The following is a 72089-nucleotide window of genomic DNA, read 5'->3' as shown; positions in this document are numbered from 1 at the left end:
TGAGAGAGGCTAGCACTAGCGTGTGTCCCATTGGTGACTCATGGAGTGAAGGCACAAAGCGAATGTAAAGTTTTTTTAATTACATGCTCGGGTCATAAAAAAACGTTCTGTTTCTTTTTGTAATGCAAAGAAGTTTAAGTCACAGTTATCATTATGGATCGGTGTCCACATCCACCGAATTTCACATCATTTAAAAAACACGACGCCAATGATATTTAAGTTCCAAAACGTAAATGTTCAACAAGTTAACGTGTGAATGTATCCACCCTTGCCTAATACATTGTAAATGCAGATATCGCACTCTGACAATGTCAGGGTAATGAAATTGTACTGTTCTTCGAAATGATGAAATTACCATATCATATTTCATATGCACTTCTGTTTTGCCATCAGGACGCTGTTGTCATCATTTCGACATGTATTTTCCATGTGTTATCAGGCGTGTTTTGTTTGTTTGGTGTTTAAAGCCGCACTCAGCAATATTCCACCTATATGACGGCGGTCTGTAAATAATCGTGTTTGAACCAGACAGTCCAGTGATTGAAATCATGAGCATCGATCTACGCAATAGGGATATGATGACATGCATCAACCAAGTCAGCGAGCCTGACCTACCCGATCAAATTTATCGCCTTATACGGCAAGCATGGATTGCTGAAGACCTATTCTACCCCGGGTCTTCACAGGTTCTATTTATCATGTCACGTGAACCCTCTGACTAACGGTGTGATATGCAAACAGGGGATATGTATTATTGACAGTAGTGAAAGAGCTACACACCAAATGCAACATTCAACGTGAAGGTCACGATCAATTCAGGGGACTCGTTTGTGACAATAAAATTGAAACATTTCCTCAAAGTAAGTGACAAGGTCTGAAATTTATTGGTTTATGCAGTTAGCAAACGTTCTTTTAATCCAGCCTTTTATATAACGCCAAGTAAGGTGTTCGTCAAAGGACAAAATAGCAGTACACGGCTTTACATGACAACGCTGTCGAATGTTAGAATCCTCGGATTCGTTGGTATTTAGTCGGCACAGTAACGATTCTACATCTCCTGTATTAACACTGCAAGTTACTTCTACTGACACACATATAGCCATTACAGTGTCGGAAAGCAGAACTAAAGATCAAGGCTATTTTTTTGGGTAGGAGCCTTCGATATATCAAGTCAGATGTTCAGAGCTCTCTTCTTATCTACAGGCATGTAACTCGTTTACTTTTTCTGATTTTGCAAAAACGAAACTTGATAAAACATCAAAGCACAAACAAAGATAAATGTAATCTTTGTTACATATCGCGTCCTCGTTATACAGTCCATGTCAACAAGGTCTTCATGGTGTGACATTAACGTGGTTTATAGTACCATCTAACCAGCAAAAACGCGTTTTTGTGTCACTGAAGACGTTTATAGATGCGTGTGTAAAGTGCAAAGTAGCATTATTTTTTTCTACAGAAATATGGGCTTGCGCTGGAAAAAGGTACTCTATCATCCAAATTAGCGCCGTTAGTTTAAAAGTTGAAAATACAGCTTCTAGCCGCGTCTCTTTGTTCGATTTCAGCATAACGCTACAATCTGATATATTCCAGCTACCTGCATGTACGTGTATCAGACGGAGACCTGTAAATTCACGACCAAAAATCCTGTGATTGATATTAATATTATGATTTGTTTGTTTGTTTGTTGTTTAACGCCGCCCTCAGCAATATTCCAGCTATATGACGTCGGTCTGTAAATAATCGAGTCTGGACCAGACAATCCAGTGATTGATATCATGAGCATCGATCCACGCAACTTGGATACGATGACATGCATCAGCCAAGTCAGTGAGTCTGATCGATATCATCCGACCCCGTCAATCGCCTTTTACGACAAGCACGGGTGCTGAAGACCTGTTCTTCCCGGATCTTCACGGGTCTTGATATTATGAACAACGAGCCCTGCGTCAGGGTACGATGGCATACAATCCCAAGTGGTAAACGACTGAAACCTGCATCACTTGGGACTTTCTTCCCACAATAAGCTGACACGCCGTGATATAACTGGAATACTGTTAAAAGTGGCATTAAACCCAACTCACTTACTCACTCAATTCCTTTTAATTCAGAATACACGTACACATCTGAGAAGATTAACTTTATCCTACAGGGTCCTGAAAGGGATTAGGCCCCTGGCGTACACTGACCTGACTTAATCTGCTTTTCTAGCTATGCCTTCACAGTGTGTCAATCATCCCGACGTGATTCTCAGCCAAAGTGCTAATATGGAAAATACCAAATATCAAATAATGGATTTCTTAAATTGGAAGCATTAGTGGCCAAAATGATGGCCTATACAAATCGCTGTTTTGATTAGTACAGCATGGTCCCTTGATTTTTTCAGTAAATAGTTAATGTGCCTATGTATCAGTTTGTGACGGGTGCCGCGGTTGGAGCAAGATACGCTCACATATTGGCGAACACCTGGTATCATTACTATTTGTTAATGGGATGGAATATGGTCGGAATCGTACAAAGGCAATGGTTCTGTCGCTTTTATTTCAAACAGTTAATTTATTTATCATAATGTGGTACTCAAGTTGATATTAAAATATTGGTAACAAAGCTTATGGACCCGTGAAAATCCGGGGTAGAATAGGTCTTTAGTCTGGTCCAGACTCGATTATTTACAGATTCAGCCGATAGCTGGAACATTGCTGAGTGTGGCGTAAAACAACAAACCAACCAACCAACGTGGGGGGAGGAATCGAGCCCGGGCTGTGGGCGCAACCCGGGAACACTTTAACCACTAGGCTACCCCATCGCCCCTGTCCCCTGTAATACAGAGCAAGGTTTCTGGACAAATGAGGATGTGTTGTTTGCAGGTAGAAATGTAAGTGCTTGTCATCTTCCTGTTTAATGTAATACCTGGATGCCTTTAACGCCTGTCGTGCGCCTTTTGGTGGATTTAGATGTCTTTCTTTGTTCTTTTTACCAACGCTGTTATGACGATGATAAATATCTACGACTGTTATAGCTTTATGGGGGAGACAGGTATTTCTACATTTACTTATCGCAAGATCAGGTAAACTGTCTGACATTTACATTGCAGTTTCGCAATGTCACATAATATCGAAATGAGATCCTCAAGGCTATTAATGGAAAGGTAACTTGGTGTTTCCATGGTTGATGAAAAAGGATTGTATTCCTCAACACCTACGAACAGCCACCCACATGGTGAGCAAAACTGAAAGGACCAATATACAGTGTATGTTTTGTCATTTGGGAATGTACAATTGTACGATTATATTCTTTCAATGTACACCTGAATACGTCTTGTATTTATTACGGCAAGGATATGTCGCTTTGTGGAGCCGTGTTCGATTCCACATGTAAATACGACTATCTGTTGTCGGTCTGTTGATACTTGATGATATGTAGTCACATTATGCATGTTGTCGTTCAAGTAGGTACATGTGTATAATACATGATAAACACCATTCAAGTGTCTGACTTCACAATACATGACCTTCATGCTGTATCTCTATCAAATCTAGTGATGTCGTGATTGTGATGAACTGCTACTAAAAGTAGATTGACAGCAAAGTCTCGTAATGTTTATTTCATACAATAAAAGCGACAAACCCTTTTCCATAATCATTAGAGTCCAAAAGAATGTGTTTATGCATCACTATCAAAAAGTGATAATACCAGGTCTTCACGAAAAGGTGAGCTTATCCTGCCTCGGTGGCATCCGTCACAAACACATGCAAAGGCAAGTCTGTTGTTTACCTGATCAAAACACTCAAACATTTGATACAAGACAAAGCGGAGAATTACATCGGACATCATTTTTGTCAATACTGCGTTAAATGTATTTATTTCATCCACACGTCTGCCATAATAAATATGAAACAAATACCATTGGGTGTAATAGGCAAAATAGCAGGGAAAATGACATGAGTGGATCACTGAAAATCAGTGATGACAACAGGTTTTCCCGAATAGTGAGTGAGTGAGCGTGGTTTTACGCACCTTTAGCAATATTCCAGCACTATCACGGCGGGTGACACCATAAATGGGCTTCACACATTGTACCCATGTCGGGAATCGAACCCGGGTCTTCGGCGTGACGAGCGAACGCTTTAACCAGTAGGCTACCCGACCGCCCCTCCCGAATAGCGAAAGCATGACATTTTTCCTGCCCTACCGGAAGCACCAGACACTCAAACAAAAAATAAGTGATTGTAGCTGTCTGACGTCCCTCAGCAGTTCTTCCGCAAAGCAATACTTTTAGACCTTCACAGAGGCCTTGAATGGTGTTACTTTGATCTAACAACATAGGTGCAAGAGTCATAGGAGACTCTTTAAATCTTTGTAGAAAGATAAAGCTCGATTGGACCTCAAACATTTTAAAGTTTCATGCACTCGAATGGTATCTCATAACTGGAAAACAAGACTAGGTTAGTTTAGTGTCGTATTAATGTATGCATGTACATAGAGGTTATCACGCGAGTGTGTTTGGGGATGGTAAATATCCTGCATTAGGAGTAAACATCGTCTCTCACAAACATTACGGAAACATTGCGAGTTTTCCTGGAATGCGCGCATTTATATTTATTACGTCTCAGGGTAAGTGATGTGTCAGTCGGACAGTAACAGTAGCCAATATAGTTCCAAATGAAATCTGTTTCTTATACAGTGGCGAAGCAACATATACGCAAAACAACAATTGTTTATAATTGCCTTTCGCGGCAATCCATCGGTCTGTCCGCTAGAGTAACTGCCCTTTGTCAAAGGGAAGCTACTCTAACCCGAGTCTATGAGACGTCACGGCCACGGTCAGACGTTGTTGACAGTCTGTCTGTCCTGTCATAACGTTAAGAAGTGCTGTCAGATGTACACACAGAGACAAAACGAAACAAGGTAACAATTCAAACATATTTCGGCCAAATCCAACTATTTTAATTTGTGGAGAAGGTTTCAAGCCGCAGAGGTCTACAAGCACAGATATGGCTACCGATCTCGCTTGGCTAGGCCTCGTGCCCTCGCAAAATGGTTTCGGAATTTATATCTCCAAAGTTGCCCAAACTTATAAAATGCCTTATCTACGTCACAGACACTGATTTTCAGTATATTAGACTGTTCTTTTGATAATGGTAGCAATTATACCTGTAGTTTATCCAGATTCCCGATGGTTAATTCTGACTCGATCGCCGAATGACGAGGGCGACGCCATGTTTGTTTATAAACAGTGAAGATCCCTACTTGACCTTTGATATTTGCATCTCTATCCGCATATGACCTCAACGGATATCGTTTTTATCCGTTGGCTTTATCCTGCCGAGAAACCTACCCATTATATGATAAATGTATGTATTCGGGGCAACGGTTTGTCTATATTTGGTGAAGAATGAAATAACAAAACACTTTATTTCACCACAACCGTAACACCAAAATGCTGGAGCTGCAGGAATAGTACTCGACACTCAAACAAATTGACAATTGGAAAGTTGAAGCCTTTACGAGAGATTTTGCCGCTCTGAATCTTTATGCATAGTTGTAAATATGAAACATGTCAGGCGGTTTCACTTATCTCTTTCAATTTTCAAATTCCTGGTGTTTTTTTTCAATTCGAGCTGAAATTCGGATTCATATGCAATAAAGAAACAGATGACGAAGGAGGATACCACTTTCTTGTCCAATTTTCTGCTTAAACGTCATATCCCGGAATTTCACATAAATATTATAATTACGTACGGGGAAGTCCAGCATTTCACATAATGTTTTCTCAGCAAAATTCAATAATGCTATAATAGTTATCCCTTTAAAAAGATACCTTCTCGATCATAAATGTAGTATAAATAAGTTCTATCAAACGTGGTATAGCCGTTATATGTATTTGTTTTATAGAGATGAAGCGAAAAGAGTTACGACCAGTCGAGTGAAATAGCGTGGAAACCTTTGTTATCAATATCCCTTTGTTGTCAATTTTCTTTCAGAAATATCTCCTTTATGTTTATTGTTTATTTATCGGACTTTGAGGAATAACACGATTTGAGACTGCGTGCTCAGACATGTCCAGATTTGTGTGTGTGTGTGTGTGTGTGTGTGTGTGTCTGTCTGTTTGTGTTTGTGTCTGTGTGTGTGTGTGTCTGTGCATGCGCGTGTGTGTGTGTGCGTGCGTGCGTGCGTGCGTCAGTGTGTGTGTGTGTGTGTGTGTGTGTGTGTGTGTGTGATTATGCAATACTAGAACGTTGCAATATTATGGCGAGACAAGTGCCGAGAGGTTCAAGACGCATATCTCTCATTGCGGCAGAGAGTTATTTCCCTTAATCGTAGCAGGATAAAGTGTTTGGTTCACTTCTCAGATTCACCCTGATAATTGTCCTTGGTTTCTCATCTCCATGCCCGTGCTCGCAGGTTTCTCAAGTTGGGCCGTTGTGACGACCCGGGTTAGAATTGGTCTTCAATAATCCTTGCTTGTCTTTGAGGCGACTAACGAGATAAGATGCTTAAGTTCAATGCCTAGATTGATGTATACATTGATGCTCACGATGTCAATCACTGTATTATCTGGTCTCGATTATTAGCTCACCGGGTCCATTGTACAAATGAAAGGGCTGAACACCGCCCAAGGGGCTAAGGGCTTTAAACGACTTCTTCTCCAGAACTAAAAGATAGATATCAACCATATTTGGTTGTAAGCATTATACTGTGATGAGGATTCAAAACTGTACAAATGGAGGGGCTGACCCCTAAGGGGCTGATTGGCGGGGCCGAATAGGGGAAATTTCGACAAAAATCTTTATCTCTTTATAAATTACCACCAAAGACAATAAACTGATCTTAATTGTGCACCCCCCCCCCCCACCCCCCCCCCCCACCCCCCTTTTCAAAAAAGCTGTATCCGCCCATGCCGAGATAGTTAAATATGCGACAAGCATGACCACCGGTCCCATCCAGCGATGAATTGGACCCGTGAAGATCAGGGGTAGAATAGGTCTTCAGCAACCCATGCTTGCCATAAAAAGCGACAATGCTTGTCGTAAGGGGCGAGTAACGGGATCGGGTGGTCCGGCTATATGACGGCGGTCTGTAAATAATCGAGTCTGGACCAGAGAATCCATTGGGATCGATGAAATGCATCAACCAAGTTAGCGAACCTGACCACCCGATCCCGTTAGTCGCCTCTAACGACAAGCATAGTCGCGAGCGCCTGGTGTCGTCTTAGTTTGATCGTGGTTAATGGACGCATGTTCATTATATGGTCGGAACTGTACTATCGACTCTGCTTTTGGCAGATATTTACGGTAAATATGGAAAGGGTTTTGTCGCTTTAATTAATTTATTTCCTTAGCAATGAGTTTTGTTTAATACCATTGGTAGACACTATCAGTGGAAGGTTAAAGGTTCAGGATTGTACACGGTATGGTTCAGGAGAAAATTGCACAAGAAGTATTAGCTGGACAAACCCGTGGACGGACGACGGACAGCCTAATACAATTATTGGAACATTTTGACAAGTTACCATGTAGCACTGATCCGGGCAATTCCAAAACACTAATCGCCTAAACCTTACCTGACCGCTCACCGCCCCCTTTCACCTCCAAAGGGAGTTCAGTTTCTGTGACCCATTATAGTCTTGACACATTTGTCGAAGTTTGGCATGTTAACTTTTTCACTGATGCGTTTAGCTGGAATATTGGAAGATTTTGGACAATGTGGACGCAAAGATGTTAGAAACATTTTATGGAGCCCTTTATCGCTGCTCGCAGTTAAACCTGATGAGATCCGAAGTACCTAAATGATTTATCTATATAAATAACAAACTTGCTAGAGGACGATCAATATTTGATCGGCCTGTACATTTTCTTTTACGACCCGATCGAGTAACATGAGAAAAATGCCAAACACTATGCAGATATTATGCATTGTACCTTGACATGACTTAATTGATAGTTGCAATAATGTCATAATGACCCAATGGCTACTGCTAAGTTAGTTTTTTACTTTTGTCATTTCTTAACGGCCTTAGTACTATTTGGTAGCTGTATTATTATCCGAGAACAATAATACAGGCCAGTCACTTGTGAGTCGGCATGAAATGTTTACCTAAAACTTACCTGACCGCTCACCGCCCCCTTTCACCTCCAAAGGGAGTTTAGTTTCTGTGACCCATTATAGTCTTGACACATTTGTCGAAGTTTGGCATGTTAACTTTTTCACTGATGCGTTTAGCTGGAATATTGGAAGATTTTGGACAATGTGGACGCAAAGATGTTAGAAACATTTTATGGAGCCCTTTATCGCTGCTCGCAGTTAAACCTGATGAGATCCGAAGTACCTAAATGATTTATCTATATAAATAACAAACTTGCTAGAGGACGATCAATATTTGATCGGCCTGGACATTTTCTTTTACGACCCGACCGAGTAACATGAGAAAAATGCCAAACACTATGCAGATATTATGCATTGTACCTTGACATGACTTAATTGATAGCTGCAATAATGTCATAATGACCACTGCTAAGTTAGTTTTTCACTTTTGTCATTTCTTAACGGCCTTAGTACTATTTGGTAGCTGTATTATTATCCGAGAACAATAATACAGGCCAGTCACTTGTGAGTCGGCATGAAATGTTTTCTTAAATGTTCAGGTTTATGATCAAACCAAAAACTGTCACATATTGCGGGCCACCAGTCTGTCCACCGTTTTTTCTATGCATATATTGACATGATTAGTTCGTCGGGTGTCATCAATCAATCACATGATATCAATCACTGGATTGTCTGGTTCAGACACGATTATTTACAGACCGTCGTCATATAGCTGGAATATTGCTGAGTGCGGCGTTAAACAACAAAACAACCAACCAACCAACATAGAAATAAACATACAACAAAAACTTTAATCTCTTTGATACCAAGACATAAATGGATCAAGCTGATAAGTTTCATGTCATAATCATATCCGAAATTAATCTCGAACAAAGATAAAAGGAACTGACTTGAGATGAGTTTCCCTCATATTTTCCATATTAAAGTTCTCGTAATTTCTTGAAGTACTGCGCCAATGACGAACTCGTGCAAAAAAGGGAAAAATGCATGGAAAACATTATCCTTTTGTTCAAAGCTCGACATGTGTTGTTAATCTGCATGCTTTTAAGCATGCGAGAAATCTTGCGCTACCATCTATCAGTGCATCCTTACTTCATTTAATGACTGAAGTCCTTGATGTCACATATGTACGTGTACTTAAGAAACCAATGTCACACTGGCGTTCATGCCTACTGTGTTTACCGAGTTAATCAATATAATTGTGTAACCTCTGTGTTGGCGACGTCAATGTTAAAATATATATTTCGTCTCGTAATGTCGACTGATTTTGTCAAAGAGTGAGTGAGTGAGTGAGTGAGTATGGTTTTACGCCGCTTTTAGCAATATTCCAGCAATATCACGGCGGGGGACACCATAAATGGGCTTCACACATTGTACCCATGTCGGAATAGAACCCGGGTCTTCGGCGTGACGAGCGAACGCTTTAACCACTAGGCTACCCGACCGTCCCGATTTTGTCAAAGAAGATGAAGATAATACAACACTCAAAGACGTACATCACAGCAGCATCACTCATACAGCACATCACAGTAATACCACTAATACCTCACAACATAGGAACATCCCCTGTGCGTTCACAACACAACAACATCTCTCATACTTCACATCACGGAAACGTCATTCATATTTCACATCACAAGGACATCTCTCACACTTCACATCACAGCAACATCCCCTGTGCCTTTACAACTCAACAACATCTCTCATACTTCACATCACAGCAACACCATTTATACTTCACATCACAAGGACATCTCTCATACTTCACATCGAAGCAACATCACTCCTACTTCACATCAAAGCAATATAGTAATATAATACACAAGACCAACACTGCCTCGGCACCATGCTGACAAGTAAGATCTGTAGTTACATGTTCATGATTACCGATCCAATCAGTCACTAATATGAGTATTTATTTCAGTCTGCCAAGAATACACCGAGTAACTTTCAGTAATGCATTAATCTCATTCTCGGTGATCAAAGTTGATTAACATGTATTTGTCCTGTAATTTGGGTTGAAGAAGGAAACGCGATAAATATTTACCGTAGAGAATCATGAATAATACGAACCACTATTGACATATCCTGGTTCTCTGAGTTTTCATTGTCCTTGTTAATGAAGGAAGGCCAACTTCCTGGTATATGTCATAACGCTGTACCATCCTCCATCTTTGAAGTTGCCGGCGCCTCTTTCATATTTTGCTTCATCTAAACATTATAGCTCTGCCTTTGATGGAATGATTACGCTCCTTGTCAAAGGGTATAATTTTTAAGGTATTGAATGTCAATTGAAGGTATTTTCTGCGTCGGAATTGCAGCTGGTGAAATGATACGAGGTCATGATACTGGTGGACATTACTTGTCATTAGTTAGATGACATTAATTGCCTCTCTTGTCTTATCATTGCCAGCTTCTTTGATCTTCTGTTCTGGGCAATTACATGTAAGGGGATTTTAGGTTCTGGATGTGACATCTACGTGGAATTGCCTTCTGTTATCATGTACACAACATGGCGTGAAATGTAAAATGTCTACCAATCACTGAGAGGGGAGGGACAAGGTATATGAGTACCAAGAACAAAGCGCCACATGAAATGTGAAACGTCTAGCAATCATGGAAGGGAATGATGCTAACTATCCTTTACTGGTAATGTGGCATGTTTCTTGTAAAAAGATAATAATTATTTATTTTTAGTTCACAAAGACAGTTCGCTGTGTCCTACATCAGTATCAGCTGGTAATCCTCTATCTGATCATTCCTCATACGCAAAGAGGTTATTTGGAAATTCCTTACAATTGAAAAATAATCTTCCCTTCATATTTCTTAAGTCTTTTGGCCATTGTTGACATTTTCAGCTGACAAAATTTTATCCCCAAGGTATACGCACGACAAAATCGATTACAGCTGTCAATAACACACAATGCTGATTTCAATAGCGCCGACCCAGTAATACTAGTAACAAGGTTTCTACGCAAATCCCTTGAGGTTTTTTTTCCTCGAATCAAATCTTTCCAAAGAGATCAAACTCCGTCAGATAAGAACCTTCCTTTTAAGACTCTAAAGTTGATCACCAACTTTGTATTGTTTTATTTACAGCGTAACGCACAAAAGCAAGATTATGTTTAGAAAAAATAACGGAGTACACCGTTTTTATTACGTGTTTGTTGATAGGAAGTCTGGTAAAAGTAGAAGAAATATTCTACTTTGTTGAAAATGTTTGTGAAATCGATAAGGAAAGAGGAGGAAAGAAAGATAAAACCTTTTAAAGCTACAAACAATGTTTCATGTGTATAATTGCAAGCAGCAAAATAACCATTTCTTTAAAAGCGATAGAAAAACGAGAATGGACAATTCTTAACTGACTTACCTTTGCCTATGTTTATGACCTGTACTAGCGTAGGGTCATGAAATCTAACCTTTTCGCGAACACATGGTTCATCACAATTTGAGAGTGATTCATGAACGCATGCTTGTGACATAGCTGGAAACGTACAACAAAATCTGCTTTTCGCAGAGATTGCTCATGATTATGTAAATGCATATGGTTTTGTCGTTATAACCCACAATCTGGCGTGCCTAAGGGACACAACTCTGCACATCGAATTGCGGCGCCTTAAACGACTGGGTCACCCGTGTCCCAACATTTTGCTTTGTCACTTCTGTGACAATAGCGAATGGGCTTGTTTTCACGTCGCTTTGAACAGTATTTAGTAATATAATGGGTTCGTACATTTACGTGGGAGGAAAGACCGCGAAGTGACAACGTTTTCCACTTTGGTAAAAGCAAACCTAGAGACATAATGAGGGAGAATATTGGATTCCAACCCAAGATACATCACCCTGAGACAAGGGTCCAGGCCAGTCCAGTTTCCACTCTAGTCGAACGAGGCTGGAAATTCGGTGCACGATCGGACAGCCACCAACGGTTATATCCCTCCTATATATTGACCAATCAGACATTTGCTTCAAACAACATGGCGGCGCCCTGTCAAGACGTTATGCTCGATAATCAAGATATATATTGTAACAAAGTGGGTGTTACCTCGCAAAGTCACCAAATTACTTGACCACGTTGACCCAAAACAAGAAAAGATTTTTAAATATATCTGTCGACGCCCAGTTGACGGTACGCATCTTTCCCAAATCCTGCAATCGACCTACATCTACACGACACTCGCTATGTTATTTACGAGCCGGATGTGGAATTCGTTACGCGAGTTTTCATTGGACTATGCATATGCTCGTCGTTATCTGTAAGTGTCCAGCTTAGTTCGGCAAGCGTGGAAAGTGGAAGATTTCAGTCAGTTAAATCCCTTGCTAGGGAAGATCCGCAAGATCATAGCAAGAGGTTTCTACCAAGCAAGTCTGCACATAGAATGCCAGCACCTGAGACGACATGGCTACCCATGCCTCTTATTGACGCCATACCTACATTCCGTTTTTGCAAAGAATCATACAACGGAATATGGATTATCTGTGTTTAATGTTTATTACGTCTGGTGATATATCAATAGCTGAACACATTTTTAGAACTAAATGTTTTTTCCCCGTAAAGCATCGAATTCGGCATCCGTTCAAATGAGGTCTGCATTAACGTTTCATATTGTTTCGAAGCAATTTTAGATATCCCACACTACTTTAGTTTTGCCATATTAGTTTCTCACATCGTTTGTTTGTTTTGGTACAACGCAGTTTCTATAATAACGAACTGCTTCCGACGTATATCAAATAGTTCCAATTTAGAGTCTTTATAGATCATTACTTTTGGACACTTTAAAGACTTTAAAAAACGTGTTAGTTGAACCTACGAAGTATTTATAATAATTCTATCTACATTCCCAGAGAAGGTTCGTACAATTGATGACTTGGAGGATTAGACACAGTATGATGAATGACATTAGGACTGTCAACTGCTGTTAATCACTTCTGTTTCTCTATAATGCGTCTAATGACATTAACTGATAGAATACAGATGCGCCTCTGCAATATATCTCCAGGTTATCAAATATGTCGATAGGTCAAGACTTGGGTCGGCTATGTGGTAGTAAATGTTGATATAATGCCATTACAATACAATTATGTGGTAAAGAGTTACCATGTACGTCGCTGATACTAGATGCATAGTGGTGCTTTAATAGGTTTAGTGGTGACGATAATGTAATACACACACGTTAACACGTTGATGTATGTGTTTCTGCCGGAGTGCTGTTCCACACAGCTTTTAGTGGTGTAGCAATTATTCAAACAGGATCTTGAATGGACTTCATTACCATCGCGTGAGTGTGGACATGTTGTAATTAAATGTAACATCATATTAAACTTACATATAGGCTGTTTTAAAACCTGCTCCATTTCCCTGTGATTAATCAATGGTTAACAGGTTGTTATTGGATCACATAGATCTAAACTATAGCGATATATCTTTTATCCCCATCATTATGTTTCCCTTCGCAAGGTTTGTGCTATTATTAACAGAGCCATGTAAACACAAAGGCTAAAGTATCTGTGATCATATTCCTGTTCATCTTACTGTAATCTTTTAGATGAACAGGATAAAAAACGCCCTCGTTTTGGTTCAGGTCATGGTGGAGTCAATAACATTTTTGTAGATTTCTTTGTACATCTTTTAAATTTGAAAGAAATCTAAAATTTCATGTTATAGTTGATTGTCTGCTTATTTCATTCTTCATTTAAGATGTACAGTAACTTGCACGGAACAGAACATTCCTGCCAAAACGCATTAGAAGACATCAGGTGATCCCGTTTAACTTGCACAAAGCGGTCTCAGGGCTGACGACGATCGTAACTCCCATACATTAACATAGCGTTTTGTGCAAGTGTGCCATGGACTGTCTTGACAAGCGGTTTGTTACATACACAGTGGGAGGTCTTATTAGTTCGTCAGCCATGTAATCCCTGTCATCAAAAATAATTATCATTTCACAGTCATCGATTCATTTTAATGAACATAGCTCCGTATGCCTTTAAGCATAACCTGTTCATGCTAAAACTGATTTTGGGCCGATTTTAGATTAATAAATTAACATTCCTAGGCCTCTATCATGATTTTGGCATTGTATACTATGTCGTCCGATCCTGAAATAGATGAACTATTTGCATATATAAAAAGTCCTGGAGAAATGGTGTAGACATATCATATTACCTGTCTCCGTGGGAAATAATTCCAGACATCTCTCCTCAGATTTAAGAAATTCAACATCCTTTTCGGTAAAAAATATGGACGTATTATTTAGAGCGAGCAGCTTGTGACATACGCACAGGAAATCGATATCACCAAAAATTTCCAAATTTGTACATACTTCCTTACCCGGGGCTGTAACGATTAGTAACCGGTTCGTTCTGTTCCGTGACCTGTAGATATAAATACTGCTTTTACACAACTAATAGTCCTTACACCCAATATAGACACTGCCCGAACGTCTATGCGTCCTGGTGAACATGTTTCCCGAAGAAATGTAGGTGTCGAGATGTTCATTTATCCAACTATTAATGATATTTTTGGGCCCGTAGGAACGACTTTGTTAGGGACAGACAAACAGTGGGGTGGGGTGGGGGCTGGGAGGAGACAGGAAGATGTCCCGTATCATCATACGGATGTCGTGGAATCATATGCTGTTAACTGTCACTCACACACACACACACACACACACGCAAGCACGCACGCACGCACGCATGCGCGCGCACACACACACTCACACGTGCATACACGTCGCTATAGAATTGCAATAACGCAAACCACCAACCCCTGCTGTTGTTATCGTCTTCAATGATAAATATATGCAGATCCGAGGGTTCAACTGAGTTTTCTTGTCAGCATTCTGTACGGAGAGAACGTTTTCATGTGATTTTATGGGCGCTTACAAAGTCTGCAACAACTGGTTCCTTCACCTGGCGCAAGCTGGCTTGCTGCAACCTAGATTGATCCCTGTCGTGTACGGTCACCGCTGTGTACTAGTATTTGCGGCTTAAGTTGCAACCGCTCTCACTGAAGTCTGTACATGTATATATAGGCCCCAATCGGGATTTAGGGTTGCATTGATCCAAGTAGCCAGTGCTAAAGTGTCGGCGACTTGGCAATGCGTGTCGTTGTGACTTGATGCCGTGGATCCTTGTTCATGCGTTCAACCAGAACTCGATAATTACAGGCCGTCGAAATACGGGTCGATTATTGCTAACTGTGTGGTTACACGATATTCACTCTTTCACTATCTCGGTAAGTAGAACTGTATGTTTAATTCCCCTATCCCAATGTACAAGGGCGTGGATTCATCCCACAGATGACACACTTACCTAACCAGCTTGCTGATGGGCTTAGCCACTTTGGTCATGTGGAGAAGGCAGCCAATAGCTGTAGCTCGAATCCCGTTACGGAACTCGGAACATTCATGGCCGCTGCTATATTGGCGACCAACATGGGGTTGCGCACCTTCATATTAAGTTAGACGTTGTCTCAGAACCCTGTTATGCGGCACGGGACGTGACGTCTCTTGACGGGGAAGTATGTAGCAGATTAACCCGAGGAATGAGATATAGGAAATACGCATGCTCCCTTATGAATTAAAACATTTTAAAGATCAACACTGATTATAAGGAACAACTGTGATCTTTATAATCAGCTCTGTCTAATCTTAAATCGCTATTCACATAGACAATAAAGCTTTATGAAAAAAGGTTATACAACTGAGAAAATTCAGATTTTTCACTTTTTCCCGACTAAATTTTGTCCGAACACGATGTATTACTTTACCGTTTAAGCGTAAAATGATGCTCGGATAAACAGACAGATGTTTAGACAATTTTGTATAAATAGACAACTTACCGTAGTCATGTCACATAATATTTTGGCCCGGGTTGATGGTCATGTTGGTTAGAATCGTCTACAGCAACCCATGCATGTCAAAAGAGACCACTTCCGGGATCGGGTGGTCAGGCTAACTGTCTTGGTTGATGCATGTCTTCGTATCGCATCTGCGTACATCGATGCTCATGATGTCAATCACTGGATTGTATGGGTCAGGCTTGATTATTTTCAGACCGCTGTCATATAGCTGGAATACTGTTGAGTGCGGCGTAAAACAAGAAACAATCAATCATAAAATATTTGTCATTGGGAGAAATCAGAAATAGCAGAGCAATACGGATCTAACATGAAGACATTGACGCTTTTTGTCCTGAATGCAATAGGGCTACTCACCAGTAACACCGTTTGAGACTGGCAGTACTCGAGAAAATATTGGCTCGAAACTTAAATTGCCAATCAACAGAACTGAACTTTTTTAACCGTTAGTGATTTTTCATTTTGCGAAGGTTCTTCCAGAGTAGAATCGATAAGGAGAGCCGTGATTGATACTAATAGCCTTCCACTTGTCCCCCTGGACGGTCGAAGACACGGTAACACACTGATGGTCATGTTATACACGGATTCCGCCAAATGTTAACAATATCAAATCTCTCTAAAACAAACTCGAACATTTCAATGCCATTAATATTATTTCTTTACCAAGCATTTCTCTCCATGGCCCTGACGTTCAGCTCTGATAGGCCATAGAGCTGAATTGAATTCTCTTTTAGTACATTGACCTCCTGCGATAGACACCACATAAACCATTTCTTCATTTCCTTAACAGGACGAGTTTATGACATGAAAGCATAGTCAGTCTATATTTCTTTAATTTCCCATGGTACCTGGCCATAAAACATCAGTTATACCATGTTGATGAGGCACCCGGCGAGAATGTTTCGAACCTCTGAGGGTGAAATAACGTGACTGTCCAATGGTTCAGATTTGGTAAATTTCAATACAATAAAATACGATTGCCTGGAATTTTTGTTCCTTTAGAAAAAACTGTGGATATTCTCGGATAAAATATTTCCCCATTATCCCATCCTAACTGTACGAGATGTTCAATCCTGAGGCACGTTCCGCCGACTGGAATCGGATCTAATGCTCCTTAACCATTGATTTTGTTTGACGTATATAATAATTAGTAGCCGAGCATGTTTTCAAGTCGTAGATATCAAATACTGGCAATAATTGGTGTTATGTTAGCCTTTTGGCGAACATAATACATATTCTATTCCTAATATAAACTGCCGGGAAAGAAAGTGTTCACTTGAAAATAGGATTTGAACAAAAAGTTACAAACCTTATCCAAATGCCACGAGTCGAAAACAGTCGCCGAAACACAGCAAACTTGAGGTCCAAAACACATCACCATCAAATAACCATTTCTTGTTGGTATCATTCGTCAGTTTGACAAAGGTGTATACTTTCTTATTGCCAACGTTTTATGTTATCATGCTATTTTAATTACCATACGGAAACACATTTACAGCTGGAATATTGCTGAGTGCGAAGGTAAATTACAAACCAACCAACTTAATAACATTAGCTAATATCATTTGCATATATAAATATATTATTATGAGTCAGTGACTTGGGTTTAACGCCGCTTTTAACAGTATGTCAGCTTAATGTGGGAGGAAACCCCGAGTTGATGCAGGTCTCAGACGTTTACCGCTTCGGTGAAACCCATGAGCACGGGTATGGTGCTGACAAACTTAGAAACATAATCGGGGCGAACCGTGATTTGAACCCACAATCATAGGTTTCTGGTGTGCCCAAGGGACGCAACTCTGCACAGCGAATCGCGGTGCCTTAGACGACTGGGCTACCCGTGCCCCCTTATTATTATGGAAATCGCTAAACAATATTATCATGTAATGGATAGTGGTATCGATGCGATACACCAATATGATATACTTGCTATATATATTGTTTATGCATTGTTTGCCGGCTGTCGTAATAAAGCTGGAATCATTTTGACTGTGGAGTTACACACTCATTCAAATGTTTTCGATGGTAGTACCGGACTATGTTTAGCTAGCTCACCCGTCGTGCACAAACCTATTGTCCTGAGAACTTCTACAGTGATTCGCATGTTTAATATGTGGATACCGCGCAAATAAAGAAATTGACGTTTTACATACATTTAAATTAACCACATGTTAAGTGTTTAACGAAACTGACCTTGACTATTGATATTGGGGATCAAGAATTTTTTAATACTTGAAGTCAATTATGAACGGAAAAATATTTCACCATCTGAGCTTCATGCGGAATATTCTACAACGACAGTCCACTGACAATATCGGAAGTCGCAAATGATTGTACGTGAATGTGGAATCGATATCTTTCACAAAGTGACAGAAGTGTTCTCTGGTTCTGTCAAGGACACGTTGCAAAACCCGGGAATATAATGGTCCCAGTCAAAAAAGAAATACATCGGACTTAATTTAACTTCATCCTTCTTTCAGACGTCTAAGTTGAAGGGAGGTTATACCTTCTGACAAGATGAATACACGCCGTGTACAGAAATAAAGTGTTTTCCAATATTTAATTATTATAAATGTCATTAAAAACGAATACAGGATAGGGTTTCAATGCCCCAAACATATTCTGTCAGTAAATACCACATTAGAGAGCGAACACAATTTTCACATTCAAAGAAAGGAATAGAAACAACATCACCTTAACTATTTCGTCTGTATACAGTGTCCGAGTAGGATATCCATGTTAAAATGTTGCATGGTATATCCATGGGCTAGCCCCAAAAATGTCCTGTGAAGTACAAGCGCACCCTCACACGCACACACACACACACACTCACACGTGCATAGGACCGCCTCCGTGGTCTAATGGTAGAGCGTCCGCCCGGAGAGCGGAAGGTCCGGTGTTCGATCCCCAGCCGCGTCATACCAAAACACGTTAAAAGATGGTACTTGTTGTTACCCTGTCTGGCGCTCGGCATTAGAGGCTAAAACAAGGACTGGTCGGCTCGGAGTCAGTATACTGTGTCTGAGTGGGGTATTCATTTTATACTGCGGCATGGTATTTCAGTGTGCTAGCAATATAAATCGGCATCAGTCCGGACTAGTACAAGCACACACACGTAGTCACGTGGTTATTCTAATTCACATGCTTCTGCATCCATCGCTATGTTAGAGCAACTATTTCTCATCGGAATATTCATTGCCATCTCCGCGACAAAGGTCCCCATCTGCAGTGAACAAAGGCAATTGCTTAAAAACCCTGCACCAACACTTCTCCGAGCACCGACATCCTAATGATGCACCTTGCTATTCAACCTCGCCACACGACACCCTAAACAGGTCGTCATCGTCCCAACGGTCGAACAAGAATTCTTTTTGACCAAATGCATTGTGGCCTTGACCTTAACTACAGGTGGGGCACGACATGCTTATCCGTTTAGCAATCTTACATGTTTGCCATCCTCGTGACTTACGTTATCGGTTCTTGTTGTTTTTGAATACATGGTGACAACGGGTTTCGATATTCACATGGAAGGCATGGATGTGATACTAGTTTCGGGAATATCCTAGGTTTCTGAAGAGTTGGAGTGTATTATAGGCTTGGGGTCAAAACTGCTGGACAATTGGTGAATGACAATAATTCTAGATAAGATCAGCGACGTTTTAAATCTTATGTACCCGCTTGGTACTAAAATACAGTTCAGCTCTGGAATTCGCTGACGACAATTATACCAGATATGAAGGCGTACCACGCTATACTAGAGTTATGTCCCTTCAACTAATGTCAATTGTCCTTGTACCGTGCTTAGCGCGATCGATAGACCCTCCAGGGAAATGCACCGCCCTCCGCAGTTCGATAGATACTCCAGTCAGCGACAACTCCCTGCGCGGACGAGTTCTCCTTCTGTCTCCTTCAGTTGACATCTCAATCCTGAGTATTGTTGGTATTGTACCGAAGGGCAAATGCGTAATGTTTAATGTTTGTATATGGTACATCGATTTGGAAACACAATCAATATATGCGTGTTGTTCTCATGGCTTAACCTGCCGTTCTGGTCTCATGTCAACATAACGGTGCATTCTGGTGCAGTCTGGCTTCGTCCTTTTTGTCATGTGCAGTTAAGAAGCATAATGCTGAGATCACTTATGCATACTTAATGTTGAAAAAAACTTGTTCAAGTAAATCATCATGGAGACAGGCTAGCAACATCATTATGTACACAGTGAAGCCTGTATGTCATGGCGGATATGTAATAGAGTGAGTGAGTGAACATTATTTCAATTATATCACTGCTGGTAGCGTGATGTGGGAGGAAGGCCCGAGGTGATGCGGTTTGCACATGTGTATATTTGTCTTCTTGATGAAACCCACGAGCACGGGTATGTTGCTGACAAACTTTGATACATTATCAGGTAGAACCGGGATTCCTACCCGTCTCTTGATCATTTGTGTCGTGATTTCCTTTTGGGGTACACATGCATGTGCATTGTCATTTTAGTTTTGCTGTATCCAAAGTTCTCTTCTTATTTGATTGTTATTTCTTTGAAAACACATTAACTCATAAAATCCACTCCAAACTCATGAATACAACAATGCCAAATGTTATTGAAAAATAAAATCAACGGTAGACAAACATTATGTTTACATTAATGCCTGAATTATTCTCTTCTCATGCATTGTGTTTACGTTAATAACATACAGTGCCGGGCAAAAGAACGTATACATGAATTACAAATGTTACGAGGCTGAACACAGCCGCCTGTTGGGAAATACTCATTTATATGATCCATGTCATATCGTCAATGTTACCCGCATTATATCCATCACCATCGAATAATAATGTCTTGTTTGTGTCAGTTCAGCCACCATCAATCATGGATGTATACTTTCTTTTGCCCGGCAGTTCACGTCCAATTATTACTAATGATTTTCTTTGGTGCAAAGTAACACGAGCCGAAAAATAGGTCTGGACCAAAACTAGTACAATTAATACTATGAGTGCGTGATGATGGTTTAAAGCCGCTTTTAGCAATAGTCCATCAATATCACGGCGGGGGACACCAGAAATAGGCTTCACACATTGTACCTATGTCGGGAATCGAACCCGGGTCTTCGACGTGACAAGCAAACGCTTTAACCACTAGGCTACCCGACCGCCCTAATAATAAGTATGTTTGTCTGAATTAAACAAATACTTCCAAAGAAGGAAAGCTACATTTGATCAATGTGTAAGATAACTGTTCAAAGGGAAGTTAATCCTCAGTCGCAAGACACATCTGTATGTCTGCATATGCCCTGTCATAGTATTCTCCTATACCATCTGTTACACGTATATCGGCTTGTACCGTGACAACAGAAATCGATTAACACCACTCAGTCTTACACCATGTAAATTCCTGAGGATATTATGTATGTCGTTCTGTTCTAATGAGTTGAGACATGTCAACATGTAGCTGTCTTATCAAAATAGACATTATTGTGTGATTATCTATGGATTCAAGAAGTCCTGGAGAAAGATGAGATTTGGGGGATGCTTCTGACATTCAGAGGGGCGGTCGGGTAGCCTAGTGGTTAAAGCGTTCGTTCGTCACGCCGAAGACCCGGGTGTGAAGCCCATTTCTGGTGTCCCCCGCCGTGATATTGCTAGAATATTGCCGAAAGCGGCGTAAAACCACACTCACTCACTCACTCTGACATTCAGACACTTCGTGAGTGGTAAACCCGAAAACTAACCACAAGGTTGTCTCAAGATATGTCATGGATGTGTGATACATGTATGCCTATGTTATCAAAACAATTACTCAATGACACGATCTCAAGAATGTCGGAATTAGCCTCAGGTTGTCTCCAGACAGTAGGAATGAACCCTTCGTAAAGGAACATATCGACCGACCAAAGCCGTCATATAAACAGTCCACATATAGCCATGGTTACGTATTTCTGTATGCACAGTTTTCAGTAGTGTGTGTACTTCGGCCAATCCATGTTTATTGGAGTACATTGTACCTTCGTGAGGAGAGTGAGAGTTAAATTAGATACATGCATGTTTGAGCAACAAATTACCCAACGTTTAGTGACATGTTAACTTGTCTTTTGGGAACGAGGGTTCTCACGTTCTCAATTCTGCCATTGCTTATGCAAATATTGATGGATCTACTCACCACGGACGGCGCTCTACATCTCAAAAGGACAACCGATTAAAGTGAACTTTGCATACTGTTCTGACGAAATGCATTTACAGACCTGATTATTTAACTAATACAGATTTGCAAACCTTTTTTTTCAAAATGATTTATATCTTATGGTGTGTTTTCTGTTTTGCACAATTTGAAATTTAAACATCTATCCCCAAGGGAGTTTCAATTCGTATCACTGATTCCTTCAAATTTAGCAAATCAATATCATATTACGAAAACCCAAACACATCATTTAAAGGTTTTGTGGATTTATTGTTATGTTTAACTCTCGGAGAACTCGATATGTAGTGGTAATCGGCGCTTTGGTCTAATTCTGAGGACATAACAACGGAATATGTGAAGTGACAACATTTAACACCATGCCTCTGACATTGACAAGGCGGAGACCTAACGTACGGATGCTCTCGACATACCATGTTTAGTCCAACAACTAATGCGTGCAAGAATCAGTTGAGAACAGATATCAGCATACGGTTTAGTTTGTTTTATTTGTTTGTTGTTTGACGCCGCACTAAGCAATATTCCAGGTATAAGACGGCGGCTTGTAAATAAATCGAGACTGGACCAGACATTCCAGTGAATTACATCACGAGCATCGATCTACACAATTCGGATACGATGTCATGCATTAACCAAGTCAGCGAGCCTGACCAGTCGATCCCGTTAGTTGCATCTTCCGACAAGCATTGTCGCCTTTGGCGGCAAGCAGGGGTTGCGGAAGACCTATTCTAACCCGGATCTTCACGGGTCAGGTCATACAGAAACAAATATGTTATAACTGATTGTATCAAGAGAATTCATTATGTAAGTGAACTATGTTTATAAAATACTTTGCATCATTAAAGCTATACCACGCCGTCTGTAATAAATAAAATCTGAGCCAACATACGAATCGTTTAAAGTTTGCTCAACAAATCACGCAACAGGGGGCGACGAAACACACTGAGTAAGCTGATGATCAAAAGAATGAGCATCGACCCATGCCGTTTGGATTCTACAGATTGTAACCAAACGATCCGTATGCAAGTTAAAATTTATAAACAATTGACTCTGGGACCAAGGCAATGTAGGCCCCTAATCTTGTTTGTTTGTTGTTTAACGCCACACTCAGCAATATTCCAGCTATATGACAGCGGTCTGTTAATAATGGAGTCTGGACCAGACAATCCAGTGACTGACATCATGAGCTTCGTTTCACGCAATTGGGATACGATGACATGCATCAACTAAGTCAGCAAGCCTGACCACCCGATCCCGTCACTCGCCTCTTACGACAAGCATTGTCGCCTTTTACGGCAAGCATGGGTTCTACCCCGGATATCCAAAGGGTCGTCGGCCCTTAAATCATTGAGGGGACGCACGTTGGTATTGGGACCAAATTGGATTGTGAGTAACCTCAATGGCTATTGGCATAACGCTATAATGTATACAGGATAGCCACTGGGGGATTTCTGGTCATATATCTTTAAGTTTCCCCATCTGAACATAACAAATACATACATGCAAAGATGTCCCCTATAACTTAGGTTTATTCGATAAAGATACAGATTTCCATCTGCGACACATACATTCACGACGATCAATTCAGCGCAGGCCATAGCTAATGAGATTTTCCGCTGTCTGTAAGTGTTCCTTACAGCTGTGAATGCCAATAGGAGGCCAGTCTAAGAATCTAGTGCATGTTTACAAACTGTGGAACGCAGAGTCTTCAAAGACATCTGAAAACTCAACAGTATCCTACAGCCTTACACCTCCATTTGTAACCAGGGAATCTCTGTAAATGAACATGTATGATTGTAACTAATTATACAAAAGAAAATAACTAATTTGTTGGGACTGGTAAAATTGCCATTGCTACCCTAAGTTTGTCAAAACACAGAAGATAGAACATGACATTTGCAAACTGCAAATGCAGAAAACGTTGCAAACATATTACTCTACACATGAGACCCGTGAAGATCCGAGGTAGAATAGGTATTCAGCAACCCATGTCTGCCGTAAAAGGAGACACTGCTTCTCCTTAGGGGAGACTAACGGGATCGGATGGTCAGACTCGCTGACTTGGTTGATGCATTTCATCGTATCCCAGTTTCGTGGATCTATGCTAATGATGCCAATCACTGAATTGTCTGTTTCAAACTCAATTATTTACAAACGGCCGTCATATAGCTGGAATATTGCTGAGTGCGGTGTTAAATAACAAACAAACAAACTCTACACATGCCATGATTCATACTTTCACAGACTTATTGAATAGTGATTTGCTGCAGACCAGCCCATTCAACAAGAACACACCTCAATCGCAGTACACTCTGCTGAAACAGCCTGATGCATTACTTAGATGATCCAAATACATTATAAGCAGTGCCCCATAATGTTTGGTAACTGCACAAATGAATCTCAACACGCAAGTAAAAGCTGTTGGTTTTAATACACATCAGTTGGGCTTGCATCTCAAAGATTCCACGGAGCAGAAATGAAAAAAACTAAATCTTGTCACTAAGATGCGAGCTTTTAGGATGTCGATTTTCTGAATGTAAAACAACTCTCGTCTTGCTCGTGAAATTCAATAGTTGATCAAACACGAGAATGTTGTATACAACACAAAACTGTTATGCTGAATTCGGTAGTTTAATGCATCTTTTCAAGTGAAACACACTACCTTAAAATTCAATGGGATCTTCCGACACGAAATGCTTCAAAATGAAAATCAAAGTATTTTCTTTAACTAATTACAGCATTATTGAACTTTCACTTGAGTAGAAAAGCAAATTTTCATGCCTTCGCAGACATAAACAAGCATTTACGTTTTCCGAGGGACCCTATTACCAGGCATAGAGAGTGGCGTAATTGCTAGCCCGTAGGATGTATTTGGACAAAATTCAAATTTGGTACTTCTCCGTCTACCGTTCGTGGCCACGGAGAGGCCCCAGCTTCTAACAAGATGGTAAGTGACGACAAATTGTCACTTGCAGGCAAGGTGATTGCAGGCCAAGCCAATTTGCTGGAACATAATAATCCGAAACACAGGGTGTAATCTTATCAGAAGAATTAGAGAACACGAAAACGTAGCCTCAAGTAGAGACGAAAGTCATTTGGAGTTGTTGGACACTGATGGCATTCACCTGACCGAGAGACTGCCGTGGAGATATTTGATTTGATAATTCATCCTCCAGACTCAGTCGTGGATGTCCTCATGTCTAATCCATCCCAGGTTGGTGATTCTTCATTACAAGTGACCAAGGTCACAGTGCCATGTTATATGTGAACAGTGCATTCGTCAGCGTCGTTAACGTGTGCTTGAATAGTTAAAAGTAGATGACGTCCAGTGCGGTATTGATGTAGAGAAGGACGTCACAGGGATTGTGAAGGTACGCTGATCTTAAGAAGATATAGACAACTCTGTGGCAAACGACCACGTGAATATCTTATATTTCATTATCTTAGTGTCTTGAAATAGAGGGTATTGGTGGAAATATACCAGGACGATGAACAGACGCGTAATTTCATCATTGCAAATGGATGTGTGGATTATTGCATATAGTTACTCTGACAAATATACAACGAGTCATTTATCTACACCACAGCGCGGTTAGAGCTATTAAGCAAAATTGCTCCAGAAGAAGGATACAATCGGACAACCGCAAAAGATTCACAATGCTGTCACGTAAGCCCACTACCATTAGGAAGACAAGGCGTAGATCCAACAGTCGACACACAACTAGACGATGTTCTGCACCGACAGTGCTGGGGCCGCCTGCCTCATTGGCTTTGTTCAAGTCAGATTCGAACTTGGCCTCCATGCTAAGCTTGACACCTCAAGCCTCCTGCTCTAATGTCCATCAGCTGAGTTCCAGTAGCAGAAGCATTAGCTTCAGATTGCCCACAAGGATTAGCGAGTCCACGTCTCTTACCACTGTTACTGAGGTAAGGTAGTATAATGTCACTTATTTAGGTTTGTCTCACTGCTTGCGTGTGAATACAGTACACCTCGTCCTGCAAATATTCAAGCTTCCCAATTAACCGTGAACATGGTAACTGGCAAGAGGATGCTAAAATTTAGTTGATATAAATATTCCAGTGAAATGTCAGTTGATTACTGTCGATTGTTTCTAAATAATATAGTAATCATAACTCAGCTACATGTTTGTAACACATCACGCCATATATTGTTTGGCAATGTCAAAAGCTTCTGTAGAGTTACGATATTGGTTTATTGTTCAATTGCTAAATTAAGATGATTTTCCTTTTGCTAGTTATATAATCAGGGATTGTGCATGCTTGTTCTATATGTACATGTGTTTGTGTCTAAACATGCAGGTGGTATAGTGGTTCAGGGAGCACCGGGGCCTCCTATCTCATGATGTTAATTGTATCGGTATTTTGAGATTGACATGGAAGTATTAAGTGTACAGTTTGACATTAATGAAATCATTGACACCTGTTAAACTACTTCATTCAAAACAGTTTGGAACGAAACGGCTTATATAGGTGGGGTAAACTCTGACAGAACACAATACTGCACATTACAAATTTTTGTGGAAGACACGAACCCAGTGCAAGACGCGATATATTATAGTTTTATCATTCATACTACCTCAAAATATTCGACATGAAGTATTCAGAAAATAATGTTTCCCTGTACATCTAGAGATAACCTTAAAATCCATGTGTACAATGTATTATGTTAGAAAAGTCCACACTGCTGAACTTGGAGACAATCTGACAGTTATAAGGGTACCTTTGATGAAGGAAAGAGCACATAACATCCCCCTTTGCATGAAAAGAAGTAATGTAAAAGTTAAGCTGGCCACAAATAAGAAGAAATAATGAAAACGTATTAACAAAACTCAATAAGGGAAGAAAGAAACCAAAAGAACAAGATGAGGTTTCTTTGCATGAAGGCCACAAGACTATACAGATATCAAATACACACACCAATTGAATACATAATACCATACATAAACACACAGTGACGATGTCAGTTTATTACAACCATGTATACATGTGTGATAACTCATTATATAAACGTTGCTTCCCAAACTATCTTAAAGGGATTTCCTAAAGATTTCCCTGCAAATGTATTATACTAAGATGTACAACATTAATGAGGGCATTCATCTGCTGGTTACACACGCTGCCAGAGACAATCAAAATGACCTGACATTGACAGTTGTACAAGATGTTTGTATGCGGACTTTTGCAAGCAATATTTCTGTAAATTAACTGCATAAGTGCTTAACATCTTTGAAGATCCGGGGTAGAAAAGGTCTTCAGCAACCCATGCTTGTCGTAAAAGGCGACGAACAAGATATGGTGGTCAGGTTCCCTGACTTGGTTGATGCATGTCATCGTATCCCAATTATGTAGATCGATGCTCATGATGTCATTCACTGGATTCTCTGGTCCAGACTCGATTATTTACAGATCACCGTCTTAAAACTTGAATATCGCTGAGTGCGGCGTTAAATAAAAAACAAACAAACAAAGAAACAAACTGTACCCATGCCATGATTCATACTTTCACAGACTATTATTGAATAGTGAGTTGCTGCATAACAAACAAACAAACATAAGTGCTTAGAAGTGGTCTGGCAGCAATGCGTGTATCGGTATAAGTTTCAATTAACAGCCTAATTGTCGTATACTTATCGTTGTGTGAGTGATGCTACTTCAATCATTCGGTCGGGCTCCGGTCATGATATTGTCACGATCAGGTCGCGATCCGTTTATAGGTTTATCCTGCCTCGATTCGACCATGCGATAACAGGATTGCAATCGGTAAGTGTTTTAGCTGTAATGTACATATATTATGTAGATGCCAGAGTGTGCGATATTACTTCAATCCTGACACTACTCATTTGAAGCATTTATAACAATTAGAGTTTCCGAATGCATTCAGAGTATGTATTTATAATTCTTAAGTACTTTCATGAGTGTGTCTCGGGTATATTTAATAATCTGTAAAGGTAATATGCATCAGGTGGACACGACATCAAGAAAATAACGAAGACATATAATGAGCTCTCTATACGGCCCCCAAGGGAAAACGTTGGAGCAGGAACCAGATTCTGTCTGAGTGATTTGACTGTTCCCATTATGTTATCCACACAGCCGGTTATCATGACGCTCTACAATTCATGCGTTATCCATTGAGTTATGTTTGCACGGTGGTTGTGAGTGAATCGAGCTGGGAAGCATTAATGGAATTCAAATGTTACTGGCTATGTTTCGGAATGGTGTTTCGTACACATATTATAATAATACTTTCAAATAAAAGTAGTCGATATTCGAAAAAACTTAGATGATTACATAAATACAAAGAGGAACAGGGTGATAGTAATGGATGGATAAGAAACAGTCAGGACTAGGTGTAACATGACAATCAACAGAACGTTGGCGCTAGATTTGAAAGGTGCATGACGACAGGGGTGTGTAATTTAAAAATGGAATTTTTGAAATGACTTGGTCAATAATGGGCATGCCCCCACGATTGGTCAAACATTCGTTTATACGACGTGGCGTGGTCCGAATCAATCTCCCAGGAACAATTTGAGAGATTCTTGTTGTGCACCCCTCTTGCAGTGCCTGGCACAGTTCTGCTTACGTAACGGGTTGCCTTTGGAGTCTCCCGATCATGTTCTAGGTGCAAGGTCAGAATTTATCGCTTTTCATTACATTCTGGTGATGTTTTTTTTATTCTGCTGGAGGTAGTCCAAATATCATTAAAATCTTATCTTAGTTTTTTGCTACTGCTTAACAATGATCTGAGGACATCCCATTACGGGTCACGTCAGAACGACCTTTCACGAACTTTGACCGTTCAATGAAATGACTGACAAGAAATCGACATTAGCCAATCAGAAGGCAGATCTCTCGATCTTTTCGACACTAGTTTTAAACTGGCGACTACGCGTCGAAACATATTTTGACGTATTCTCGATTAAATAATTTAATATTGATAAAAAGAACGTTCTGGAATGGCTTATAGATGGACTAAATTGTATGGATATAATCATGAAACCTGTAACTGTCGTTCGGAATACCTTCTGTTAAATATTTCGAGGTTGCATGATTAGAAAACATATACCGACTGTCACTTTCATGATCTGGTAAGCGTCGCTCTGATTGGTTGGATGAAAGGTCGTTCATACGTGACCCGTAATGGGACGTCCTCTGATCTTTGTTTAGAGATAGCGAGAACTAAGATCTGATGTAAATGAGATAAGAGGTAGTCAGGTACGATACGTGCACCGTGGGCACCAGCATTGTGGTGTTGTATGTTGTTTCAGTAGAACTCCAGTGACCCTCCCATTGACAATATGCTGTGGCATCCAGGAAGTTATGTGATTCCGCCCCATATCATTACATACCCACCCCCAAATCTGTCATGTTGCCTCTACCTGCGAAGATCCGGGTAGAGAAAAGGTCTTCAGCAACCCATGCTTGTCTTAAGAGGCGACTAACGGGACCGGGAGAACAGGCTCGCTGACTTGGTTGATGCATGTCATTGTATCCCAATTGCGTAGATCAATGCTCTTGATGTCAATCACTGTATTGTCTGGTACAGACTCGATTATACACAGACCGCCGTCACATAGCTGACTAATATTGCTGAGTGCGGCGTTGAACATCAAACAAACAAACAAACAAACAAACAAACGTTAGACCCCTCCAGACACGTCCACGCCTATCCAGAAAGTCCAGAGTGAATCTGGTCTAATCTGAAATCATTACACAAGACTTTCAGTGACGCCCCAAATTTCTATATGCTATACTCAATTTGGCTGGCACAATATGTGGTCGCCGAGCACGATTGGCGAGATCTAATCGTCGGGTCAGAAACTTGATTTTAACTGGTTGTTTGGGCTCGATTTCTTAAAGCCTAGTTTCTGATTAACCAAACCTCGACCCTGTGTTGTTGACCTAGGGCAGTCTGTTCGGGGCCGATCATGAAAGTTTTATGTCTGCAGAAATCTGTTCCAAAGTATACTGAGACACATTGAGCATGTAAGATAAATGCTGGTTTTTGAAAAATCGAAATTCACAAATCATTTAATCAGAAAATGCCTCATCCAAAAACTTGTTAATATTCCCCCGACGCTTATAATGCACATTTCAGGTCATCGTAACATGCAGAGTGTCAACAACTACAGTCACATTTAAACCTCCCAACACCGTAACATCAGTAACACCTTTAGAGGCAGTGTCATCAAGCAGGCTGTGATGACAAAGAGTAGTCCCCATTCGACAGCGAACGTAACCTCCACAATGACACATTAAAGCAACAACCCTCGGGTGACACTCAATAGCAAACTCTCTTACATATTTTCTGCTCCAGTCCATGTGGGGGACATGTGACATAAACACCAGTGCAGGCCCCCCACTTGCAAAGAAATCAAAAACAGTCTTTCGATGAAGAAAACTGTATTAAAACCATCACTGGTACCAGTTTAGAATGGTGAATAGTGACGTCATGCTCTTGCACCATCAAAATCCTGACCAACATTCTTCGACACCAAGCAAAGTCTTCTTTTTCCCAGCAAAGTCACATAACCCCCTTTCTTTTTCTGATTCAGGGTTTTGCAAAACAAACATCGACTGGTGATGAATAGACTTCTTGAGCTTTGCCTTTTCATACAATTTGCAATTGTATCACCTAGTCTGCCAGTCATGTAGAAGTGAGCGTCAGTCTCCACAGTAAAAAGGACTCACTCTGATCTTGTGTTTTCTGCTCTCGTGCAGACCTCCACTTCCTGTACCAACAGAAGATGTATGCAAAGACTTAATACAGCACCTTTCAGCATTCACATCCACTCCTGAACTTTAACAACATGTATATGATCCTCTAAATATTTTTCAATATTTTGTCCTGTATATTTGTACTCCCCTTTGGAGGAATAGCTAATATATGGTTATTTCAAAATGTTAGCTACCTTTTCAAATGCAAAAAAGAGTTGTCTAGTTCTTGTTTTTGAAAAGGAGGGACCAATCTGACATTTGTAGTTACATCAAAGTAATCTTGAACATTTTGGGAGTAATTATTTCTGTTTTTGCAATTCCAATTCCCTTAACATCTCGCTCCCCCCATTTTCTTTATTTTGGAACTTCAAGTTCTTACAATTTCAGCTCTCTCTGTGTTCTTTTTCTTTTCTTTTTGAATTCTCTAATTCTCAGTTTAAATTTCAGCCCACTCTTTACTATTTCTATCTTAGAAATTCCAATTCCAGCTTTGTCATTTCAAAACTTTCTGGTTTTTCTTCAGTCCACAAAGCCAAATCAGGTACACAAAAAGTCCTCCTCAACCAAATACTTCACAACAAGTTTCTTGAGCTCACTTTTTCTCATTAAAGGCATAACCTCAAGGCTTCGCTGATTTCTGTTTCAGGCACCAAACACGTATTTTCAATGCAGATTGTGGCCAGTGCTACCGGTAGGGCTTACCCCTTCCGCGAACATCTGATGTCTTTACTGATTTACAGTGATCCACTCATATAATTTTCACCGCTATTGTGCCTTTTGAGCCCAATGGAATCTGTTTGGTCAGATAATCGTGTCTGGTTATTCTCTGGCGTTGAGGTTTGATATTAATAAAACATGAAATTCAACCCTTACATTTCATATTACAGATACTGATTTAAAAATAATGTGAAAAGCAACGGCAGTAGAAAGATTACTTTAACAAATAGCACTTAAATTGTTGTTTATATATGTCGAATTACCATCAAACTTAATTTAATTTTATTCCCGGACGAGCCACTAATTTCTGTTACGAGGCAAAAGTTAAAACAGAAATCGGTTCGTATGGAACTAAATAGTGAAATCAGTAAACGACCACATACGATCAATAATCAATGAAAGTCAATGTTCAGTGTCTTGAAAGCAGCAAGTGCTCCGTTCTTGAATCCTAATAATGTTGACAGCTATCAGGAATCCGGTGTATTCAGACAGTAGTTCAGACGCAAAGTTTCAATCTGCCGTGTTGCTCTTATATATAGGTACAGCCAGTCTTCTTGAAACTGTTCCATCACGAGACATCTCGAACGATCAAGCCTGTTATGTTTGTTTTCAACAACGAAAGGAAGATAACTCTAAATCACACTTCAGCACTCGATATTTTACCAGCGCCTCAGTCATTTGCTGCCGTTGGCCATCACTACCACATCTTCTCGATGCAAGGGAGTTAACTGACTATAAAAGTCCAGTTTCCGCCCTTGTCGAACTAGGCTGGTATTATGGAGTTACATTTTGGCTGGACTAACGAGTCTATGTATAGTCCAATCAAAATCGCGCAACGAAATCGAAATCCGGTTCGTAAACTGTCATGCAGATTTCGGTCGATTGCAGGATTTGAAAAGCACTTGCCACGGCAACTTGTTGTTAACAGATATTTGCTAAAACTTTTCATTTTTTTAATGAGGTACTCACGTGATTTGGTGCACTATATCACAATATAGATCTTGATTATCGAGCAGATCGTCTGAACTGAACATCGCCATTTTGTTTGAAGCAAATGCAAGTGATATGAGAGGTTAAATCTGATTGGTCCATAGAGGTAGCATAGCAGGGACATAACTCGTAATAGCCACTGGTGGCGCTACGATCGAGCCCAGGAATTCCAGCCTAGTTCGGCAAGGGTGGAAACTGGACTTTTAAAGTCAGTTAACTCTCTTGCCCCGGAAAGATGTCAATATCAGTACACATACAACAATATCTCCTGCTTCATAAAGGTAATAAATAGCTTACAGTACTCGTTAGATACGTTTGGAAGCCACACTGCAAGACAGATAGCTGACAGACACTCATGTTTTAATCTCAACTGTTGATAACACTAAGTACTGGGAACCCTTTTCAATCGGAAATCTACACGAACGTGACATTTGATATAAACCGATCAGTGTTAAATTGCAATAAATACCTTTTTCTCATATGCAAAATGTTAACATTTCTAGTGCCATTATCAAACCTTGACACCGATGAGCTGTTTCTGATATTTAGCTCTAGCCTGTTGCAAATATTTAGCGTTACGTGTATAAATTACTGAAAGGTGGTAGTTTAGCCGAACGGAAGGGCGATATCTGATGTGTTACGTAAATAATATCTTGTCTCAGATATTAACTTTTATGTCAACTTTAAAGGGTCGCTGGGCCATATCAAGTTACGTGGAACATGAGCCGCACTTACATCATCAACGAGTCGATTAAGCATAAAATAAGACCCGTAAGAAGTACTTTGTACTTTGTAATATTAAGGTAACAAAGGATCCCTCCCAAATCCAACACTCAGGGATGGCAATTGTTGTCAACCAGGGGCTTACGTTTAGAAATTACAAAACTAAAGATGCAGTGTACATAGAATAATGATCTTTTCTCGTCAGATCTTTTCTCTGTGTTGCCATATTTCACAGCTTGTTTTGGAGAGGTTTGCCGAACTGTCGTGAAGCCATATCCAATTCAATTCAGGTTATTCATGTATAACTGTAAGGCCACAGGCCCATAGTACACAATGCATGACAATGTGGAAACCATATAATGGGGTAATATTCGATGGCAACGTGGCTTATACTATATAACGATAATGTCCAACTTCATATCAAAAGCATATTAACATGAATCAAATATACGTGATGACGTCTGTTTGTGACAACGCCATTATTCTTTAACAGAGTGAGACACCTGTCTAGGCGGCCCATCACTACTTGGTCCTCCGCTTCCTTCAATGGTCAGTGCACACGACATTGATCAGACAAGAATCCCCGAGAAGTGTCATTGTATTAACACACAGGAGTTTACAACCATATAGCGAAATACAGAATGTCTAGACGATCGTATTGCGAGGTGTTTGTGGTGACAGAACATATAGGCTTACAGTGCCCAGAACGCGAAAGAAGTAAAATGGCAAATGTGAAAGTGGACGTTCAACATGTATGGTATGAACATTACACCTACAATACAACGTATATCCATACCAATTTGTATCTTCAACGTTGGGGTCGGTCCGCTGGTTGAATCGTGGGCGTAGGGCAGACCCTAGCTAATACATAGAATTCGGATTACCCATCAAACATCTATGCTATGCAATAACACTGACTGGGTTTGCAGACAAGGGACTGTCACATGCATTTTATCAGTCCCACTTGCTCTCAGCACATTAGTGATACATTAGGGATAGTGTTGGTGTTTTTGTGGTATAGACTATGTAGATTACGTTGACATATTCACATGTCCTCAAGTTCTAAAGTCACATGTAACAGTGTCATTTGGATGATTTATATTGGGGAATGGTTTGTTGTTTAACGCAGTGGTCAGTAATATTCCAGCTATATGACGACGGTCTGTAAACAATCGAGTCTGGACCAGACAATCCAGTAAATGACATCATGAGCATCGATGGGAAACGATGACATGCACCAAACGAGTCAGCAAGCCTGACAACCCGACCCCGTTAGTCGCCTCTTACGATAAGCATGGGTTCTGAACTACGCAGTTAGTAACATACGATCACCTTTAGGATTCCGGCTGGGAAATAGTCAGTACTATATGCTTGTCATAAGTGCCGAGCGGAATAAGGAGCTGGTGTTACAATGTGTGATTTGATCATATGTAATCATGCACGGACCGGATCATTGTCAATAATTTTGCTTGTTAACTATGTTGTAAGCCGCTTGTTGCCCTGAGTTAATTACTTCCTTCAAGTGACGTTAAACAACATTCATTCACACCATTGACACCAGTGGCATACGTACAATTATCATTCTCTTATAATTTTTTACGACATACTCCATGCAATGAACCACATGCCAGGGGAGAATCAGTGAAATAACCACTCAAAAAACGCCATTGACATATGGTATTTAAACTATAATTACGTTTAATTACACTTCAATTGTCCCACATGGAGTGTATGGTATCTTATGCATTTGTATCTCAGCGATCTGTGTCGTACACTATTTCACACAAAAACCGCTATGCACTCTTCTTTCTTTTGATTCAAGAAACCAATCCACGTGGTTAATCTTGGAATCAAATAATTTCAAGCAGCTTAATGGTATCAGTACCAGGAATCCCCTTTACAACGCGATTGCGAAGCTACAAAACTATATCAGATATTGTCTTTAATATGTTTTATGAGTAATTACATGCAGAAACAATTTTGTTGACGAATGATGACACAGAGTATCGATTGTGCCTGGGGCAGACAGACACACGAGTCCTAATTTGAAAGATGTTCTTAGAAAGCTGAAGCATGAGGATGAATGTCATTTGGTGTTTCCGTTCTGTCCTGGTTGAAATAGCTGAAGACTTGCTTTAGGTTAAACGATAATTATAAAATTCATTAACAGCCCAAGAAACAATGAGTCTTATTCGTACACACGATCATGTTTCTGGTACGCTTAAGGAGCACAACTTTGCACAGCGACTTAAATGTCTTAGACGACTTGGTCACCAGTACTAGTGCCCCTTTATTATCCTGACACAGCTTTAGTAATTATAAGCCTCTTTGCAGATGGTGCATATTAATAGACGAATATGGTTATGGCATAGTTGAAAAGCGATATGGTTTTTAAAAAAAAAAATTAAAAATACGAAAAAACAAATACAATTTAGGTATGCTTGTTAAGTAGTTAAAACAAAGCTTTTTGTTATACGGGGAACATACGAAATCACAGGGTTAATATATTATTATTCCACCTCTTATCTGAGATCCTGATTCAGATAAAATCTTTCTTATTCGCTATTTAAGCGTTAGATAAGGACTCTCATTGGCGCGGTCGTATACCTTAATACCGATCCCTTCTGCATTAATATTGACATGAAATGGAACGACAGAAACGTTAACGATCCCATTATGAATATTTTACTTGACAAACTTTGATTCGCATTACGCGAGATTGAATGATAAGGCAAGACAATTAATCACTAAAACGGGAATAATTTGATATTTATTATAAAATGATAGTTATAATCTGTCCTTTAGGTCCTTATATTCCGTCAACTGAATGCACTGACATAAAGATATGCCATGTAGAGAAAAATGATAGCAAGATGCACGTCATCCGAATGGATGACCTCTGAATTCAAGCAACATTAGCGTAAAGGTAGAGGATCTGCCACGCATAAAGACTTTAAAAGGACACCTGAAGAGATATTTCTGATTCATGTTTGTTCTTGTCGAAATAGATTGCTCATCAATCTCTTTTATCATCTAAAAGTAGAGCGTATTTGACACCTTAAACAGGCATCGCAGTGATATTGATAGAATCCTCTGTCATAGCAATCGCCATTGTACCATGTCAAGGGCCATCACTGATGAAATCGACAAAGCGGATTGTTCCCTACAATGACCCGATGTGACCTGTATTGATGAATGTGGTGTAGTATCAGTGTTGTGTAAGATGTTCAACTTTACCTTCTGTTTTGTAATTTTGTGTATGCGTGTATATGCGCGTTTGTGTGTGTGTGTGTGTGTTTGTTTGTGTGTGTGTGTTTGTTTGTGTGTGTGTGTGTGTGTGTGTGTGTGTGTGTGTGTGTGTGTGTGTGTGTGTGTGTGTGTGTGTGTGTGTGTGTGTGTGTGTGTTGATGGGGCTAGGGTGGAGGTTGAATATTGTACAGCGGGGTGCGTAACAAGATTACCTTTGTCTTTGTCGATAATATTTGTTTTCATTTACTTTGCTTCACCACATTCTTAATATCCTTAATGCTAATGAGCTGTTGTTGCCTCTCTTTCTATAATCTGAATAAATTTACTGCTTTATTTTACAACGTTTACACATATTTATGGAATGAAATGTCAAATATTTTTGGGATGATGTTTCTTACAAATTTAGGAATAAAACAATTTGCATTAACAAATATAGTTAATTGCCCAAATCTAAGCATGTCTTATTGATGTCTGGGCATTGCTTCATGGTGCTAGGACTTATTGAATGTTGAAGCAAGTGCAGATAATTGAACTAAGAACTGTTTTTTGTTGGAACAAATGCTTCTAGTAACATATTCTGTAGAAAATTGAACATAAATATTTTAAGAATGGTTACGCAATTGTTCCAGGTGAGGCGGTAATTTGAAATGTAATTTCATTTGTTGCTAGGAAACGTTCATTACATGTACTTAGAAGTTCTGTGACTATCATCGGCGACGTCGCCACACTGATATGCATAACATACAATGTGTACATGTCGAAAACACCACGAGCGGTACAATAATTTTAACTAAACTTCCTCAATATCCAATATATTGTGTGAAATACAAATCGAGTTGTTTATTTTCAAATGTGGAAGTGAGAGAGTTTGGTTTAACCCCGCCTTGAAAACTATTTCAATTATATCACCGCGTGTCAGTTTAATGTGCCCCTCCCTCTCTCCCTCTCTCTCTCTCTCTCTGTCTCTCTGTCTCTCTCTGTCTCTCTCTCTCTCTCTCTCTCTCTCTCTGCGAACAATTGGAACCGCGGTTTCCAGCTGTTCGTTAGAGCGGATATGTTCAAGGAATGTTTCCATGGTTATAGGTGTAATGTCTAAAACTGCCAGCATTGATAATGCATGATGCAGGTGTTGCCAACACCAAAGTAAAAAAAACCGTTTTGTTTATATTTACATCATTCGCATTGAGTGTTCCCCTACTAAATGCATATATGAGTGATTAGATTGTGCATTATCAAAAACTCTAGTCACTGGTCCTACTGGGGAAACACAGAGCCAGTGCACATCGTCTGCCATCGGCTACCTTGTTTGGCATGCCAGTGAAAGTATGTCTTCATCAAGAATGTTACACACACATTTCTTATAGACAGTAAACCCTGGTTACCCCGGACGACAAAGTTCCAATGTATATCGTCCGGATGGTCGAGTTTATGGATGAGTGAATCATTGGTAAGTTGAAATGTCTCGTCACATACAAAATAATGTTTTTCGTTTTTCACATTAACCGGAATCGGACTGATGATGTTCCAATTAAATTGGCTGCATGAGGGAATCGTTATGACGCTATCCATACGTGGACTCCTGATATTACGAATTCTGTTTGGCATATCGTTGAACCCTATAGCTACTCACGCACTCAAAATGAGAGGAAGCCGCAACAGCAGTGAAGGGCGAGTAAATATACCTACTGTGAGGCATCACTGCAAAGATCTTAGCATCGGTAACCTCTCTCCATGAACAGCACTTACCAAGTGAGACCCCTTTTCACAAAACCATTTTGATACTGACATGGGTTTTCCTACCTTCTCTTGTTCGGTCGATATCAGGTCAAATATAAATGTGAAACTACTGTACGCAGATGGCACCCTTCAGAATGAGAAATTGCATGGATGACCGACACTACACCTGTTAATTACAGTCGAGCGCTGTTCACCAGGAACGTTCAATCGAAATGAATCAATCACATCCCGTAAGTCAGTTATGCTAAATAATTTAGTGGATCAGGAAAGGCCTTTGGTCGATGTGTTTTTTCCAGTTTACGACACACATTTTGAAGTCTTTATTGGTCGCGACGTGCAACGCATACATGCTGAGGATCCCCAGTGTTCTTGAGGACGCCAATAGACAAAATGATGGCGACAACAATCCGAACGAAATAGGTCATGATTAAAAATCTAATAAACAACCCAAGGCATTTGTTACTGATGATGCTGTCTGACGAATGTACACAATAGAAAATGTCTTTCTTGTGGACGCATTGTACAAATGCGACAGATTTAATGGTGTGTTTTCATTCGTGGTGAACGTTAATGCAACATTCAGTGATGAACGTGATGCAATGCAACGGTGTCATGGCTTGCGTTGGTGATTTTGTGCTATATATTATTTTTCGCCATAGGATGGATAACCTCCAGCCATCCCCGCCGACCTTCACTGATTAGATATCAGAGGTATTCATCCACGCTCGTAGGGGATATGTTGTATGTTAGAACTTATTTCCGTCCCCTACATGCATATGAGTGATGTGACTGGACATTACACTAAGTTATGTCTGTTACTGACCTTATAATACACCTTAACACTGCTAACACATGCATGAAATATGATGATTAATTCCGGAACACTCAGACTGTCTTTCTGTGCCTGAATAACGGAAGAACCTCTTAGGTATTGTACACTGGACTGTCCATCCATTCGTTAAATTGTAAAGCAAATGGATATGGGTCGCATTTGGTTTGGTTGAAACACTTTGTAAAAAGTAGATATCAAGCGTAAAAACCTTTTTGAAGAACGGCGGTGTATGACTACATTTTTGTCAATAGTGCATTTATTTTCAATTGGGTTCATTTTTTTATGCATTCAGATTTTCTCTATGACCACACATATCGATTGCCATTAAAGAATATGACGGCGTCCGTCGTTTGATGTCGTTCGTATACTCATGTCTGTCATTTTGATTCTATGAGGTGAAAATACCACAACTCACTCCCAAATTTGTGACTTCACTATATGCAAGGAACTGGGCTGAGCTGTGTCGAGACATCATGAGGGTGAAAGATTACTTGATAATGTCTTTCATGCTAGAATTCGAAGTTCTCGTTCTCATATAGCGGGCTTAGACCAATAGGGAATAGTTTCTTAAGTACCCCAAAAATTGATTATGGTGCAATTAGCACGTCAAGCATTCGTTTTATTCATTGCCATGATATTGATGTCCGAAAATATCTGCGCCCCAATACAAACAGTGTGAAGTAAACGATATGACAGAGAGTAGCTCTCCCCGAAGTATGAAATGAATATGGAAGCATGTGTGGTGGGATGCCAAAAACTCTCATTCAGATTGATTTCGTTGTTCCAACACCTGCGGTTATCAAATTTGAGTAACTAGTTTGATAACAACAGATAGTGTCTTTCATCTGCAGTGGGATAATTATTCATTCGATCATCGTTATTGTCTCCAACTTTGTTCATTAAATCACTGGGTGTGAATGTGCTTCGTTGAATGCCACATGAACAGCATGTCAGTTTCATCACGGATTGATGATCGCAGAAAGGTAGAAAACATGCAGCTCTTAGACATATACCACTTTGATTATACCCACAAGCACGGGTATGGTGCTAATGAGTTTTTCGGAATGCCTTAGGGACGCAATTCTGCACAGGTAATTGCGGCGCGCTAGACGACTGGGCCACCCGTGAGCCCTACAGCCATTGAGATTTTACATCTGTGGAAGACCGAATCGATGTATTTATCAGTATCTGTTTTGATCAGAGTGAGTGAGTGAGTGAGTGAGTGAGTTGGGTTTAACGCCGCTTTTAACAGTATTCCAATTATATCACGGCGTGTCAGCTTAATGTGGGAAAGCCCGAAGTGTTGCAGGTCTCAGACGTTTACCACTTCGGTGAAACCAACGGGCACGGGTATGGTGCTGACAAACCTAGAAACATAATCGGGGCGAACCGGGATTCCAACCCACAATCATAGGTTTCTGGCGTGCCCAAGGGACGCAACTCTGCACAGCGAATCGCGGCGCCTTAGACGCCTGGGCCACCCGTGCCCCCGTTTTGATCAGAGATGTGAGCCATTACCATCATATAGTTTGTACCTGTATATACACATTACATACAATACTGTTGGTGTGACCAAATAGCGTATGAAAAGCTATGAAATTAACGACTGAAATTGGCAACGGGTGGTCAGGTTTTGTGATTTGGATGATGGTGTGTAATCTTAACTTAAAAGTTTTTTCACGGGTTTGCCTGGTTCAGTTTCGATGATTGACAGACAACCTTCATACATAGCTGATATATTGACTCGGATCGCGATCAGACCGCCTCCATGGTCAAGTGGTAGAGTGTTCGCCCGGAGAGCGGATGGTCCGGGGTTCGATCCCCGGCCGCGTCATACCAAAAGACGTTAAAATATGGTACTTGTTGTTACCCTGTCTGGCGCTCGGCTTTAAGGGGCTAAAACAACGACTGGTCGGTTCGGAGTCAGTATACTGTGTCTGAGTGGGGCATTCATGTTAAACTGCGGCATGGTATGTCAGTGAGCTAGCACTATAAATCGGCATCAGTCCGAACTAGTACAAGCAGCCACACAAACACACACACTTATACGTACATGCACGTCGCTATATAAGTGCAATAATCTTGGACGCGACGTTAAACCCCATTTCACCTCGCCTCACCGGATCGCGATCAAATAGCGATCTCAAAAGGAACGGATTGGGATTGGATAGCGGATATTTAGTAAGTTATGTGTAATACGGTATAATCACTGTCGAATGTTAAAATGGTATCACTCAAATTCTTCAATGAAAGAAATAATACAAAACAACGCGACATTATATTATTTTCGAACATAATACCTACAATTTATATCCTTCCTTCTTAGTATGTTTACTTAAAGTTACCTCTTGTTTATCCAATAATAAAGTTTATGTGCAGTGATGAGAAGTACAACATCCCTGTACCGTTCTTCCCTTGGATGAAGTCGGCTGGCATGAAAAGTGAAAAAGAAGGTTTTCTATTTACTGCTCAGGACCAGTCACTTCCCACTTGAAACAGTCAATGTGTGATTTGGCATCCATCAAAATATAAATATGACATGTAGATTACGCAATGATTCTAATGAGACTGTCCAGCACTTTGTGAATGGCACAAACACTGTCTGAAGCGACACGAAAGCTAGATCCTTGTATTCTTCGCCATGCTGTGGGTTTGATTCCGAGGTCCACCGAGGTACGCCGCTTAAAAAGTACGTCATCCTCACGTCATTTAAACCAAATCGAAATGGCAAATTTTGTTTATTCAGGCGGAAACTCCAAACAAATTAGTTCCTGCTTATTGAAAAGTGCAGGATAACATGCAATACCAAAATACCTGATCATCAGGGCGACAAAGATCGAACATAGATTTTCTAATAAGATATTGACATCACTTTTGCAAGCAGTGAAATGTCAGAGGTATTTTAAAAATGACACATTTCTGTTATCGTGATGCATTTCTTAACTGTGAGGAATAAACGTAAAAGGCTCATTCTCAGTGGATTGACTATTGTAAAACTATTTTTAATATTCAGGATAACATATCAGATATAAGAAATAGTTAAAGCACTGTTTTCTTTAAAGTGTGGTAAACCGCTGGACCTGATGGAATTCTTCCTCAAATATGTAAACATGGAGGTGATGTGTTACTAATATGTACATGTTCTTTTTAATAGAATTTTTGAATCTGGTGATTTTCATTTTCCAATGATCTAAAGGTATACTTTCCCACTTCATGAGAAAGGCAATACAAATTATGTGAATAACTCTAGAAGAATTTCTTTAATGGATATATATGGTATGCGTTAGCTTAACAAGATATCAAACTTAAGGCAAAATGCTGAATATTATCCATGATAAAAAGTATTTATTCTGAGACAACAGCAGCTGTTACCATATTAGATGTTAACATTTCCGAATATTTTGATTGTTTTAAGCGGCGTTCGTCAAGGTTGTATTCTAAATCCTCTTCTATTTAATGTGTTAATAAACCAACTTGAAGATTAAATACAACAGTCTGCGGTAGAGGTATTTGTGTTGGTGCAGGCTTTATAGAATTGCTTGTATTACTATATGCAGATGTTTTGTGTCTATTTTGTGATAGTGTTATTGTTTTGCATAAGGGAAATACCAATAATATGGAAATGTTGTTCAAAGTGGGGCTTGAAAGTTGAGTTCTATAAAACTAAAATCCGTGTGATCCGTAACGGTGTTAAACTTAAGAATTTTGAAAAATGGATGTATAATGATATTGCACTGTAAACTTCAACCTACTATCGTTTTCTTAGTATCATATTTTCAAATAGACTCTCATGGACAAAATCATTGTAAACATTTATTCACAAAGCTAGTAAAGCATTTTTCCCTATAAAACAATTGCAGTCGAAATGACAAAATCTTGCTCCCATCGTTCTCTGTAAACTGTTTGATTCTCAAATAAAAACTATTCTGTTGTATTCATCAAAGGTTTGGGTTTGACATAAATGGGAGGCATTAGAACAGTTTCATCTAAAATAGTCTAAATATGTTCTAGGTGTTGGCAAATCTTCCACTACTGTAGCTGTTTTAAGTGAGTGTGGTCGGTGTAATATATGTTGTAATTCATTCACCAGATTCATTGTACATTGGTGTAAACTTGTATGTACACTGTATGCCTGATACGAGATATCCAAAACAATATAATGACATGTTGAGAAGATTGGAAGAGCAAGGTAGAATTACATGGGCCTCAAAAAGTTAAGAAATTACTTTATTCAAATGGCCTTAATTATGTGTGGAATAATCAACGTGGCGGAAACATTGATTTTTTTCTTTTAGAATTTCCACAAAGAGTTAAAGACTATTGTGTTCATGAGTCTCTCTTTTCAAAAGTTCAATGAACATTCAAATTTAGATTTTTACTCCACTATAAAGTCAACTTTCACAATTGAATCAGATTTGCCAAAAGAGAGACCAAGGAAGAACATAACATTATTAAGAATTGGAGAATTACAAATTATGAAAACTATGAATAGGCAGGAAGGTGTAGCTAGAAGCCTTAGATTTTTGTCCTTTTTTTACAAATATTATAGAAGATGAGTTACATTTCTTTGTTAGTATGCCCAAGTTATGATACGTTAAGACACACATATTTTCCCAACACTAACTTAAAAAATGAATATTCTCCTAGAACTTTACTACAAAATTCTAACATTGAAACCTTGTCATTATGTGCTAAATACATTAAAGATCCCTCATCTTTATGTTCTTCATTATTATGATTCTAAAGTGTACTGCATTCCAGGCCTCTTATTATTACACTTTGGATATAATACATGTATCTATATTGGTCTTGGACCTTAGGCATTTATGCTGTAATAAACCTAAAAGTAAATTGTCTCGCAAGATATTTGCATCATTTCATAAGCAGTGAAATGTCAGAGGCGTTTCAAAAAATGACACGTTTGTTTTCGTGATGCATTTCTTGTAAAAATCATTCTTATATGGTTTTGGCATTTGCACCCCTACTCTATGTGGGTTGTAAGGATGTCTTACATTGTTGAATAAGAGTCGAATTGAATATCATGTGACGTTTTTGTGAATTTCTGAATGCTAAGATGGCTTGAATCCATTAATGTTTTAATGAGCTGTTGCTGCAGCTGCTTATCTTTCTATAATCAGAACCAGGTTACTGTTTTATCTTACAGCGTTTAAACATAATTGAATGAAGTATAACACATAACATATAGGAATGATGCTCTTGACAAATTTAGGAATAAAACAATTTGTCGTAAAATCTGCATTAACAAATACAGCTCATTAGCCATTTCTAAGCATGCCTTATTGATGACTGGACTTTGCTTCATGGTGCTAGGACTTACTGAATTTTAAAGCTAGTGCAAATAACTAAGGGAAGGCTTTTTGCTGAAACTAATGCTTTCTGATGACATTTTCTGTCCGAAATTGAGCATAAATATTTAAAGAAAGGGTGTTCTAGGTGAGGCGATAAGTTGAAATGTAATTTTATTTGTTGCTTGGAAATGTTTAGTTCATAGAAGTTTTGTCTCATGACTATCATCGGCCACGTCGCCCCACTGATATGCAAAAGACAATATAGACATGTCGAAAACACCCCGAATTGCATAATCATGAAAACTGTGCTTCCTCAATACCTCATATAACGTGTGAAATACAAATCGAATTGTTTATTTTCAAATGCTGAAGCGAGTAAGTGAGTTTGGTTTAACAGCGCTTTCAAAACTATTTCAGTTATCATCTCGTGTCAGTTATATGAGTCAGGACATCTCAAAGTGATGTAGATCTGACAACTCAGCATAATGAAATGTGGCCATCCGTGTTTCCTACAAATACATGTAAGAAAATAAATAATTGTACATTTTTAGAATACTGCACAACCATCAAAAGTGCAACATGGAACAGGTTTCCATGGTTCCAATTCCCGATCCCAGAAGAGGGGGTGATGGAAATGATGTCAGCCCCCGTTTTGCATGGTTCATACTTGCATGTATTCATAGTGCAACTATACCGAAAACAAAAGTTCTTATATACAGTAAACCCTCGTTATTCCGGACGGCAAAAATCCATTATAAATCGTCCGGATAGGCGAGTTTAAGGATGACTGAATCATTGGTAAGATGGAATGTCTTCGGTTGTCAGATTAACCGGGTTCGGACTGACGATGTTCCTTTGAATTGTGGGAATGGGTGCATGAAGGAATCGACGAATGACGAATTTTGTAACCGAAAACTTTCTCTATGAGCAATTATAATGTGTATTATCAAGACTGCAGGACGACATCTGTGACTGGGGAAACACAGAGTCATTGCACATTGTCTTCCATCAGCTTCTCTGCCAGACAAACTATGTCTTCATCAAGTATTTTACACGCAAATGTATTATAGACAGGAAAGCCTCGTTATTCCGGACGGCAAAGTTCCATTTGACATCGTCCGGACAGTCGAGGTTGTGGATGACTGATTTACCGGTAAGTTAGAATGTCTCTTTAATTACCAAAAAGGTTTGTATTGTTTTTTCGCTTTAACAAACAACGTTGCATCGAATAAGCATAAAGACTGCATGAGGGAATCGTTATGACGTTATCCATATGTAGACTCCTGATATTACGAATTCTGGAGAACAGTAACAAGCAGTTCGGCATATCGTCGAACCCTACTCAGGCACGCACAATGTGAGGAAGCTACAAGTATAGGAAGCTACTCTTTGGCATCACTGCATAGCTCTTGGTATTAGTAACCTCTCGTCATGAACAGCACTTAGCAGATGAGACAGAACATATTAAGGCCCACGTTCACAAAGCCATTTTAATACTGGCATCATATCTGGCATGTGTATCCCCAACTTCTCTTGGTCGATATCAGGTCAAATGTAAATGTGAAACTAATGGACGCAGATGGCAACCTTCTGAATGAGAAATTGCATGGATGACCGACACTACACCTGTTAATTACAGTTTGGCGTCGTTCAAAAGGAACGTGCGTTTGAAATGAATCAATCACAACCTGTAAGTCAGTTATGGTAGATTTTTTAGTGGATCAGGGAAGATTTTTGGTCGATGTGATGTTTCCAGTTTAAGACACACATTTTGAAGTCTTTATCGGTTGTTACGTGCAGCGCATATATGCTGAGGATCCCCAGTGTTCAAGAGATAAAATAATGGCGACAACAATCCGAACGAAATAGGTCATGATTACAAGTCTAATATTAAACAACCCAAGGCATTTGTAACGAATGTACACAATAGAAAATGTCTTTCTTGTGGACGCAGCGTACAAATGCGACAGATTTAACGGTGTGTCTTCATTCGTGGTGAACGTTAATGCAACATTCAGTGATGAACGTGCTGCAATGCAACGGTGTCATGGCTTGCGTTGGTGATTTTGTGCTATAGATTATTTTTCGCCATAGGATAACCGGATAACCTCCAGATATTCCCGTCGACCTTCATTGATTAGATATCAGAGGTATTTCATCCACGCTCGTAGGGGATATGTTGTATGTTAGAGCCTATTTCCGTCCCCTACATGCATATTTGTGATGTGACTACGTAATGCGAAGTCAAATCTGTTACTTCCTTATGATACACCTTAACACTGCTCGCACTTGCATGAAATATGATGATTAATTCTGGAAAACTCAGACTGTCTTTCAGTGCCTGAATAACAGGAGAACCTCTTAGGTGTTGTACATTGGACTGTCCATCCATTCGTTAAATTGTAAAGCAATTGTGCATGATTGGCAATTGGTTTCGTTGAAACACTTTGTAAAAGGTGGATTTCAAGCGTACAAACATTTTGGAGGACCGACTGTGTATGAATACATTTTTTTTCGAAAGTGCATTTATTTCCAATTGGGTTCATTTGTTATTCATTTCATTTCAGACCTCACAAATCGATTGCCATTAAAGTATATGACGTCATCCGTCGTTTGATGTCGTTCATATCCTCATGTCTGTCATTTTGATTCTCAAATACATGAGGAAATGTACAGTGAAGAAAATACCGAAAACCGAATAACGTTTTTTTTTCTTATTTCTACACACAGTGTTTGTGTTAAATTAGCAAATTAGCAAATTAGCAAATATGTTGGTATCCGACAGTGGTTTAAGCGTTTTTTCGTCACAATGAGGATGAGTAGGTGGTGGTTCCCAACATCGGTACAATGGGTGAAGCCAGATCTCGGTGTGACATGCCGTAAACGTATTGTTATTGTGCTAAATGGGATAAAATTACCACAACTCACTCCCTAATTTGTGTCTTTGCTATATGCTGCCGTGATATTGCTGGAATATTGCTAAAAGTGGCGTAAAACCATCCTCACTCATTCTTTTTTATATGCAAGTGACTGGGGACACCTGTTTGGAGTCATCATGAATTTTAACATAGAAGTTGGACAAAACTGTGTGACGACCTTTATATGTGCATACATAGACGGAAGTGTATAACGTATTGTTTGAGACTTGATGGTGAAAGATTACTTGATGATGTCATTAATGCTTGAATTTGAAGTTCACGTTCTCATATAGCGGACAAAGACCAATAGGGAATAGTAGTACCCCAAAATTGATTATGATGCAGTTAGCACGTCAAGTATTCGTTTTATTCATTGCCATGATATTGATGTCCGAAAATATCTGCGCCCCAATACAAACAGTGTGAAGTAAACGATATGTCTCAGAGTAGCTCTCCCCGAAGTATAAAATGGAATATGGAAGCATGTGTGGTGGGATGCCAAAAACTCTCATTCAGATTGATTTCGTTGTTCCAACACCTGCGGTTATCATGTCTTTGTAACTAGTTTGATAACATTAGCTGACGTCTTTAATCTGTAGTGGGATTTATCATTTTAATAATTATTCATTATCTTCATTATTGTTTCCAACTTTGTTCCTTAAACCATTGGGTGTGAGTGAGTTTGGCTTAATGCCACTTTGAACAATATGTCAGTTTTATCACTGATTGATACTGGGAGAAAGGTCGAAATCATGCAGCTCTTAGACATATACCACTTTGATGACACCCACAAGAACGGGTATGGTGCTGACGATCCTAGAAATACAATAAGGGCGAACCTGGATTCGAAGCAATAGTTGTGGCATCCCCGAAAGACGCAATTCTGCACAGGTAATTACGGCACATTGGACGACTAGCCCACCCGTGCGCCCTTCAGTCTTTGAGATGATACATATGTGGAAGAACGGAGCGTTGTACTTGACAGTTTCTGATTCGATCAGAGATGTGAACCATGGCCATCATAAATGTTTTCGTCTTCATACACGAATACTAATCTGGCGTTGTTTTGTCGAAACATGAGTATCCGATTCCCTGTCGTCTTTCATATAACATACAAACTAAATTGGTTTTTACACTTCATGCCGAAAACGAAACCCTGTAACTGACTGCCCAATTGAAGTAAAAACAAACCATAAATTACTTTGGTAATCAATTGTTTAGATACATATACGGGCTAAACATTGACATTTAAATGGCAGCGGCCGAAACGATCAGAATGATTCGTAATTCGGTGATGAAAGAATGAAAGGATAAATACTGAAAGTAATGTGAATGTTTCGACAAGTTCGTCGTATGGATCATGAGCATTATTACATTTAGATGCACTAGAAAATACAACTGATTTCGTTAATGTTCTTTATTGTACGTTATATCTGAAGTGCGAGTTTCTCAAAGAATAACGAATGTCACTGCTGTTACGAGTGCTGTTACGGGGTGATTTCCAAACTGAAAAGCAGAAATCTGTTCGTAAAAAACTGAATTGTGAAATCAGCAAATAACTTTACAAATCACACTAAAACACAGTTTTAAGGTAACAATCAAAGCAGGCAATACAAGATATGAAATAAGTGTCATCAGCACCGGATAACAGGCCCTACAATATATGTCAGGGTACTCACTAATGCCCAAATTGGGTCACAGTCGAATGTCTTGAAAGTGGCCGTGCTCTGTTCTTGAATCCGGAATAGTGTTGGAAACTGGCAGGAATTCGTCGTTCGAATAGGTGTCCCGTCAGCACTCGGCAAGTCCAACCAGTCACAAGTCAGAACGAAAACGCCTTGAATCGTCCTCGTTTTGCTCTTGTATAAAATACAGCCAGCTTTCTTGAAATTGTCCCGTCACGTAACTTCTGATCAAGCTCTTGTGTGTTTGCTTATAACCAAGGGTGGTAACTGTAAATCACACTTCATGTTACACTATTTTACGAGTGTTTCAGTCACTTGCTGCCACTGACAATCACTGTCAAAACTTAATTGTTTGGAAAGAGTGAGTGACTTGGTGCTGGGAAACCTAGAAACCCATGACATATCTGGGATTCGAACACACAATCATAGGTTTCCCGTGTGGACAGTGTGGGCAATGAGTACGACTGTGTCCGTTTTGACAAGAGCGGTTGAGGTTATTAAGTCATGCCAAGGAAATATCGTTATCTATTTTTTAAATTCTGAATGTTCTTTACATGTCTGGATCAGCTTCTATCAGTGATTGCTACGGTCAACATTACATTTTGTTCGTTGTCATACATAATATCTTATAAATAACATATCACAATTATCACAGAACGGGAAACATATCCTGGTGGTTTGGGTGTCCAACATGGGTGAAATGATTTAAAAAATGCCACAATTGTTGTAAAACCTCACTCATTCAACATGAATAACTCATCTACCAACATATAATGGTTGAGGTTGAAAGAAATGTTACGAAGCAAGACCTTAATTCTAAAGCAAGTTCCAGCTAGAAAACCTTAAAACCATAAAATTTGAAGCAACCAATTATGAATCCAGAACAGATAAGATAAATCAATGTTCTTTGGCCTATTTCTACCAAGCTGGTCTGTTTATGATCACCAGATTTTCCACATAGGTAATGATTGATGAATACTGTCATCTTCACACCATTTAAACCAAATCGAAAGAACAAGCTTTATTTACTCTTGAAATAGAGGAAACTATAAACAATTTAAACCCTGCTCATTAAACACACGCAGGATAACACGCAGTCAGAACACCTGAGCATGGGCGCGACATTGATGGATGTGAACGAACATAGATTGTCTGACAGTGTATTTGTATCATTTTTAAAGCAATGGAATGTCAGAGGTATTTTAAAGAAGAACATGTTGTAGATGTTATGCATGGTGTGGCATTTGCACTCCTATTCTATGTGGGTGTCAGGATTTATTATCTTGTGGGATATATAATCGAGTTGAATATCATATGATGTTTGTATGAATTTCTGAATGATAAGAACCATGTTTGCTTAAACCCTTCTAACATTTTCGTCAGTATATTGGTTATCGTGTTGTGTGTATTTCAAAAATAATTAACTTGCACTTTTTCGCGAAAGTTTAGTTTAACGTCAAAAAGGTGTTGATGTGCATTGGTTACATTTTCAAATTGACATTTCCTCTGAGTCACTTGAAGAATGGCAGTCAGTCTATGAGGAATCTCATACTCACTTTGGGCAACACAACGTCCAGTAACTGGAGTTTTTGCAACATTTAAAAACATTACGCTCTTGCGGGTTTCATCGTCAGATTTGCGATTTCACGTTTGTAAATAATTCATCCGCCCTTTTCGTCAGTACCATGCTTGCCCTATACGTGTTGTATGGTCCCCAAGGAATGGGTAATTGTAATGTTTCTCTTGGACGAGATTCATGAGTGGGCATTTCCCAAAGCAAACTGACACTATTCAATGCCACGACAGGTGTATCAAACGTGCAAAATCCTTGCGAGGTGGCGCTAGGAGAGAGCTGCTACACCTTCTGTTCACCCCTATACAGCTCCATCTATAAGTCTTCCATGGGCTCACCCCATTATGCTGCGTCTACAGCTTCCTTCAGAGCAAGTTATAAGGTTGTGGGCTGAGTATCGTACAAACCGCTGTGTCTACCGCTTTTCCAAAGGACCTTTTGTTGCTATGCGATTGTCAACGGTTATGAATATCGGCTGATATATCTAGCTTTTATTAATATGCTAAAACAAAGTCAATACATATTGTAAAATGTATGTGTACAAAGGAGACGGGATCTATAATATTGCGCACAGCGTATGTAGGATGCAGATCTGTAAATGAGTGACAGAGCATGGATGATCGCAGCCCATCCGTTATATACTTAGTATATTATTAGCATGTAATAACCCTCCAAGAAGACTTCCATCTTCATCACTGCTAATATAATTAGCTGAAAACTTTCCGATACCCCGCTGAACACAGAGGTTGTCATGGCGTAATTAGTTATGAATCGGATTGTACTCATTGTTTGTGGTGGACGGAAACGCTCAAAGCCCGCTGAGCTACGAAGCTGGGAAGTTGAAGCCAACGATGACACCACTGTTTGTTTTCATATGGTGCACTGATTGCATAGCTAGGTACTTGTACGAAAACCTGGCGATATTATTGATGGTTTCACAACGGCGGCCGTGTATGTACGTGAATTCTTAATGGAACATTGTCACACATGTCGGCTGAGAGATGCGAGGATGAGAACATGCGCATTGCGAGTCCTATACCTTACCACTTACCATTGATCTTTGGAAAAGTTATACCTATTGTGGACAACCCGCGGTTTGTGTGAAGCTAGCTAGCATAGCAGTGGAGCAATTAGCAACTCATGCAACAGTGTAGCTAACGAGTGACGTCGATCAACCAGGAAAATGTCGATGCTTGGCCGGACTGGAACTCTTGTCAGAAAACACCGTAGACGATCCAGCTGCGGGTTGCTCAAACCCCCCGAGATTTCAAGACGGGGGTCGGCACCAACGGTTCTCGTGCCGACTCCCCCGACATTCCTGACAGTGCCTGCTGGTGGGGAAGGGGGGCTACACCCAAATCATATTCGATCCCCATGCAAGAGTGTATCGTTTACTTTAGATGCAAGGAGATTCAGCGAGGTTTACCCACGAAAGGTGTCTTTTTCTAAGGTAAGTCAATGCAAATTGTATGACACAGAAATCAATGTTTCCTATTATGAATCAGCAGTTCCTCAAGCTGAGCGCAATATAAAATGATTGATGCAGAAACTTAAAAGGTACTGCGTCCCAAGTAAGTCAATAGATCTATAATTTCCGATTGCACACAGCCTCTTTCATGTGCTTTCTATCAGTGTGTTTCTTATAGACTGACGGCGGAAATGGAAACACAGAATGTTTACTCTGCCTTTGAGGAAAATATTGCGTGATCATATGTCTTCGTTATGTAATGGTTCGATTGAAGCATGTAAGCTTAAGGCAAGTGTGTACACTTTTTGGGGTAAATAGTCGGTTTCATTAGTAACAGTAATGGTAGACATGTTCAGTTATTTATAAATGTAAAATATAATTTCTATTTTGATAATCGAGAATATTTTCATGTTAACTGGAAGGTGTTAATTTCAATGCAGGTTCTTACAGTACATCTAACAAGTACATTAGTGTTGTTGTTATGATAGTCCTGGACCTCGTTCCTCAAAGCGATCTTAGCGCTACAATGATCATAAGCCTATGTTAAAGTATGGGACTTACGATCACCTTAGTGCTAAGATTGCTTTGAGGAATGGGGCCCTGATCATTACGTGCATACATATGTGTATGCATCATGTTCGACCGTCAGATGACAAACACACATTTTGTCGAAAACATCGCGTATTTCTGCTCATATGTTATCCATATTATTATTGGCGTGTTATTATTGGCGTGTTATTATGGTGACAAAGACACATATGTCTTCATTACGTTTTCTACATTAAGCTCAAGATTGTGAAAGTATATGGCATCTCCGTGTAAAATATAGATAGGCTGTCTCATGTTCTGTAATTTCAAATACCACCCATGTCATCTCTCCAGTTCATGGAGGAAAGAGAATGTGGGTTGGCGTAATGGTTAAATAATATATTCTCCACTGCGCAGGTTTGATTCCTCACATTCATGCAATGTGTGACGCCAAATGATGTTAAATCTAAACAATATTCCGCTGGCTGTTTCTATCGATTTTATCTGAAACATCACCTTTGACTTCTGTCATGGTACATTAACCCTCTGCAGAATTTGCGTTTTAGAAATAACTGTCAGTCCAAGTATAGGAAGGGTGAGTTAAAACATTTGATAATAATAGCTATGAAATCATAGGAGCTTTAGTAATTGGCGTAACGTCAATAAAACTCCATTTCTTAAATGTGACGTCAAAATGCAGCGGCCCTCAAACTTGAAACTTGAATCTAGCTGTTTTGGATACGTACTGATACACAGTTAACCCCCATTAATGCGGAGTGAAAGCGTTCGGATTACTAAATATCCGGATAAACGGATCATTGATATTGTCACCGCGTTATGTCACTCTGTATACATACATGTAAGCGTTGGAAGGGATTATCGTCAGGAACGTGGGACATCCGGATTAACGATGTTCGGACAAACGAGATTTCGCTGTATATATGACACTGATAAAAGCATATGCCAAAGACAAATCACTTTGTGGCCTCGTAATATCACATAATTCCATATTTCTAATTTCCTGTCACGTCAAAGGTTTGATTTAGCCTCAGAATGAAGGATTATGTGTAAAGGATTATCAACACAATCTTTCCTACCAGCAGACTTTGGACACCTATTGATCTTCACAATGTGCGTTGACCTTTCTTTGGGTAAGCCTGCTACATAGCTACGACTTATTAATTAAGTACAGGCTCCACTTGCAACCCCGTGGTACATGTTCCATCAGTTCTCTCATGACATGGAACCATCTGGCTGCACGACAACCTACTTTCCCTGCATGACTTGTCGGTGTGGGTTACAGATCACAGGCATTCTGTCTCCAAGCAATAATTTCACAAAGAAAAAGAGGTGCATTATGCTCCTTCGAAACATCATACCTCAATGTCGTGATAGTATATTATAGTCGGAGCTGGTGGGCAGTGTATGCAGCCCACATACTTCTAATGGGCTCTGGTCATATTAGAACCCGTGTGGTGTCGGCTGTCATTTAAATAGATGGTCACGGGGTAATTGTGTCTGTGCATGGTATCTGTGGATGAAGTCCCAGTTCATAAAGTCTCAGTGTAAGAGGTCTAAGTGCATGATGTCCCAGTGTGTAACATAGGAGTGTATCAAGTCACTGACTGCTGTAACTTTGGTGTAGATTTCAGGATGTTTTACCTTGACAGGGATATGACTTTTATGATTTTTTCTGATTGATGAATCAATGGCATATTTCTTTGGTAGATGTGTTTGGGTTATTTATGTTTTGTTAACGCCGGACTCAGAAACAGTATATCTATAATGAAGGTCTGGACCAGACAAACCAGTGTCTGATAGCATGAACAGGATCCACGCAGTCAGGGTATGACAATATGTAATGAACCAAGGCACGGAATATGACCACAATATCCATGAAGTCGTCTACTACGATAAGCGTAGGTTGTTTGGGGCCACCTCCAAACTTCCCGTTGGGGCACCGCAATTCGAAGTGCAGAGTTGCGTCCCTTGGGGACGCCAGAAACCTCTTATTATGGATCGAACCCCTTCAGCCCACATTATGTTTTTAGGTTTGTCAGCACCATAGTTGAACTCATGGGTTTCACCAAGGAGGTAAATGGGTGAGACCTGAATCGCTTGGCGTTTTTACTCCTACATCAAACTGACCAGCCTTGATACAACCGTTCAATACTGTTTAAAGCGGCGTTAAACTAAAAGCACTTACTCATTCTAATTCGAGTCTCCAAGATGGTCACAATCGTAACTTAAGATAAAGAGTTGGGTTTTGTAAAAAAATAATGTTGGAAATTAATCAGATCTTAAATACTAAGGGATAGTAAGGGATGGCCGAGCGAACAAGCAGATATTGAGGGAATCACAAAACCACATGGCATCCCATGATCAAGGCAAAGCACAGAAGTGAGTAATGTGGGCTTAACGCCGCATTGAACAGTTTTAAGTTATATCATGACATATATATCAGATTGATGTGGGAGGAAACCCCGAAGTGACGCATGCCTTGACTGGCTGGTGATTCGAAAGGGCAAATCCTTGAACCATTAACCAAGGGGATCTAGGATTCGAACCTAAAATCATAGGTCTGGGACACCTAAATGTATGGACCGCATGTGTGCACAGCGAGCAGACCACTGGTGCCCGACTCATGTGTGTTATCGAGAAGATACCTGTCGGAGGAAAGCCAACATGCTGACTGACTGCCCTATTGTCAGTTATCCGCATGCTTCTTGGCTGATTCCTATTTTTCTTCTATTCTTCGACAAATGTCAAATGGTCTACCTTTATATTTTTCAAGGCTGTTTGTTCTGCCTGAGTCATTTCAACTAGCGAATACTGAAAGCTACGTGATGTAATCACGCACATGCTGTCTCACTACATCGCAGTGACCTACCGCATGTGCAGACACATCAGGGAGGTACTTATCTCTGGTTCGTGTGGGTGTGTTTGCTTTGTGATGACATACGACATTTAAACCACGCAAGCTTTTAACGGAACATAAGTCATCATAAATGATAATCTAAGTTGAAATTGGATTCTACCTCGAGTAGTTGCTTGTCTCTGACCACACGCAGTAAATATTACCAGTGTGTCCCCAACTACCACGACGACCTGGATAAATTCTTTGAGAAAAAAACCTAAGAACTGTAATGTATCCACTGGTTTAAATGTATTTCAATTAAACATGACCAGTGACCAAATAATTATTCTACACACCCCCCCCCACACACACATCAAACATACTCACTTAAAATCCCCCCCCCACACACACACACACACTCACATACATACATACAAATACAAACACATACCCGCTCTCCACACACTCTGACACACAAACCACTACCAGCCTCACACACACACACACACACACACACACACCACCACCACCACCACAACCACAACCACCACAAGCATCCCAGACACACACACACGCACACTCACACTCCCCCACTCACAACACTGTTTGTTCCTGACAGTTGTGTCCATGATGCCTATGTCACTTCAGGGACAATCTAGACATTTAATAGATGTCCAGTAAGGATGTTTTAATGGAAGTTATGTTAAAAAATAACTGACAGTTTAGAGGTTGTACCAACAACAGCCCACCTGTATTATAACCATAGCACGCCATCGGTCACGGTAGAATGGAAATACACATCAACCTCGGAAGGTAGGTTTATCATCCTACCCAATCCAGATACAAGAAACACTGACATCTTCCGTTTAGAAACTATTTGAGGTGTTAAAACAAACCGTTTGCCTTGCTCAATTTTCTGAAAGAAGCAAGAGAGAAATGATATATTCAAAGATTTTGGCGGCTATATTTTGTCATGTGTGTAGCTGGTGTCAATACTGCTTCATTCTAATTCTGAAACACATTCTCATGATATAGTCGGAATTGTACAATCGACACTGCTATTAGTAGACATTTCTTATTGATATTGAAAGGGTTTTTATTAATATAGATATTACCAACAGAACGTGTATGATCACCAGCCGGTGTTTACAATAGAACCGTCAGTCATGCTGTTCAGGTTACTGAAGAAGATGAAGATATTCCAAGTTGCATCAACAATGCATGATGTACAAATGCTACTGGTATCGTCTTACTCGCAGAGAAATATTAGGTCATAATAACAGGACATAAATTCAGGGGTAGAACTGGTCCTAAGCCCAGATGTGTACTTAAAAGATGCATTAAACACGGGGATAAAACAAGGAATGGTAGGCTCAGAGTCAGTATAATGAGCCTGGACAGGCCATCCATGTGAAACTGCGTCATGGTATCTCAGCGGGCTTGCAGGATAAAACCGGCATATGTTCGGACTAGTGCAAGTATCCACACATATGAATACAAGCTATATAAGTGAAATCATCTTGGACGCGTAGTTAAAGCCCATTTCACGTCACCTCACCTTGCTTGCCGCAAGACTAGTGATAATAGGGTGACCACAATGTGTGACAGAGCTGATGGCTTCATGCCCCGACGGCATGAATGGATAATCATACCGTCAATCATTCCAGCTGGACGAGTGAGTGAGTCAGTCAGTCTGGTTTAATAGTAGAATCAATATTATTTAAGCCATATCACGATGGCTCAACGATCCATGTTATCGGGGCACGATGACACAACATCAGCCACATCACTGAGTCTGATTTCCCGATCCAATTTAGTTCTTTTACAACCCGTAATGTGTTGCTGGAGACCAACATGTATTCTAACATTGGTCCCCATGGGGTATCCACACTAAAACAGAAACACTTGGCCTCCTTGTCCGTAATATCTCAAAGAGCGACCCGGTACACTGAGATGGTAAACTGAATGCAATTATATTAATTATCTTCTAACAGGTTCTGCTGTATGCTTCTCAGAGAACTGAAATACAGTATACCATCCCCATATATTCTGTAAAAATCACAATCAGTGATACGTGTTATTATGTTATTCCATTACTTTACAATAGATAATTAACTTGCTCTTATTACTTTTGTTTGTGTGTTTGTTGTTTGTTCCATTAATGTGACGGCGGTCTATGATTAATCTGTGAGACTGAAGTAGATAATCCAGTGATTGACAACATTAGCATCGATCTACGTAATTGTGATATGATGACATGCATAAACCAAGCCGTCGAGCCTGACCACGCGATCCCGTTAGTCTCTTATTATGAACTGTGCACGGAATGAGTGTAATGTGATTGGACGTCTATTATTAGTGGCATGTACTTGAATCGGTTTCAAAACAAAGGATGCTCGATAATCGATAAATTGGCGCCATATAAATTGACTATCGCATCTCACACACCACCACCACTCGCAATTGTTTATAATTCAAACACCTACATTGTCAGTGCAGGGAAAATGTATTTCCATCACTATACTATGAAACAATAACATTCAGGTTCTACAAAGTGTATTGATTTCATTGCTAAACTAAAGGACATACAGTATATTTCATTATCTTTCTCCAGCAACCATTACAGCTTGTGGAAACATCATAAAACGTAATTATTGTGAATTAGAGTGAATGATTAGATTAATTTTGTTGTTGTTATGGTCTGGGGCAAACTGTTTCGGTGACCTTTCCTTTCAACGTTGAATCATCAGAAGATAATTATTCAATTATCGAAGGATTTGTATTCACGCAACCAACTACGTTGGTGACAAAGTGTGGCGCCTGTATGTTTACCTTCCACTTCTATGCAAAATGCTATGCAAAATGCAATGTATAATAATAGACTCAGCCTAGGGATAAGTGAATAATCACAGGTTACAAAAGACCACGAGCAAGAGATGCTACAATGGATTACACTTTTAGCATATGTTCATACAACAAAGGTCAACCTACCTATAATGCATGTTTGTTACATCTAAATCTGGTAGAGGCGAAAATGGGCATGTCTGACGTCCCCCAAGAATTGTCAAGAGGCCGCAAATTGTACACTTATTCATACGCAATAAGCTTCCATGTATGCTAAAACACAACGGTAAACAACCCGCATCATTAAAGCTCACCAGTGACACGTGTAATTTGTTTGTTTATTGTTTGCAATTAGTAATATTCCAGCTATATGACGGCGGATTGTCTATAATAGTCTTGACCAAACAGTTCAGTGACCGACATCATCAACATCAAACTACGCAATGGTGGAACGACGATAAATAAGCAAACCCGATTCATTTATATTAGTAGCCTCGTACGATAAGCATGCTGAAGAACAATTCTGAATAGGATCTTCACGGAAAAGTGACACACGCAATGTGTACCGTTGACAGTCAACAGAGCGAATACACCCCCAAAGACCATTTTAAACTACCCTTACATTTTTCACACAGTTCCTGTCCCTTTGCCACTGTAATGACATCTGGGAACAAAACGTCTACATGTTTGATGACTCATTATAGAGTTGATCCATAAAACATGCCGTGGTAGGCAATTCTAACGGAGAGGGTAGGGAAGTTGGAAATGGAGCAATAAAGATGTATTTGTGTTGTCAACACGTCTGACAATAGACATGTACTTGGACACTGTTGCCGTGAAAAAGATCGATGACGATGTCGTTAGACGATGTTGTTATTACCAAGAACGCAGTATGTACATGTGACATAATGATGAATGTCTTCCGCCTAATACTGTCACAGGAAAAATGAGGAAACAGAAAATAACAGCTATCTCACACACCATCAAGAAAGGCGATGTAGAATGTAGAAATGGCAGATGCAATTCTCTATTTGGACTTGTTCCATGCGTTTATTCAGGTTAATAATTAAATGACGATTGTTTTATGTTTGTGACGGTGCCTCTTTGTTTATAGTGTATTCGTTAACTCGCTGTACCTGTATGTGTGTCTGTATATAATGATTAACTTAGAAAAACAGCTGCTTCATAAAATAAAGCACAATCTGAACATGACAATTGCGAATCTATCGACCACATATGTACATACAGTAAACTACGGTTATAACGAACTCGAAGGGACCACTACCTTCAGTTTGTTATAACCGTAGTTCGTTATAAGCATATATACAGCATAACTATAGCAAATAGTCGGGACAATATAATCAGTTCGTTATATCCGCCAGTTCGTTATAAGCGTGTTCGTTATAAACGTACTTTACCGTACATATAGTGGTGAGAACATATCTTCGAAGCACAATTTTACCTTAGGAACACTTACAATTGTACGTCAGGTTGTGATGTGATACGCACACTAATTAACAGCATAGTCATCGTTTTAGGTCTATATTCTAGATTATTCCACACACAAATCACCATGTTCTATTGTTCCAACCGTTGAGGCAATTGCTTGAGGGATCGTAACTGGAGAGTCAAGTGAAGGAGATATGGTTGGATCTGGTCGATCAGCGTCACTGCCTAATCGGCCACCTTTGGATCGTACTGCGCAATGTTGGGGTTTTATAGGGTTATGAGGTGCGGAATGGATCCTGCTCAGCTTAGAGACACTAAATCAATGCAACTGCTCTAACACCCTAGTGTACTGCGGCAATACTGTATGCATGTGTTAAATCGTTTTACTTCGCGTAACACATCATACTATAATGCATGCTTCCAATTCCTACGCTCAAAGAATTGTGGTCAATATTAATGATTTTTCAACATCCTGGGCGTAGGTAATGCATTCACTGGAATCGCTACGTCTGCCTTTATTGATTTAGTTCCTAATGCGCTCGTGGTTTAGATATTTTTGTGAATCTTCTTATATTCATATCTAAAATACGACAGTAACAGTAATATATATATGTTACTCTGGTGTCGGTTTCAGTCTCAGATGCTCTCAAGGGCTATGGTTTGTAAAAAAAACTTGGAAGTGAGGTGAGGTGAAATGGGGTTTAACGTCGCGTCCAAGATTATTGCACTTGTATAGCGACGTGCATGCACGTGTGTGTGTTTGTGTGGCTGCTTGTACTAGTCCGGACTGATGCCGATTTATAGTGCTAGCTCACTGAGATACCATGCCGCAGTTTAACATCAATACCCCACTCAGACACAGTATACTGACTCCGAGCCGACCTGTCCTTGTTTTAGCCCCTTAATGCCGAGCGCCAGACAGGGTAACAACAAGTACCATCTTTTAACGTATTTTGGTATGACGCGGCCGGGGATCGAACCCCGGACCTTCCCCTCTCCGGGCGGACGCTCTACCACTAGACCACGGAGGTGGTCCAAAAAACTTAGAAACTCAGTCGTACATTAAATACGGTGTAAATATATGCGACAAAATTATTTCAAAGCAGAGTCCAGTGTACGTTTCCAAGTGTATCATACGCATGTGTTTATGAATTACCTTCAGGTGTTTGCGACAGGTGAGCCTATCCTGCCCCACCGGTGTCACCCTTCACAAATACATGTAAGAGAATGTCAGCTGTTCCCCAAGGAAAACAACACTGGAACATAATAGCAGAAGTCAAAAAACAAAAAGCCATCATGTTTACGCGTCCCTTTATCAAACATATTCCGTGCGTGAAGACAGCATATATCCCTTTTCATGACGACACAGTCTGTCACAATTCAATTCGTTAGTATGATTAATGGGACACATGGCTAGACACTATTTTGATTCAATTATGTTTGTCTGTTTTGTTTGTTTGATTAACGCCGCACGCAGCAATATTCCAGCTATACTCAACAACAAAAGTTCCTGTGACACCAATTATTTTAGTGTATTTTTCAAACAAGTAAAGTTTGGTTTTCAATATTGTAGGACATGTATGGAATCAAGTCACAAAAACGCAACTGCTACAGAAAAGCATGCATGCCATGCAAAAGTTGACTTTTATGCAAGCCCCATGCATTTCACTACCCAAGAATGGGTATAGAAACATGTCCGTTAACGGGATTCCATATGCATTGTTTAGCATCGTGCTGACAACAACCATACAGAAAAACAACAAAATTACGCAATTATTCAACATTACGAAATGCCACGCCTGTCCGAAAATGAGCGTGTGCGAGCCATTGGTATGCTTGAAGCAGGATCGAGTCAACGTGATGTTGCAAGGCAATTTAACGTCCACAGAAACACCATTTGGTGTTACTGGCAACATTGGCAACAGACAAATGCAGTTAGAGACCGGAGTGGCATCGCAACCAGAGGTGGACATACACGCTATTGATTTGTAAATGTTGACATTTTGGCATGTTCATGTTGTTTTTTTTTTATGAAATCACGCATTTTCTGAAGTCAGTATGGCAAATTAAACCATTTGAACACTTACAGCAGTCTTTTATCTGTTGCAAACCGAAATTGTTTCAGATTTGGTAACAAACATAACTTTGCATTAAATCTTATTCAATGTCACATGAACTTTTGTTGTTCAGTATATATGACCGGTCTGTACATAATCGAGTCTGTACCAGACAATCCAGTGATTGACATGCATAAACCAAGTCAGCGAGCCAGATCCCGTTTGTCGCCTCTTACGACAAGCATGGTCGCCTTTTGCGGCAAGCATGGGTTAGTGAAGGCCTATTCTTACCCAGATCTTCACGGGTCTGATTCTATTATGACTATTATTACTCTATGAATTAATATTAATGAATTAATATACAGAAACGGATGGGGATAAAAAGACTAAGTATTGTTTTGCCACCTTATCTGATATAACAGGATAGTATCATACTGTGTTTTTACAAAACTGATTTCGTCACAAATATGTTGGAACTTTGTTTAAACTTCATGGTGATTTTGAACAGAAGCAGGAGTACGATATTGACAAGCCAAGGATCATAATGGGGAGAATCACGGATTTAAACCATCAGATCATAAATACTACAGTACTATCACTACTAATGTGCGGGGCACAGTTGGCCCAGCCGTCTAAGGCGCCGCGATTCGCTGTGCAGAGTTGCGTCCCCATGGACACGCCAGAAACCTATGATTGTGGGTTCGAATCCCGGTTCACCCCGATTATGTTTCTAGGTTTGTCAGCACCATACCCGTGCTCGTGGGTTTCACCGAAGTGGTAAACGACTGAGACCTGCATCACTTCGGGCTTTCCTCCCACATTAAGCTGACACGCCGTAACTGGTATACTGTTAAAAGCGGCGTTAAACCCAACTCACTCACCCACTCTATCACTCACTAATCGTGATGATGATGATGATGAATCTGTGGTATGCTTGTAGTCTCAGTGAGTGATGATTCAGACACAATGCCCGCTGAAATCTGTCGTGTATAAGATGACAAAAGGGATGCTTTCAAACATGATAGAATACTGTGTACTAGTAAATCTATTGATCTCCTTATTCTCACCACGATCTGTTTTATGAAAATTCTGTTATTCACCGTAGCCTTTGAGAGCGGCTAGATTCGCAAGACGTGAGACGTGTCACACCAGTTAGAATATTCAGTGCCAGACAGCTGGCGTATCTCCATTTCAACCTCTTTCATGTGTTTGCAGTCTTTTGATCGAAGCTCCCAGTGAGTGAGTGAGTGAGTGGGTGGGGGGATGGGTGAGTGAGTGAGTCAGTGAGTGAGTCAGTGAGTTAGTGAGTGAGTGAGAAAAGATTAACTTTGCTTCACACATTGTACCTATGTTGGGTGAGTAAGTGAGTTAATATTTAAAGTCACATCGGCAGTATTTCAGCCATATCGTGACTTGAACAAGTTAGGCATTTATATTATATATTAAAAGCTGTCATCGAAGGACAGTACAACAACCAGCAATATATCACAGATTATAATTTTAAAACTAGTTTTAGAGCAATAAAATAATCAGATACAATTCAAACGATACAATATAAAAACGGGCTGTAGATCGCCAGCAACCAAAGTTAGGCCACCATACTAGGTTCCATGGGGACTTACGATACTTCTGCTACCTACATGGTACCCCAGCAGGATTTACACCATCCCTCTGACCACTGGCGATTATCAGACAGATTAGCCAAAGAGTTAAAATCAACAAAAATACTACGATTAAAATCACAGAGAAAGGAAATGATACCTTGAATGATACTGGACTTACGTACCTTCCCAGGGGGAACCTATGTTAGGAATGATACGCTAGGCTACCAAACAACATGTATGAGTGAACAGAAAGCAGTGAAGATACACAGGTGTCGAATCAGGCGACTAACGGGATCGGATGGTCAGACTCGCTGACTTTGTTAATGTATGCCATCGTATCCCAATTGCGTGGATTAATGCTCATGATATCAATCATTGGAGTGTCTGTTCAATACTCGATCATTTACAGACCGCCGTCATACAGCTGGAATATTTCTGAGCGCGGCGTTAAACAAAAACAACCAAACAAATTATCTTATGTGAGAGGAATGACCAAAGTGAAAAGTTCCTTTACGTGATGTTTGCCACTTTGTGATTGGCTCGGCATGGTTTTGAAAGATGTAACTCCGTACAGCACATTGTGGCGTCTTAGCCTCCAAGTGCCCTAATACAGATTCCAGTTTCGCCGTGAGAATAACTGGTTCAGTCTGTGTAATATTAACATGTCAATCATAGTGTTATGCAAATAGTTGCAATGCACTTCAACAGGAATATTACAATAATGTATTGCAGTGGAAATAATATTGGACTAATTCATAACTACAGTAACAATACAATACAATTACATTACAATAAGTCTTTGAAAAGCATTTAAAAAGTGATACATGTAAGGAAGAGAATTTATTGATGTGAACTTCTTTATTATGAGGAACACAACGTTTCGGAGTATATGCTTACCCCTTCATCAGGTGAAAGACGGGGCATGATACGCTTACCTGGTATCATCACTTGTTGATAGTGATTCACATGTTCGTGAAATAGTCATGATATACACTCGTATGGAAAGGGTTTTGTCGCTTTTATCTAAATATGCCATTGTATTTTATGTTCACCACTAAATCTAAACCTCAATGCCAGAGAATAACCAGTCTCTATTATCAGACACTTATATAAATGAATAGCTGAAAATCAGTGTTGACACCGGATGTCCGCGAAAAGGCTTAGGCAAGAAAGGTAGCAGTTGATATCATATTTTTATTGTTTTTGTTGTTTAGTCATACGTCGTCCTGTCCGTAAGGATATCCGGGTAGAACTGTTCTCATTAACATATGCCTGTGATAAGAGTCGACTAAAATGGACCATGTCGCTTGTCTGATTGCGTGTCATCGTGACCCGATGTCGCGAAACGTTACGTCTACTTTCACTCAGCGGTTTGTCTGGTCCGAATTATTTACAGGTTGTCGCGATCAAACTGGAATGATATTGACTTTAATTCACTCAATCATACACGGCCGTTTGCATGATGTATGCAAAAAGCCATTACGATATGTGTTACTGACGTTTAGTGAGCTCTTGAGAAGATCATGTAGGGAATCCGAGTGACTTATGAACTATTTAATCAGAACCGTTGAAATGTCATGAAGGTGTACATGGTATAACCATCACATGACTCTATTGCACCAAATTATGCAAAATAAATGAAAACTCGTTCTTCAGATCATTGCAGACTCGTTTTCATACTTTCGAAATAGTTCTGGTTCCTGAATATATGCATCACCTCATACAATACGGATGTAATTGATATCCCCTGTGAATATGCATAATTCATTTAGAATCTAATAGTATTCCCAAATGAACCATAGGAACATCTACCTTTCTGTCTAATGTTTCAACAAGAACCGGTTGGCATTTCCCTCATAGCAATTGAAAATGGGTCTAATAAGCAAACGATGTGCATTAACACATGTTTATTGATCTACACGAAGACAAATACATTATGCTTAAAATAATTACGACAGTTTTACGAATATTTGGTCGACCATTGTGGCACCGTTACTCTTTACGATTAGAACACTATGTATATAGCCCGTGTCAATCGGCGATGAAGTCACAATTAATCATGCAGGATCTGAGAAACTACTGAGATAACTGTTATCATTATCAAAACAATAGTCTAAGGAACTGAAAACCAGTGTCTACCTGATCAGTAGCTGAGATATTTTACAAACCCTTGCAATCAGGGATATGTAAATTCCGAAACAGTTGGAGTTGGCCGATATATGTAACCATGTTCATTTGGTCGCTATGTATACATCTGACTCCGCTCTTCGTGATGTTATGACAGGACAAGGCAGACGCTAAACAAACGTGACCTCTCAAATACTAGGGTTACAGTAGCTTCCCTTTGATAAAGGGCAGTAACTCTAGCAGGCAGGCCAATGGATTGCCGCGAAAGTCAAGTAGAAACATAATATGTAGGCAACTGTTATATTGGCTGTAGACTATGTATCTACGCCACTGTATAAGAAGCAGTTTTCATTTGGAAGTATTCTGAATGTTGTCACTTTCAGACTGACAAATCACCGAGCTTCTGACGTAATGTATATTAATATGCATATTACAGTAAACCTTCCGATGCTAATATATTCATTTGTGAGGGATGAGAAAAGGTTTTTTGAATGACATTGTATGGTTAAGAAGTTACGCATGAGCGAGCGAGTTTAACGCCGCTTTTAACAGTATACCAGTTATATCGCGGCGTATCAGCTTAATGTGGGAGGAAAGCCCGAAGTGATGCAGGTCTTAGACGTTTACCAGTTCGATGAAACCCACGAGCACGTGTATGGTGCTGACAAACCTAGAAACATAATCGGGGCGAACCGGGATTGGAACCCACAATCATAAGTTTCTGGCGTGCCCAAGGGACGCAATTCTGCACAGCGAATTGCGGCGCATTAGACGACTGGGCCACCCGTGCCCCTTGTCACGCATGAATGTCTTGGGATGGTAAATAACCTGTATTAGGAATACATGATAATAATTGTACTGTGTGTTCATGCAAGTATATATTTATGCATGCATACTTGTAGTGTTGCCACAACGCAACGGAATCAATCTCCGGACGGCCACGCGATTGGTTAACAAGATGAGCTGTGGTGTTTTCCTTTCTAAATTTATCTGAAAGGAGATATCATCTTGTATGAAGAATTAGACGTCATTGACAGAACATTGTGTGACAGTGTCTCAACACGAATACACATACGTAAAAATGCTCCCTGTAAAAATCATGACACTCAATTAGTAAAGTCATTATCGAAGACAATGAGTTTTTGTTAATGCAAGAAATCTCTTCTCACATGGTTTTTCCTTCTTTCAATTACGAAAGGAAATTGAAACCATCTCTCCTAAAAGAAAAATAGGTTTGGATGTCAAATGTTAATGTTTATTTGCCATTTTCCCATGCAATTGCAGCGGCGTATTAGCTATATGCAGAACACAGTATAGGTTAAGTAGTGAGCATTATCTCTGATGAATGTCATCTGAAGTCTGCCGTACGTTAAATTAAATTCACGAAGCCATACCTGTTTTGACCTTTAACATAACGAATATCAATTACAATGCAGCATAAGTTGGTACTGATGTGAGTCATTTGAAAGGGAATGGGACTGAAACACACTGCTACTCCCAGTTTGCTATTAAGGGTTCTGGGTTAATGAGGTAGCCAAGGGTCGGATGCACCTAAACGACAGGCTTCGGGGTTGAGTTCGATTCTGCAATACTTCAATCAGTTATGATTTCCCAAGCTGTATGTAAGCTTACCTCGTTGTTCTACCAATCTGATCAATCTTCTGGACACTGTCGCATCTTCCCGATCTCGACCTTTGGCTACAATGCAATACACCGACAGTGACAAATGTCATGTTTTAAGTATGTTTTCGAAAAGGCAAACATGCCCATTACAGTATTCCATAGTTACGGCAATGACCATTAAATGCTGTCCGCAGGTGTTCAGCGCCCTTACTTACATGTAAATACACTTTAGTCTAATAGAAGCATACGAATAGAGACACATGACGCCAAGGTTGACATTTGCCCAGACTACCACCTCCACCTCTTAAACATCTTCTGTCAGAATCACTATATGAATGTTACAGTGCCTATTCGACTTATCCTTCAAATTTACACACATGACCTTTAACCATTTCTTCCTGACAATATGTTTTAGTACAATCCATCTTCCCGGAGCAAGGGCGTGAACTGACTATGAAAGTCCAGTTTCCACCCTTGCCGAACTAGACTGGAATTATGGAGTTATTCTTGGTTGGACTAACGAGTTTACACATAGTCCAACCACAACGAAACGAAATCGACATCAGGTTCGTAAACGGCTGATTGCAGTATTTGCAAAGAATGTGCACCGCCATTTCGTCATCAACAGGTCTTTTCCAAATCTTTTCGTGTTTTTGATCAAGGTTCCCACCTGATTTGATTAACTTCGCGAAGTAAGACCCGTTTTATTACAATAAAAAAATTTAATTTGAAGTTTACACGATATACGGCTTTTCCATTGGACGAGAGGTCGGTCACATGACCGCGAAATTGCCGTTCATAAGTGTATGAACGACACAATTTGACGTTCATACGTTTTTCACGGGATCGTGTTCTTGAAATGACGTAAACACTGACGGACTACTTCCACATTCCTGGGGAAACCCCTGGGAATTCCCTAGCACGAAAACATGCATAAGCGTTTTTTCTGATAATTTAGAACCTTTATTCTTGATCTCAGCGTTTCAGTATACATTGAGAAATGTCAGAGAGCTTGACTGCATGATTGTTCACGAATATCCTCGCTACGGCCTATCCTAATGAATAAACGAAGAAATGCACATACAAACTATCGTAGTATCGACTCGATCCGTGCCTTGGCTGACATGGACCGTCTCCAGCAATCTATGAATTTACCTTAGTGTCTGTTTGACGCATCTTTATTCACCTTTCAATGATCAGCCAGTTTATCAATGATGACTAACACATGTAACCGCCACAGGTTCATTAACAACTTCGGAAATCTCTCCCGTCACGTTTATCGTGTCGGCCATTTTGACGTCTTGTACTTGATGTAAATGTATTACGACGCGCTGTCATTGTGACTGACTTACTGAGGTAGTTCTTTACAGATCTTTCTCATCTAATGAGGATATGATTTGAACACATGTGCTGGGTAAGATGTTTCTGAAGAGCAAGTTGTGCATCCATACCCCAATGTCTAAATGTCGCCTCTCTTTTTGAGGAACTATTTTACTCCGCGATATAGCTGGTTTATGGCTGTCAATGTAATCATCCTGTGGGGTAAGAAATTGTGATAAAAAATATAAGAATTGACTTTCACTTTGTGTGAGTTCATTGGAGTATGTAACCTTCATAGAGTGAGGGCCAAACTGTATGAACGTCGGAGCTAAATAGATTTTGATTTTCGATCAGATAGTCTTGACTTGGCGCCACCATTTTGTCTGAAGCAAATGTAAGTGAAATGAGTGGGGGAGTCTGATCGGACAATAGGACGGTCAAAGAAGAGACATAACTCATAATTGGCACTGATAGCGCTACGATCGATCGAGCCCAGAAATTCCAGCCTAGTTCGGCAAGGGTGGAAACTGGACATTTAAAGTCAGTTAACCCCCTTGCCTCGGAAAGATGGTACAAACGGGTTTAGATAATAAAGAATATCATTGTGAAATTCAGATTATTTACTGGAGGATATTATTATTTTACAACGTCATTTTATCGAAGCACCATATTGATGCTATGTTCTTGACATTGAGCGTTTTGATTTAAATCAATTTTTCATTTGTTACGTTAGGTGATTTTCGTGAATATGTTTCTCAGCTTCTGTGGGACAATTACTTCCTTTCTCACAAAACGTTAATAGCATTAAACTTTAAGTCTATTTAGAAGTATTTATAAGTACTGATTATTCATCACTTGTGGACAAATGAACCCCATTGGATTCCGGGTTATAATAGGTTCCCAGCAAACTATGTTAAACCTTCAAGTTGTAAGAGGTCACTAAATGGATCTGGCGGTCCGGCTCCGTGACTTGGTTGAATGTGTGGCAACGTACCCCGACGGCGTGGAAAGTTGCTCATCGTATCAGTCACTGGTTTGTCTGGTCCAAACTCACTTATATACCAGCCTCCGTCATATACAAAAAAAAGACGATTAATTGTATTCGAGTATATTTCATGACGAAAGCAAACACCGTTAAGAAATGAGAACACATTAGAGATGAGTGAGTGAGTTGGGTTTAACGCCGCTTTTAACAATATTCCAGTTATATCGCGGCGTGTCAGCTTAATGTGGGAGGAAAGCCCGAAGGGATGCAGGTCTCAGTCGTTTACCACTTCGGTGAAACCCACGAGCAGGGGTACTGTGCTGACAAACCTAGAAACATAATCGGGGCGAACCGGGATTACATTAGAGATGACACTCTCACTATTTTGATCTTGATACAAATAAAAATATTTCTTAAATACAAAGATCCCATAATGTTTATGATAAAAGCAATAATTACATCAATAAAAGACCAACGTTTACATAAATAGTGGGCAATATTCCAACACAACTAATGCAGCTACATCACGATACATTGCTCTGTGTAAGAATAGGACCAGAATCAATCGTCGAATGAACTTTTTCAGATCCAACTAAAAATATTAATTGAAATATCAATAAATGTTCCTCTCTATGTTCTGATAGGATATCACTCAAAACGCAACATTTATTCATACCCGACCAACGATTCAACGTGTTTGTTAATTCCACCGTTATAAACCTGTTATGTCATCAAACACAGAACAGGCATGTTTATACTTTGGGCAGTGATGTAAACACTAAACCGAAAATCAATCCCTACCTTGTCAGATACAAAGGAAATGTGTTGCAAAATCTTTAACGACACAATAGGCTTTCCAGAAACCCACTGTTGGATTACATGATCAAATTTTGAGTGTGCTAAAACCTGTATACAATCCGCAATATCTTAATATTGATATAGGCATCTGAACATCCAATATTCAAAAGCAGAACTCTTAAAAGCCTTGACATTTTGGAAGCAAAAATATAAGGTCACCTTAAAAAATGGTAAGCGAACACTGGAGGGTTTAAATTTCAAGGAGAAAAATGACATGGTAATGTTTCAGTGTTGTGCAAGCACGGTGCTTCAGCATTGCGACAGTATCGACATGACGTCATACTTCATGCTCATTGTGTTCCTGAAGTGAATGACACGCTTAACGTTTTTCGTTGTGAATTCTGTCAAAATTGTACTGCTACTCTTTGTATGATTCTCCCAGGACACATAGTTCGTGATTTTGTACCCAACATTTTGGGAATTTTACGAACGAAGGCACAAATGTTTCAGTTCGGACAGTTCAATCCTTACGAATGATATTGCTAGATATACAAGGTCTTTCATTTCATTTAACATACACAATCATCACTAACATAATCATACCACATCAACCCCACTCCAACCTCGCATCCACCCAACCATATCCCAACTATCCAACATCAACTCCACCCCTACGTCCACCCAACCACGTACCCACTAACAGAGCCGTGCCACGTGCTTCAGTTTACTGTCATGTTTGTATATCATGTATAATGTCAGCCTAACAACTGCGAGTATCAAATCAGTATCTGGCTGGTCGATCGCCGGTTGCCAATGTGTTTGGTTGTCCTTATCTTTACTGTGGTTCCCGACGAGGCGAGAATAGACCCTGAACTTTGATTCGTTCATTAGTGAATTAAGCGCACACTGGAGGAATGGTATATCACACCCTGTGATGCAGGACTTATACATACTTGCTAATCAATGACCATAAATAACTTGTAAATGCTTCCAAGCCGTCAATGTAATGTCTGTGATTCCGCCAACAAACAGCGTGTCTCAAGTGTCTAGTCCTAATTCATAGGTATTTTTGGATACCTTTCACTTAATTACGGAAATGAACGGAAGAATTGTGTTAGAATTTAACAATACTTCTAAATAACTGATTACTTCGTAATGGCTAATGTGAGTATAGTTAGGATATTGGTAATCTGATTAGGTAAACAGTCACTTTCAGACATGCGGTAATTAATTGGGATCTCCCGATTAAGTCTTATTAGGGATGGTAACGTCTGCTATTAAGATGATGAACGCCGAAAGGCACGGCCATTGAAACACATTTCGCATCAATTGTGATATAAATATCGACTTTCCTCATTCACATACTTCCGTAAACAGATAGCAGTCAATGAGAATTGCCGCTTAACTGCATATGGAGTAAAAGCATGGTTGTTAAATCCCCAATAGGTCAATCATCAGTATAACATAGAATTCTTCTTACGCTACGGACCAGGTAGCGAAACAGACAAGTAGGTTTCAATGAAAGTCTGTCAGTTCCAAACCTAAACGAAGGAGCCCTTGAAGGAAGCTCCACACTTTACAGTGGCACAGATCGATTGCAGACAATGAAAGCCACAACAAAGGCGGGGAGATTTATGTAATGACAGCACACCCAGACGTCTGAAACACCTTTAGTTGAAGGTAATCCGAATACTTCAAGAGTTCCCATATGTCAAGCGGCTTTCACGGGATCTTTCTATCTGACTTTAATATGAACTGGCTTATGGTAGCAAGATATTTTTGTTCATTAGTCCACT

The sequence above is a fragment of the Haliotis cracherodii genome, unplaced genomic scaffold, assembly GCF_022045235.1.
Source record: "Haliotis cracherodii isolate W230 unplaced genomic scaffold, xgHalCrac1.p SCAF_8, whole genome shotgun sequence".
NCBI classification, from domain to species: Eukaryota; Metazoa; Mollusca; class Gastropoda; order Lepetellida; family Haliotidae; genus Haliotis; species Haliotis cracherodii.
This window is presented reverse-complemented; position numbering follows the sequence as displayed.